Here is a 72,089-nt window from a genome sequence, read left to right on the forward strand (position 1 = left end):
AACAAAGTCTTTGACCAATAAATCAATATCACACTCTTGAGATATGCCCTTTCCATATTAACATTTTCTTTTTCAATTATTAATAATGATATATAATTATTAAACAAAAATTTGGAGTTAAGATTGTTCGAAGTTGGTATTCTTTCATTCCATAATGGATTTCATCAAGCCTTTAAATAGGATCCATCATAACACATAACATGGACAAATAACATGGGTTGTCAAAACCCGGAGGCCAAAAACCACCAACGGTAAATTATTAATTAATTATTTATTTGATTGATTCAAAATGTATTATGTTTATATTACAAAATCTCTTTGTATTATGTTGGAGAGTGCCTCTCAGTGCAAGCAACCTAGATCCATCTTATCTTCGGATATACCAAGTGTTGAAAGGGATCAAATCTCTTGAGATACAAACCACCTTTAGAGTGAAAAGAGATTTGATCCTTCTCGATACTTGGAATATCCAGAGTTAAGATGGATTTAGGCTGGTTTAATTTCCTCCTTTAAATAATTTATATATTCCACATGAACACCATGGGTCAATACCATGGGTTCTCATAAACCTGGAGCTCAAAAACCACTAGTAACTTGACCAAGTCAAGTTTATCTCAACTACCCAACAAAATTAATAAATAATAATAATAATGATGTAGATTTTATTATTATTATTATTTTGTGAGTCAAAATTTTTCTATTAGTTCTTCAAATTTTTACAATAGGTAAACATAAAATCTTCTACTCTCCCGACCTCACTCTAACCAAATTAGTTGGCTAGGAGAGCAATATTAAAACTAAGAAAAAACTACCAAGCTTTACAAAGTAACAAAAAACAGAAAGACCATAAGGCCCATAATGCATAGCGAATGAGGAGACAACCAACAACCATTAAGGAACATGAGGGGAATATAATGCATGACTTGCATCCCTATGAACATGAAATTCTAGGTGGGTTAGGCGCCCCTCCATTTGATCTTGGCGGTCCTTGGTGCGCATTTGAATCCTTCTCATATATGACAAGTGGTCAAGGATGTCCCATTGATTCTATTGCAAGTCATTCATGAATGCAATAACTTCATTTTTGTCATCATGTAGTTGTTGCCTCATATCCTCCAACATTTCCATGATGTTTTGCATTTGAAGGCCCAAAGACTCCATGGATGGTGGTTGGTCAACCAATCCAGGAGAAGGGACCCAATCGTGAGCCAATTCCTCATCAAAATCTATCCCCACACCCCATTGTCACTCACCTGACCACCACGACCCCCCAACTGGTTGTGAGGCCCCAACCCACTACGAGCTCAACCCCACTGCCTAATCATATCTACAGGTGCGACAAACATAAATAGAAACCAACTATGACACCACTCCAAAAACCCCTTGACCATGACACCTAGTTAGAGTATCAACAATCTAACCCTTATGAGCTCCCAAGTCACATAAACAGACAACTAGCTTGACCGCCACCCTCTTGGGGCTACGTTTCCACAAATAGACAGAGAAGGCCTCCTTTCACCACTATAGCGCACCAATTGCGAAACCCCCACTTCCCAACACCTAGGGTATGGAAACCAATACTTCATTGCACTAGTTTTAACCCAATATGTAACGCCCCACCAATGGGGTGATAAAAAAAGACTCGCGCAACCCACTCCCAAAATTGGAGTGAAGACATAATGCTTAAAAGCAAAGACCCATAAGAAAGGACTTACTTGAACCCCACCAAGAATGCTAGAATTTGTTTGTCTACAAATACTCACGAACCTAACCAGTAAGAAGCTATCACCTGCCAATGCGAACCAGAAGCAATACAAACAAGAACAAATGTTTTCCCCGTGATCCCAAATTAAGCAGTTATGCTTACCAATAATACCCTTCTTTAATCATCATTGACCATTTGCAATGACATAGACCGTATTTATAAGACGATTGAGCATGAACTGGTTGGTGACCTGTGCATACTCTATGTTGTCTTCGCCACCCACACAATCGACCATACATTGAGACCACAAATAATGTAGCCAAACTACCACCCAACATTTATACGAAATTTTTCCCTTCTCGAGACTTTTATGCCTCCAATGCTAGTTGTCACAGCTGCTCGCTTTACATCTGCCTCTTGTCATGAGAAAGGGTCCCATCCGTGTCGGACCGGACACTTTAAACCATGATCCTCCGTGTCCCATAGAGGTGTAAATTTTATTATTATTATTATCGCTGTTTTAGTTTGAAGTTATTTTTATTATAAAATACTTTTTTTATCGAGTCAAAATGTTTATAGGACATTACATTACAACATCTCTACTATACTAGGCTAGAGAGCGCCTCTCTGTAACTCAAGATCTACCAAGCATAGAGAGGGATCACATGTCCTAAGATACAAATCTCTTTTAGAGTGAAAAGTAATTTGATGCCTCTAGGTGCTTGGTAAATTCAGAGTTCAGATGGATCTAGGTTGATTTAATTCCCCCCTTTAAATAGGCTATATTCCACATGAATACCATGGGTCAATACCATGCGTTCTCATAAACCTGGAGCTCAAAAACCACCAATAACTTGACCAAGTCAACTTTACCTTAACTACTAAACAAAAATTAATAAAAATCATAATAATAATAACGTAGAATTTTTATTTTTATTGTTTGAAGTTATTTTTATTTTATTTTGACCGAATCAAATGTTTACGTAACTTTACATTACAATATCCCTACCATACTTGCTAGAAAACACAAATATATTTATTTTTAATATAATTATAATTAATTATATATACATATAATTTTTTTACAAACTCTTCCATTTCCTTTTAAAGAAAGAGGAAATTGAATTCACTTTACTAACTAAACAAGAGGAAACTATGACGAAAGATAAGATTGACTTTGTTTTGTTTTTTTTTCAAGATATCATATTGCTTCTTTGCTATTTATATTGAATACAAAAACACATACTGGTCCAATTATACACCATTTAGAATACAATTTATTTGTATCTGTCCAAAAACATATGACGACACTTACATAAATAATCACCAATACAATCTCTCATGACTTGAAGTACACACTTAACATTGAGTAAGTACCCCCAAAAAAAAAAAAAAAAACTTCAATCTGCATAACTGACTACTTTGCTTTGTTAACATAAAAAAATACATATTAAACATAATTTTATAATTTATTTGATCTAAATGATGTATCCACTTTAAAGCAATTATAAGTTCAATATCCACGTTGAGTAGTTATCAATGTTCCATCTCTCAACACAGCTAACGTAAACTCCTCTCTAGATTGTCATCATCTTAGACGAATAAGTCCATCTTTGATTTGGTTCATGTCTTTTGGTTTGGCAGTTAGTGTTTGTCTTTTGGTTTTAGATATCACTGTCTACTTCTTAGCGTATTACTTGTCGTTAGATTGTAAACTCTGTTATGTAAATATTTATGGATATTTTGCATGGTTGGAAATCCACTTCTTCAAGTTTTATCTTTGCTATTATAGAGACCACCCACTAAGTTTACTCTTGTAATGTACCAATATTAAGAGTTGAGAGGTTGCTCTTTTGTACTTTCTTATGGAAGTTATGAATATTTTTATCTTTGCTATTATAGGGACCACCCATTAAGTTTACTCTTGTAGTGTACCAATCTTAACACTTGGTTGCTCTTTTGTATTTTCTTGTAGAAGTTATGAATCATTTTACAAGGGTAATACTAAAGATATGCCGAAGTAATTTTTTTTTAGATATTAATAAAAATTAGTGGTCAAACATTACAAAATTTTTTTATAAGTTCAGAGAAATTTGTTATAATTTATTTGATCTAAGCAGTTATAAGTCAAGGGAAATTTGTACAAGTTATCGAAAGGGGAGATAACTTTACCATGTGAGCATAAGGAAATAAAGCATAATTTTATGATTGATTTTATTTAGAGGATTCATGAACTTTTAAATAATTATAAATTTAGAATAAGAAAATAATCCCATTAAATATAATTTTATGACTTTATCAACTTTTAAATAATGATAAATTTAGAATAATTTATAATTAAATAATTATAACCTTAGAATAGTTTATAATTAATTAATTATAAATTTAGAAAGATTGACTTTGTTTTTCTTAATTAAAAAGAATTATAAAATTAGAATAATTAATATAAATTCTAAATTTATAAAGAAAGTTTGACTTTGTTTTTTTAAATTAAAAATAAGGGGAAAAATAAAAAGTTTAATATTTATAAAATTTAAAAATAAACCAACATTATTAATTTTTAATAAAATAATATTAAAATAGCATTTTAATAAAATAAGGTTAAAATTATAATAATTATTTAAATTTCAACATATTATTATTATTATTTTTTAATATTTTAATAAAATATTATTGAATTATAATGATTATTTAATTTTTCACCATTCTCTTTATTCAAGTAATCTAAATTTTTAGTCTGCAAGCAACTAACAGATTTATAGTCTTATTTTTAGGATATTAATTTGTTATTTTTTATTATGATAATAAGTTGGAGTTTTATAATGGAAATTGGTATCAAAATGGTTCATTGTTATCAGAAATAAATAAATATAATTAAAATTTATAATGATAGTTTAACTAATGCCGTAAAACTGCTTCTGCTTGGCTAAGAGCTCGTCTTCCTCGGACGTAAGGAAACAGGTTAATGGCCCAAGACCCAGAGGCATCTGGCAGGAGTGAGAGCCTGCTCCCGATTACGGACCACCAGCAAGGTTATGCCAGGTGACGTGGTTTTCCTATTTAACAGTGATGAGTCAAACCCAGCATTCGCGGATAACAGCCAGAGATGGCTGTCCTCACTGTTGGTTTGACACCTGAGTTGATAGGTTTTACCACCTTCGGAAAAAAAAAAAAAAAAAAAAATTATTTATTTATTATAAATATATATCAAAATATTTTATATTTATACATTTTTTATTATTAAAAATATATATTTCTGCAACTCATCTTTAAAATGGAAAGATTTATATTCTTTTAGTATCACATATTAATGAGAAAATAAAAATAAAATACAATCTTATCCAAAAAATATATATATTAAATTTTTTTTTCTATAAATACTAAAATAAATTATATATTTAATATTATGATAATATAGAATATATAATAAAATAATTTTTTAAATATTTTATTATTTTCACATTATGATAATATAAAATGTATAATAAAATAATTTTTTAATATTTTATTCATGTGTACTCATGTAGTTTATGTAGCTGTGATAATATTAAACTTAAAGTAAAACTATTACAATTTTATCATCTAAACACAGGTGAACATAAAATATGTCTATTAATAAGTTAATTTTTTCATTACCGTTAAATATATTTACACAATATTTTTTTTAATAATTTATAATTATTAAAAATATTTATACAATATTTTTTAAAATAATTTAAATATATTTTTAAATTGCATAAAGAAAATTAATATTATAATTTCTTCTAAAACATTTAATTTATTAAAACGAAATAATCTAAATTTATAACTATAACCATTTTTAATTAAAATAATCTAAATTTATCCCTACCACGATTTTTAATTAAATATTAAATAAAATTGAAAAATATAATTAAAAAAATACATAAAACTTTTAAACTAATAAAACTGTATTTTAAAATCGGAAAAACTATTACTTTAAATATATTTAAGATGTATAATCTATATACAAAAAAGTATGCCCTTAATACCGTATATACGACCTGAAACATATACGATGAAGAGGGTCTCCGGAAAACTCGCACCCATACAAATATCGCAGAAGCAAAAACAGCACCAGAAAACATTGAAGGGCTAAATAAGAAGTCGCTCACAACTACCGATATTTAAAGGCTCTAGGATCGAATCCCTTCATTTACAAATATACATATTGTCATGGTTGAACCCGAATTTATACAGAATATAGCTTCCCGGGGCTTGTTCCTGGCTCAGAAGTTGATGGAGACATCTTCCTCTTCATTTGGCAGTTTCAGCAGCATGAACCGGAAGAACAATGTGACCGGAACCACGGTGGTGATCACAGCCATAGCTGGCTTGGCAGTGGCGGCTGCGATCGGCGGAGCTCTGGTTTACTCCAGGAGGTAAATGAGAAAGAAACCCTCGGACGATGATGATTGTCAATTCTCAAAATTATATTGCGGGATCACAGGTTTTAAATGTTGAGGTAAAAAACAAAAATAGATTCCATGATTTTAGTTAACGAATTCACTGCGTCTTGTAAATTTAAACCAGATCTTCAACAATTCCCTCGTAAGTCCCTCCCTATTTGGTTTTGTTCGAAAAATTTGGACTGGAATATGGCTGACGATGAAATCTATTTGATTAGATTAACTAATGCCGAGAACTTAATTTGTCTGGTTATAACTGTACATGATTATGCAGTGGAGAATTGGATATTAAAGCGGAGACTGCGGTTTTATTTTCTCTTTTCGATCCCTCTAAAGGTTCATCTTCAGGAGTGGGAAAACTCCATTTGCATTAAATAAATGATGACATAAATCTATATGCTTTTGTTCCTCCGTTTGCCATTGCCAATACTAGGTCCAGAATTAGGAAATTTTTATTGCTGAGCCTATGATCAAATCTCTGAGGAAATTCTGAAGAACAAATATATGAGAAACGAGATAGTGAAAGCACGACATCATTGATCAAGTCTCTGATTATTTTCTGATTAAAGTCTGCTTAAATCTGTTTTTTGAGTTTGATTCTAAGAGAGATTTTATAGACCAGGTAGGTCTCAAAGGGCATTAAAGGCAAACACATACATATACATATTTACTTACACCGGTGTTCGATTAGATCTCATAATCATAGACTATAGTATGTCAGGTTGATCAATTTTTTGCAAACTATGAAGGTGATTTCCACCAATTATTTTGCAGGTTGCTGGTGTTAACACAGACTGCTGTGTTAAGTGTTAAGGTAGATTTTAGTGTGTGTAAGGTTGATCTTAGTTCAGCACCAAAAGGCCGCTTTAAACCCATGTCCTCACCTGTGGATAAACTTGGCTAGAATATACTAGACATTATTTTTGTTTCAAGCAATCTCCTTAAAGTGGATCGTCAGTTACATTGCACAAAAGTAATTTTAGTAGTACTGAAGTCTGAAACTGTTATTTGAATAAAACTTAGCACACTCACAGATGTAATCTGAGGGTGCAAATTTTTACCAAGATAATTTCAGTAGTTTTCTTAAAATAGATCACGAGCTACTTAAAAATTGCTTGGAAGTCAGGTCAACAATCTCCCTGAAGTAGATATGAACTGCTTCAAGATTGCTCAAAATTTAGTTCAGATTAGTTGAATTTGTTTTTTGACTAAGGCTCGATAGCTTTGCACTGACGTTTCAACTTCTTCGAGAGTGTTAGTCTCCTGTAATGTTTGTCCCAGATATGGGTATCCATGTTTATTTGTGATTCTCCTCTATTCCTTTATTGTATACGTATAGTTATTGATATTAGTGAATTATTCTATGTTGGCCATATTATAACAATCATTAATTATTATTAACCATTATTTAATAGATTCTTTCCAAATAATGTCTCGCAGAAAACCCTTTGAGTACCTACTACCTATGATCCACAGATGGTAAATGGGAAAAAATGTTGGTGCCTAAGTTCCCAGCACATAACCCCAAGGGAATCAAGAAAATTGAGTCCGTGACCTCTCCAACTTGGGGAAGAGATCTCACGTCTGGCTTATCACTGCTTGAGCTAATCCATGGAACAAAATCTGAAGGACTTCATGGGGTTGGGCTTTGATGTCAAGTCACAAGATTGTTTAATATCATCTCTTTGGGTGCAGCCGCACATTCAACCACTACCTTGAGTTAGATTCAATAATAATTATTAGTAATAAGTTTATTTCTAAATTTTTGTTCTTTTTTCCCAAGGAAAACCTCTTGGGGAAACCCAAGGGATGCTTCCCCTTGTTCGTGGATGGCATCCCTAGTAAACCCATCGGCAAAGACTCTAGTGTGCTTCATCCATTGAGATTCGAACAAGGCATTTGCTTGCATGGAACTAGTTGAATGCCCAGACAACTGATTAAGCTAACTCCTTCGGATAATTGTTTGTGTTAATTATAAGCAAAATACATAACAATATCTTGTCCCATCTTTAAAAGGTTTTGAGCTAAAAACCTAGGTAGAATAAGTTATTGTTGTAAGAATTGTTTATTTCCCCAAGCAACTTCTTCAGTTGGCAAATCTTTCATTTGTAAGGTATTCCTTAATATTCGTCGATCTGAAATTCCTAATGCATGAATCTATGATACTTTGAGGTTCTACTCAAGCTTGTCCCTCTTCATTGATCTCTGGAAGTTGGTTTGAGTGGGAATACATTTTTCCTATTACTTTGGGGAAACATGATAGATGAAAAATATGATGAATTAAGAGTTACTTGGCAAGTCCATTTCATAAGCTACTTCTGATCTTTGAAGTATTTTCTTACATTTCATAAAATCTTGGCGTTATTTAATCTAGTTTTAAGAGATATCGTTGTAATCTTAAGTGTATCCAATCCCCTTGTTTCAGTTCATGTCTAATTTTCCTTTTATTGGTTTGTTGTTTCATTCTATCTGGGCTGCATGCAATTTCTTCTAGGTATTTAAGAGATTTTTGGGGATTTATTTGTATTGTGTTCTTCGAATTCTGAAATTTAAGTTTTCCATTCTACTATTTTACCAGGGGCAATCATTTTTACCATTGTCCTTGTTTATTTGTAATATACTATTGGAAATATCCTTTTAACATATGCTGACTACTTCTGTTTGACCATCTGTTTGTGGGTGATATGATGGCTAGTTTTGCTGCCATTTTCTCATGGAGTTCCTTTAAGAAATTACTAGTGAAATTGGGATTTCAAATTTTATGCATGTGTCCACGATTTGACTAAATCCAGTTTCTTTAGTTAATACATCATCAGCACCCAAAATGACATCCCTCTTGATATTGGGGGATTTGTGATAAATATTTCTTCCCATCTTTACTTTGGGATTGGTAAAGGTTGTAAAAGAGATCTTGGAAAAAGTCATTGATAGACTAAGTTAATTATTGGATTAGTCATGCTGATGGGAAGTCACCCAAAAAATTGTTGAAGTATGTATGCATAGATTTGGTCGCTGCATTAGAGGTGCAAAATAATGCAAAATCATCAATGCAGTATGCACACCGCAGTGGACAACTTCAGTGTGAATTAGAGAGGCATATTGGTGTTGTGTCATAGACATGTTGCTATTTCTAGTTGCGCATTTCTAGCTGTATGACCCAGTCGTGCAATCTGAATGTGCTAGTTCTTCGCTTTACTATTTTGGCATGCTAATTCTTGTCACAAGCACTCGAGCACAAAACATTGTGAGTGCACTGACGTGGATAGACATTGGGCAACCCAAGGTTTTCATGCACAAAGCCCAATGATGACAACATATCAGCTTCCCTGCGTTTCTTTTTCTTCCCAACTTTTATACACCTGTTATTTAGGATATGCATAGACGAAAAATGGTATTGATTTATATTCCCTAGTAGATAGTTTATACACTACCCTAAGATGTAAAGGGGTTGGTTGTTTTGTTTTGTGGCGAGTGGATGAATTGATAGTTATTTGTTGTAAAGCTTCATATTGGTCATACCTCACTTTACTGATAGTAGTTGAGTTTGCTGCCCAATTCTTTTCATGCTAGTGTATGTTTGCTCTATGAATTCATTTCTCTCTAAGTTTGCTTCATAATTCATCTTGTCTCAAATTACTAAGGACTATGTATTACTATCAAGTTGAGCTCATCACAATTGTTGTTGTGGCTATGCTAATTCCACCTATGCATTCCCATTTAGACCAAATTGGTATTAGAGCATCACTACGCACATAATTATTGGAGTCTATACACAGTTTATGCTAAATACTCATTCTCAGGAGGAAAAAACAATAGAGAATGCTTATGTTTGTGGCATGTAAGTGTCGAGGCTATCTATGGAGTGTTGAGAAACTAATGTGCTTATGTTTTAGGGTTGATTCCTCTTTCATGATAATTACTTGTGAGAGTTTGTTGGCATTTTCATTTAATTTATATTCTTCTTCATCAAGCAATTATCAAAATACATGAAACATGAAGATCACAGAAAGACAAAAGAACACAAAGATGTGTTAGTTTTGTAGCATCAGATGTGTTCTAGCCTTGAAATTTTGTGGAGAGGCCAGAATACATGAGATCTCCAAAACCCATAAATCGTTGCTGGAAATTCGCTTAGAAATGACTTAATTAGATTATTAACCAGTTTTTAAATATTTCCTAAGTCTAAACTTAGGAAATATGGTTAATTAATCAGTTTTAATTAAGTCAAGGCGTGAAACATCTAGAAAATCACATGGATCAATCCAGAGCTGATCCTAGCCATTAAGTTTTAATCTTGGCCGCTGGTGCTTCAACAAAGGATTATAAGAGGAGGTCGATGTGTTGATGGAGAATACACTTGTGAGGTTTGATTTCTGAGTGGATCGATTTGCAGAGTAGCAGCGGTGAGTTGTCGGAGAGAGAGCTAGAGATCGAAGCAATGTGAGGGTCGAGTTATCCCAATAGAGGCAACAATAAGAGGGTCGAGTTATCCCAAAGAGGTAGCAGAAGGGCTCACGCTGCGGTTTGGACGACCACTTTATTGAAGGCAACTCATGCCAGATATTGCCTGTAGGAGAAGGGAAATTCTCTTCAGTATTTTGCCCAGATTTTCTTGCTGTAGATTGTCAGTTTCAGGCATCCAGATTGTACTCAGATTTTTCAGTGCTGCATAATATTAAAACCCTCATCTGATGCACTGGTTTTCCCAAGTTGTGCTTTTCCGGGGACTTTTGTCCAAAAATAATTGTGTTATTTTTTATGTGTGTGTGTGTGCTAGCATTTCTTCGAGCATTTTATTCATCCACAGTTTTATTTGTGTAGATTGTAGTGAGATTTATTTAGTATTTGCCGTAGCAAACTACAAATACATTGTTAAATAAAATTAGCAATTAGGAGAATAATTTCCAGTTGTTGCAATAGGATTCTAGTTTGGAATTTTCACATGGTATCAGAGTGCAATTGATCAGCCGGAGAGCTCAGAGGTGAAAAGAAGGAATTTTGCTGCTCAGTGTGGGTAGCAGGCCAAAATTCCCTGGGGTAGCGCAGTGTTTTTTGCCAGAAGGCCGAGTTCTTGAGGAAGTCTGATTTTTGTGAGGGGCAGAAAAATTCGATCCTTCCAGATCAAGTGATTCCAGAGGTAGAGGGAGCAACTCAGTCATTTTGTTGGGCATATCTCTAGTTGGACGCAAAGGGTTTTGCAGCAGTTCGCTAGAGTAGAACCAGCGTCAGGTGGAAGAGAGAAGAAGCACACGAAGCAGAGGGAAATTTTCTCTTAGGGGATCTCGAGTTTTAGATATCTAATTTTTCCAGTTGCAGATTGGCATAGTTGTGAGAAGATCTTCTCACTCGAGAAGGGAGCGCGGTAGCAGATTGAGCAGTCGAGTAGCGGAAAGAGGGAAGCAGTCGAGCAACAGAAAGAGGGAGATTTTCGGATTTATTTTCTCCAGTTTTAAGTCTCACAGATTTTGCAACTTTGCAGGGATGATCGTACGAGATTGCTCGAGGAGGTCACACAAGTTAGCCAAAATGCAGATGGGCAGCAAATCGACTTCCAGTTGCCGGACGAAGTGCGAGTTGTCTAGTGCGAGTTGCAAAGAAAAGAAGAGTCCTAGTCAGTGACTAAGCTCAAAAGGAGATAATGGGGTACCAGGTCCAGGTGGAGGAGGAGTATGAGACTCTAGTGTGCCAAATGGGTAGGATGATAGGATACTTGACGAGTCCACCTCTTGGATCAATACCTTGCTACAGGGGGCCCATAGTATTTAGTAGTAGGATGGGTCAGTGACAGTTGATGCAGTCAGATGCTAGAGTGACAGTTGTAAACTAGTAGCAGTCAGATATTGAGGAGCGCAGTGCAGTGTTGACAACAAACCAGGTGGCTTAGTGCAGAGTTGGCAACAACGCAGATTCTTTAGTGATAGTGCAGATGCTGACAACAGCCAGAGACTTAGGTGACAAATGCATTATATTGATCACAATTGATTCGGTATTTTGGGTGCTTTTCACTTGTAGATGTTGCAGTTGCAGCAACAACATATGAGAGGGAGTTGCGGTGCAGATGCAGTGTTGGCAGGAGTACAACAGGGTCAGCAGCAGCACAAATGCAACGTATATCAAAGTTGCGTAGTCGTTGGTGGGCAGTATGGCCAGACATCAGCAACGTGACAGGACTGCTGCTACAAGGTGTGAGGTAGCACTAGAACACATTCCTCGCTAAGAGGGAGTGTTCGTTTTTGTAGCATCAGATGTGTTCTAGCCTTGAAATTTTGTGGAGAGGCTAGAATACATGAGATCTCCAAAACCCAGAAATCGTTTCTATAAATTCCGCCTAGAAATGACTTAATTAGATTATTAACCATTTTTAAATATTTCCTAAGTCTAAACTTAGTGAATATGGTTAAATAATCAGTATTAATTAAGTCAAGGCGTGAAACATCTAAAAACTCACACGGATCGATCCAGAGATGATCCTAGTCATTGACTAAGTTTTAATCTTGGTCGTTTGTGCTCCAACAAAGGATCATAATAGGAGGTCGATGTGGTGATGGAGAATACACTTGTGAGGTTAGATATATGAGCAGATCGATTTCTTGAGTAGCATCAGTCAGTGGCCAGAGAGAGAGCTAGAGATCGAAGTAGTGTGAGAGGGGCAGAGATAGTGAGCCCGGAGGAAAGATTTCCAGGTCCAGAGAGGCAGAGTTATCCTAGAGCGGCAATGCAGAGGCTCTACGCAGTAGCTTCAGCAAAGGCAGATTGATTTGTTGGTGAGAAAAATCGTTCTTAGTTCCAGAGGTTGGGCAAAGGTTCCAGAAGGCTGGAGAGACAATTTCCTCAGCAGTTGGAGGCATAACGACTTCATCAGAGGCAGTTTCAAGCCACATGTGTAGGAGACAACACAGAGGCAATGCAGAAGGGCCCACACTGGGGTTTGGACGACCAGTTTGCTGAAGGCAAGTCATGCCAGAGATTGCCTGTGAGAGAAGAGAAATTCCCTTCAGTGTTTTGCCCACATTTTCTTGCTGTGGATTGCCAGTTTCAGGCATCCAGATTGTACTCAGATTTTTCGCTGCTGCATAATATTAAAACCCTCATTTGCTGCATCAGTTTTCCCAAGTTGGGTTTTTCCAAGGAATTTTGTCCAGAAATAATTGTGTTATTTTTTATGTGTGTGTGCTAGCATTTCTTCCAACATTTTATTCTTCTGCAGTTTTATTTGTGTAGATTGCAGTGAGATTTATTCAGTATTTGTTTTAGCAAATTGCAAATAAAATTAAAAATTAGGAGAATAATTTCCAATTACTGCAATAGGATTCCAGTTTGGAATTTTCACAAGATGTAACCTCTCCAAGCCAGGGCCAAAACCCCACAAGTGGGAAAACCCAGAAAAATTCCTCTTATTATAGGGCCAGATCAAAGTGAGAAATCCAAGACCCAAGAATCCAACCTCTAAGAAGCCAAGTGAAGCCCTCCAAATTCTGTATCATCATAGTAGAACCCAACAATTTTAGTCACAGGAAATAACACCAATCTCAACCATAGTAACTCGCATCAATATCAGCTCTTATGCCACGAATGACTTGCTTTTATTTCAGATTATCTACAAAGAACTCACATAGACCTTCTGTCATAGAAAATTTGCATATATTTTAGATCTTCTACCATAGAAAGCTCACACATATATATAGCCCAGAAAACTCACACTTCTTTTCAGATATATAGCCTTAGGAATTCACAAGTAACCACAAGAGTATAGTTTCAGAACCTCACATATCACTACCTTAGAACTCATCACATAAAAAACACTGAATTGCTTGCCATTTGATGGAGGATGTGTTCCAATATATAGTTGTGCTCATATGCGAAAAGGCACATCTTTTGAGTGAGTCGACTTGTCATCCAAGAGGGCTGACTTGGCTTCTTGAGGTGAATTGACCCAAATTACATTTTGGAAAAATTCTTTTTCCTTTTTTTACAGAAGTCCAAATAGGACTTTGACTCTCTGACTCAATAAATCCTAGAAGCATGAAGAACATGCTTAACTAATAATAAAAATTTCTTTTTCTTCTTTTTGTTTTTTACATACTGTACATAATGATACAAGTACAATGATAATTATGAAGATTGAACCTAGTTACACTTTTCAACATGGAGAAGAGTCGCAAGTTAGGGTCTATAGTGGAAGGACATGACTTGCTTGTTCTTGCAGAAACCCATGAATATGATGGCTGTAGGATCTCAAATTTGTCCTGTTACAAGAAGTGTTTTAGTGTGGAACCAAGCATCAAGGAAATAATCACACCCTCAATCATTGCATTTTGGTGAGGAAGTTCAACACTTAGCACTGTTACATATGGTTGGAACTGAAGAATGGCAGTGACATATCTTCATGGTACCTTGCTATTTTGTTCCTCAAAAGTTGGATCTCTACAAGCAAGAAGAATGAGTAGTGAGGAACATACTAGTACCTTTTGGAAAACATAGGAACTTAAAAGTAGAGGGGACATCCTATGAGTAACGGATTTCAACGTTTGAATAGGAAATTTGCAGCCAGCACACTATGTAGAGAATGAACAACCCCCTATGGTTAACAAAAGATGATGAAAAATGGAAAATTGTTAAATTTTAGGTATGTTCTATGCTTAGAGCAATTTATTTCAATTTTCACAGTTAGCTCAATATCTTTTCCAGAATAGCAATCACATCAGCATTAAAGTAAACATCAAATAGAACATAAACATAAATCGCAAAAGAAAAGCCAAGACAAGAGGACACAAGATGTGGTGCTAGCCAGGGACAAACCCCAATGTGGGGAAACCCTTGATCAATTCTTCTTATATGTTCTTCAATAGTTCAATAGAGAGAGAGAGAGATAGTACGTTTACAACAGAATTCAACTCTTTGACTTATCTAGATAAGAGTATAGATTATCTCTAAGAAGATGATACATGATATCAGTTGAAGACATGCTGCTTCAACTAATTCTCCAAGTTGACTCCTTCACCTATTGTTGTGCTGCATTTCGTCATCATGCTGCACCTCACCGTGCTGCACCCATCATCACTATAATGCATCTCATCATGCTTCATTAATTATGACTGTACCCATCACTGTTCTGCATTATGTGCCATTGCTGCACCATGTTGTGATACTGACCTATGTGCTGGCTGCATCTTGCTTGCTTGTTGTCCCTAGCTTGCTTGTTGTATTTGCTGCTAAGTACCATACAACTGTCCTAATGTTAGTTAATTGTCCCTTGCGTGCTGCTCTCCTTCGGAGACAGATGCTCTGGTTGTTCCGGCAGTTCTCGGCAGTTCTAGCAGTTCCGGCTGTTCCCGGCCGTTCCGGCAATTCCGGATGTTCCCGACAGTTTCGGCTTTTCCCAGCAGTTCTGGCTATTCTCAACAGTACCGGCGGTTTCGGCAATTTCGGCTATTCCCAGCAGTTAGGGAAATTCCCGACAGTTCCGGCAGTTCCAGCTATTCCCGGCAATTCCGGCTATTCCCGCTATTCTTGGTAGTTCCGGTAGTTTCGGCTTTTCTCGGCAGTTCCGGCAGTTTCGACTTTTCTCGGCAGTTCCAGCTTTTCCTTGCAGTTCCGGCTATTCCCAACATTTTTGGCTGTTCCTAGCAGTTCCGGCTTTTCCTGGCAGTTCCGGCAATTCCGGCTATTCTTGACAATTCCCAACAGTTCCGACTGTTCCAGCTTTTGCCCTCTAGATTAGGGCAGCGTTATCCCTTAGGATCTCTCCTCCTACTAAAACCCAAAGACAAGTAGAGAGGAAGAGATCCCAAGTGTGTTGAAATGACTTGAAGGCCACCTCTATTTATACTAAAACGTTGAGCACAAGTGGGGTTTATTTGGTTGTTGGCCGATCTTGACGAATTGTCCCATAACACAAATAAATTCATATCTCCATGAATACTTTTCAGAATCGGATGATCTTTAGATCAATCCTACACCTCTCGATGAGAGGGATCCAAGAAAAATATCAGCTTCCATTACTAAGATGACCCACATGGAGTTTGGCCCTAGTTGCTAATTTTAACACTTCCTCTCAACTAGGGAGAACTCCATTTGCTGATCCATATGTCCAACTGTACTATCTCTACCATCAGTGCCCTGCACTGCTCTGCTCTGCTCTTCTCTGCTGAACCATGAAGAAAAAGAATTGATCGAGAATGTCTCATACCATTCTCTACTGACCCGAAGTTAGTTTCATCTGAAGAGTGTGTCACATCACTCTTATTGGCCCGAAGTCAGTTTTATTGATCCCAGATAAATATTACAAGAGAGTTTCTCAAACCACTCATACTAATCCCAGATCAATGGAGGTCATCCTAGCATAGGGAGTACGGTAGATACATCGATGCGTCCATCGATAGTACTACTATGGTCCCTAACTCCATTTCCCTTCTCATTGATTAGATGAGAGGTACTTCCCATGAGTCCCAGACTGCATGGGTAGGATGCCTCAACAGGAGAACTAATCATCCTGTCCATAGGAGAACGAATCATCCTGCCCCAAAGTCGCCATGGGAGAACTAATCATCCCGACCCACAGGAGAACTAATCATTTGTTTCACAGTTGCCACGGGAGAACTAATCATCCCGGCCCATAGGAGAACTAATCATCTTGTTTCACAGTTGCCACGGGAGAACTAATCATCCCAGCCCACAGGAGAACTAATCATCCTGTTCCAAAGTTGCCACGGGATAACTAATCATCCTGTTCCACAGTTGCCATGGGAGAACTAATCATCCCCGCCCATAGGAGAACTAATCATCCTGTTTCACAATTGCCATGGGGAGAACTAATCATCTCGGTCCTCAGGAGAACTAATCATCCTGTTCCACAGTCGCCACGGGGTATCACAGGGGAAGGTTGAACCTATCATTCTGTACATAGTGCACCACCAGGGGAGGGTGAGTCGACCTGTGGTCGTATGTTGCTCCAGTAAGTACCCCAAGCCCCCCAGAGCTCCCAGAGCTCAATGCATGCAAAATGCAGGACCCTTATAAGAAGGTCTCTCAACGACTCCAAGTCATTCGGGAAAGTCACAGATTTGACCTTTCCCCGGGGCTTTGACAAAATGTCTGCGACCTGTACATCAGTCTCAATGCGATGGAGCCTCCTCGCTCATCGACTTACCATATCCCAGATAAGGTAGTATCTGATGTCTATCTGCGGGAGCAATAATCGAATACCGGATTCCTCAATAATCGAATCCCCCCTTTGGTTGTCACAGTGGTATTCATCATGTGTACAAACCAGTGTTTTACAAAACGGACTCGGATTCGGACTCGGCCGAGGATCGACTCGGACTCGGACTCGGAAACGGCAATGACTCGGCCGGCTCGATTTCAATGACTCGGTCGTTGTAAAAAATACATTAAATATTTATTTTTTTTATAAAAAAACATAATTTTAAAGATTTTCATTCAAGTTTTCAAACACACAACATTATAATATACATGGAAGACAACATATGATCAAAGTAGGCTCATGAACCAATCCATTATATCAAAATGGCTCATGTACCCAATGGAGAGAAGCAATATTATTAGATTTGAAAAATATATTGCCTTTATATTTGGAAATGTGGTCGAGAGCCATGGCCTATCCAAAATCTTCTTGCCCGTGTTTTCCTTTTTTCTTCAACCATTGGATATGGAGATTCAACTGATTATGAGGGGAAGTGCATTTACGCAATCTATATTAGGACGAGCAACATATGGAAAGCAAGAGTGGACTCCAACATCAGTCTTGCTCTGGTGGATCCGATCAGGGTAGAGGTGTTTATTGACAATTTGGAGGTGTGGGTGGGCCTCAATGTTCCAGTATGATGGTGCAGTAAAAGAAGATGGGAGCAGAGCCATTGTGTGGTATAATACTAGATTTCAACAACGCTGATGCTGCAGACTACCAATATCATCATTACAGGGAGGATATCTAGGATTTTGAGCACAAAGACGTAAAAATAATGATGAAAGCCAAGATAAAAGTAAACTCTCACACCATTTAGCACAAAGACAAAAAACAATGATGACAACACGAGCTTGTTCCCTTTCTCGTGCTTGATCAGGTTGAGGTTCATTAGTCAAATGGATACCACCAAGGGACAAGATTGACTCAACTACCAATGCAGGATGTACCTCAACATCCTTGTGGAAACTTGATAGATATCCAATGCAGGATGTACTTCAACATCTGCAACAGGCCGCAACTCTACTCTCTCTTTGACAGTGTCAAGCTGCCACAAACACAAACTGACTGCAACGACCAAAAACATATCTCATATGAAACGGCCGTTTTTTGACCTGACCCGGCCGGGTTGACCGGGTCAGCTATGACCCGGCCGAGTCATTGGCTGACTCGGCCGAGTCATAGCTGACTCGGCCAGCCGAGCCGGGTCAAAGGCCGGGTCAGAATTTTTTTTAATGAAACGGAACGAAACGGCCGTTTCCGTTTCGGTACGGCCGTTTCGTAAAACACTGGTACAAACAACGCACTTAAGAGCTTCTGCAACCATGCAGCTTCACACGAGATCATACTCGTAGCTATGTATTCGGTCTCAGCGGTGCTTATAGCAACCGACTTCTGCTAACTGCTCATCCATGATATCGAAGCAGAATCCAAAGAGAACCAGCACTGAGAAGTGCTCTAGTGATCCTCCACACTGCCTGCCCAGTCAGCATTCGAATAATCATGCAGTTTCATATTTTCGGTAGTGTATCTCAATCCATGAGAGATTGTGCCTCGAAGATATCTCAGAAGATTCTTGGCACCAATCCAGTGACGCTCAACCAAATATGAGCTCACAATGCTAACTACAAAACATATATCCGGATGGAAGTTCACCAAGAATATCAACGCGAATGAGTTTATGAAACTCAGAGGCATTTCCCAAATCTGGTCTGACATCACTACCATATAACTTCTGAAAGTTAAGATCCTCGAGGTAGTCACAGGCTTGTAGTTTATCATTCCACATCTGGAATCCAACTCCTCTTACTTCTGCAAATGAGAGGGTCTGCACCTGTTAGAAATAGGTTGTTCTCATAAGGTGCTGGTATGAGAGATCTATCAGCCACAACCTTCAAACAATGGTTTGGATTGGCTTCACTCTTAGTGAATCTCAGCTTCATCTGATAGCTATCAATCCTCTCATACTACGCTCGGGGAGTTTTGCTTCAAGCCATAAAGGGCTTTCTTCCACCTGCATATGTGAGATTCCTGATCATCAATCTCAAACCCCTCGGGTTGTTCCAAACCTGTGGACCTGGTACATGAGGGGAATGGTCCCCTTGTAAGATTTTCCTTTGGTACATCTCAGACATGTACTTTCATGCTCTTTTTGAATTCAGGCATCCCTGTCACCATCTGACTCACAGACCTCTATGTGTCAATGGACATGGTCCCCAGTAGACATCCTGCAACTTGATACAACCCTGAACTCAAAAACATCTTTGAAAATTCTATTTTCAAACACGTACCTTTCCATCGATGAGTGCCACCCTATAACCTTTGACTTCCATTGCTGAAATGGACACCAGGTTCTTCTTGTGATCAGGTATATAAAAGAGATTCTATAAATGAATTGAGCTACCCTCATTCAATTGAGGGGTAACATTCCCTACACCCTTTCCGGGATAGGTGGCATCAACTCCAAGTATAATCCCACAATTGTTTCCATCTCTACCAAATTAGAGAGTGCACCCTTCTATCCAATGAAGTGCCTTGAAGCACTACAATCAATAAACCAGATTCCCAAAGAATCTGAAGGAGAGGGCTAATACAAGATAACGCTTCTTTATATAAACATAAACAACATTTGATTCTTCATTCCTGGGGTTCCTTGCTTTTTTTGAAGAGTCGGCCATTTCCTTGATGACTTGCATTACTTGTCATTCCTTTGATCATTGAAGATGTCCTTGGAATGATTGTTATCTTCATCAAGAGATGTGTCTCTGCCATTTGGACACTCCTTCGCATAATGGTCGAACTTATTGCAACCAAGGCATTTGTCTTTCCTTCCACCCTTAGATCTGGACTTCCCAATGAAGTGATATTTAGGTAGGCCATCAAAAATTTCTGCTGCGCTATTCTGATAATATTCTTTGCTTCAACTTCACCCTCGGTGAATTTGACGAGGGATGAGGAATCCATTGATCCTTTTGTCCTTTCCCCACTGTCTTCGGTGATTGCTCTTTCACTCTTGCTTGGGCATTGTCTTCATCTCAGCTTCGTTACCATGTTAAATTTTAGGTATGTTTTATGCTTAGAGCAATTTATTTCAATTTTCACAGTTAGCTCAATATCTTTTCCAGATTAGCAATCACATCAGCATTAAAGTAAATAGCAGATAGAAAATAGACATAAATCGCAGAAGACAAGCAAAGACAAGAGGACACAAGATGTGGCGCTAGCCAGGGACAAACCCCAATGTGGGGAAACCCTTGATCAATTCTTTTTATATGTTCTTCAATAGTTCATCAGAGAGAGAGAGAGTAGTATGTTTACAACAAAATTCAACTCTTTGACTTATCTAGATAAGAGCATAGATCATCTCTAAGAAGATGATACATGATATTAGTTGAAGACATGCTGCTTCAACTGATTCTCCAAGGTGACTCCTTCACCTATAGTTGTGCTGCATTTCATCATCATGCTGCACCCATCATCACTACGCTGCATCTCATCATGCTTCATTAATCATGACTGTACCCATCACTGTTTTGCATTATGTGCCATTGTTGCACCATGTTGCGATACTAACCTATGTGCTGGCTGCATCTTGCTTGCTTGTTGTATTTGCTGCTAAGTATCATACAACTGTCTTAATGTTAATTAGTTGTCCCTTGCATGCTGCACTCCTTTGGAGACAGATGCTCTGGCTGTTCTGGCAGTTCCTGGCAGTTCGGAATGTTCCTGGCTGTTCCGGCAATTCCGGATGTTCCCGGCAGTTCCAACAATTCACGATGTTCCGGCTTTTCCCGGCAGTTCCGGCTATTCCTGACAGTTCCAGCAATTCCGACTATTCCTGAGAATTCCAGTAGTTCCGGCAGTTCCAGCAATTCCGGCTATTCTCGACAGCTCTGGCAGTTCTGACTATTCCCGGCAGTGCCGACTATTCCCGACAGTTTCGACAATCAAGAAGGATGCATATACTTAGCTAAGACATGCCTTCTATATGCTAATCATACGCTGCCCTAAGCCGCAGGAAGGAGGCCTAGAAGAGGCCCTAATCTCATGCCTGAAGAAGCCTTAATTCACTGTTACAAATACAACTAACATTGCAAAGGAAGCCTAGCAGCAACAATGTTAATTACAACTGTTCTATATGTTGGGGGCAACTGTCTTTATATTAGAAGTCTGAGGGTATTGCTGCCATTTAGGAACTTGGCAGCTAGCTACTTTGCTAGGATGCAAGCCATAGCAAGCAGCTAAGGCTGTTCCATGACAGTAGTGCAGTATTGCAGTATGCAACATATAGGTGACAACATGATGGATGCAGCATGGTGCAGCACAGTGATGATGGGTGCAACATGGTGCAACACAGTGATGATGGATGCAGCATGGTGCAACACAATGATGATGGGTGCAACATGGTACAACACAATGATGATGGATGCAGCATGGTGCAGCATGGTGCAGCATGGTGCAACACAGTGATGATGGATGCAGCATGGTGCAACACAGTGATGATGGATGCAACATGGTGCAACACAATGATGATGGACATGGTATGATGGGTGCAACACAGTGTTAAGTACAACATGGTGATGGAATCACCTGAGTTCAGATCTGCTATCTCATGTGTCATCTTCTTAGAGAGGATTCCTGCTCTTATTTTTTCAAGTCAAAATGTTGACTTCTGATGTATACGTACTATCTCTCTCTCTCTCTCTTTGCTGAACTATTGAGGAACATAAGAAGAATTGATCTAGGGTTTCCCCACATTGGGGTTTGTCCCTAGCTGGCGCCACATCTCGTGTCCTCTTGTCTTGGCTTGTTTTCTGCGATTTATGTTTATGTTCTATTTGCATTTTACTATCATGCTAAATGTGATTGCTAATTTGGAATTGATATTGAGCTAATATGGAAAATTGAATTAAATTTGCTCTCAGCATAGAACATACCTAAAATTAACAGGTATGGACCTTTACGACTCTCTTCTCTCCTTTGAATGGCACCCTGCACTGGAAAACATTATGGTTGTGCTTATGGCAATGTCTACATTTAAATGGTATTCCTTCGTAGTCTAGAGTTTGCATGTGCGATACCATCTTATGTATAATCTACGTTTCACTCTATTTCACTCCATAATCCTCCACGAATGTCCATAAGAACTAAAACCCTTGCTACTGTTAATTCTTTAGTTTCAAAGAAGGATGTATCGACGTTAAGTAGCTTACCCAAATTGGAGAAAATTGTAGAGAGAGCGCCTCGTGTCCAAAATTTCATGGGGAGCTCAGGCATGTGAATCCAGATGGGTATTTTATCCATCCTATCCTTGTTGGGGTCGAAAAGTGGATTTCAATGCTTGAGGAGAAGGGGTGTTGAATGAATGTGCTAATTTTTTTGAAGTCCCCAGGAGGCCTCCTCCTTGTGTGGGAAGATCAATGTAAACCACCCTTTGACTAGAGAATGAAGATAATCCCGGTGGAGAGGCCGAGGATTAAGGCGGATTGAGGTGGGCTCCCCATGAGATTGATCCTCTTCTTCCATGCTCTATAGTTGGAGGCTCCTTCTAGCTTGTTTTTTTGACTTCATTGAGGTTGCCATAGACTTTGTAATGCTTTCCTTATTAGATAATAGGTCTTCCCCTTCTTATATGATCCTTCTTTTTGACCCTTTCAATAGATCTTCAAGTTGCCTTTTTCTTTCCTCCACCTTAGCTTTGAAACCATTTTAGAAAACCAAAACGATAGAAAGATTTTCTTAAGTTGACAATTACTTGTGATATTCTTGAATTCTTATTAACTTTATTTATGTTCTTCTTGTATCTTCTTTTCATCAAGCAATCATCAAAATAAAACATGAAGATCAAGGACACCAAACGTAGGCACTCAGCGATGACTAAAACCCTTATGAGGGGGAAATCCTAGTCAAACTCTTCCCCTAGTAGATTCAAATCAGGATGAGACAAGCCAAGACCCTTTAGACCTAGACAAAGACTTCCAATCACCAAGTTAGCCCTTCCTTCAAGTAGATGATCTCAGCCAAAGTGTCAACTTCCTCAAATGTAGCTTCAATCCAGAATTTCGACCCCCAACTTCAGAATTTCGGCCCCCAGCTTTAGAATTTCAGACTTGTAATTAATTCAGTCCAAAAACCCGTAAAATTCACACGTGTGAGAGAGATGCCCAAAAACTTAGATTTTCCTTCTTTCTTGTATTAGGTCTCCTCCTGCACTTCGCTCTCTTTTTCGTCCTCTTTGTCTTTGTAGATTGAACTTGTGTGAGTGTGTTTTCAAGTGATTCGAGCTGCCTCTATTTATATTGCTTCCATAGGGTCGAATTGCCTCCAGTAGGGTTGACTTCTCCAAGACAGGGCCGACTTAGTGAGGAGGGACAAAATGATTATTTTGACTAAAAAATAATTTTTTTCACATGATAAAAAAGCCCAAGAAGGGTTTAATAAATATGACAATGACTCTCTTGACACTTGACAAAACCTAGAAGCCTTCAATGGAGGCTATGCCCTAGAAAGAGCATGAAACCTATGCTTCAAAAATATTTTTCTTTTATAATTTTTTTTTTCTTTTGACAAATATAATTATGAAGACAGACACTAGTTACATTCTTCAACAGGTGTTACCTACTGGTGGTGTGTAACATCTGGCTCCAATTGGGACATGAGCTCTCAGTAGAGTGCACAAACATACTCGAACAGAGAGGTCATGATAACACCAACAATCTCTTGGGACCGTAGACCTGTTACTTGCGCATTCAAAGGCAAAGCGCATGGGGCAACATGTTTCTATGGTGTCTTTTGATCGCCCATGCTTTTCTTAGTCCTAAAAATCAATAGGAAATAATTTCTAAATGCAATTAATCTAAATGCATTCTACTCTAGCATGATAACATAATATGATGTTAGTTCTAATGCAAAAATTAATATGCAATGCATCCTACTCTAATATGCATATTACATCACACAAGTACTAAGTGTAATCATAGACCCAATGCAACCAACATATCATCCAGTCAATATGAAAACAATTGCCCTTATACTTACTCATGCAATAGATCCAAAGGCAAGGGCAGGAATGGCTATATGGAAGGTCACAAGGGCAGGAGGTGGGAAAATAAAATGACCACACATGGAGGATCATGGGTGAAGAGGGAATAAAGGGATGCAATCTACTCCATAGGATCCTCTCTTTCAACCAAAAGATAGAGATATCAACAATGAAGCTCATGAATCTTTGATGAATGGCAACCTCAGGCATATCATCTTCATCATGGTCCATACCATTTTGATGCAAGGGCATCTGTAATTCTCATTGACCGAGAGGTCAAAATCATTTACTAGAGGAGCTGGTTCCTCAATGAGTGGATTGTTAGGCTAGGATTTGTTTTAATCTGCCATGTAAATCTCAAAATTATCCAATTTGTTGTAGTTTAGTTTAATTTTCCCCAAATTAGTTCTCATATCTTATCTTTGAGAACAAGAACTGAATTGATGTAATATTCATGTATTTGATTAATGAAAAAATCAAGAAAGGAGGGAAGAAGAGAGCGAGTGTGTGTTAGAGTGCAAACTGTGCCTATGAGAGCTCTGTATTGTTCAAGCCTTTTGCAACTTTGTTTTTCTTTTACACAACCTGTAACCTGTGTTTTTACTTGATAAACCCGAGATCTTTAAACATTCAATATCAACGTCGGAGCATTGCAGGAGGGCGAAGAAGGGAGAGGAGTCACCGTACAGAGGTCACAGAGCCGAATAAAGAGGGCAGAGGGGCACGAAGAGTCGAGAGGAATCGAAGCAACAAGTCGAGATTAAGCCTGCAAAAGGCCAACACTTAGTTAATTTTAGATTTAAGGGAAGTCTGTCAATTGCCGGAGCTCGGGACCGTCTATCGACAGAATCCCGTAATAGAGTAGGCCCGAAATATCGGATCACGTAACTTCTTTTAATTGTGCATCGGGAAGTCTGTCAAGTGATGGATCACAGATGGTCAATAGATAGAGTCTCGTGACAAAAGTTTAATCCCGGAAACCCAAAATCCAGAAAGATGTTTAAATTAAGTGTTAGGGCCAGGGAACCAAAGACTGTCAAGTGACGGTAACGTAAAGTCTTTTTTTTTTTGTCTCCCAAATCTGTTAAGTGACAGATCTTGTGGGACTGCCAGGGAAGGATCGCATTTGGGAGATTTTTCCTTTGTTAAAGGCCATCCCAGAAGGTTGGAAGATTGGAATCCCGGAGGCGATTTTAATTGCATTTTCATTAAGTTTCGGGAACCCGGGGATGCGGGATTTGTAAGGAACAAAGACTCCACCATAGCTGTTTTTGTGTTGTTTCCTTTGTATATTTTTTTCGCTGTGTTATAGCCTCCCACTACATATTTTAACAGAGATTTTGATCCCGGGGGTTGAAGGAAGTGCTGATTTAAGGAACCAACTCCTAGAGGGGGCCGATTTAAGAAAATCTCAGGTAGATTTGCATCGGGTGGTATTAGAGCAGATCCTGCATTTGCTTTATGAACAAGAGCCATGTCGCCTACGGTTGAGATAGGCGTTGGACGAGGTGCAAGAGGACGAGGACAAAGACCAGTTGCTAACAAAGGTACTGTGAGCGATGGAGTGATTGGAGGAAAGAATGGCAACAATGGAGACTGGTCGACAGAGTGAACCAAAAGATGGAGATGAGAGTGTCGAAGAGGAAGAAACCACAAAGGAAGAAGTAGAAAACCAACAAAGGCTAAGGTTCTGAAGGCAGTGTTGGGTTTTGTGATGAAACCAAAATCAGATCTATCTTCCTACACAGGTAGTATGAATCCAGAGGAGCTGATTGACTAGATTATAGAGATGGACAAATTTTTTGAATATGAGGAAGCGGAGGAGGAAAGAAAGGTGAAGTATGCAGTGACAAAACTGAAAGGACATGCAGCTCTTTGGTGGGATGGAGTGCAAACAAAAAGGAGAAGGAAGAATGAAAAAAAGATCAAGAATTGGGACAAGATGGTAGCAAAGCTGAGAGGGAAGTTCTTGCCAAAGGGCTATATGCTAACCTTGTTTAGAAGTATGCAAAATATTAAACAAAGAGCCATGACAGTTAGGGAATACCCAGAAGAGTTCTACAAAGTGAACATTAGAGCTCAATATGTGGAAGATTCTGCAGAGAAGATTGCAAGGTACATCAATGGGCTCAAATTAGACAGTCTAGATGAAATAAGTGTACTGTCACCTACAATAGTGGAGGAGACCTACCAATTGGCCTTGAAAGCAGAGGAGAAGCTTGCAAGGAAACAAACAGGTAGAGAAAAAGGTGTTGCTAGAAGTAGAGGGCAACAACAAAGTAGAGGAAGATCTATTGCACCAAAAGATGGGGCTAGTAGCTCTAGTCCACAACGACAACAAGAGAGAGAGTCTAGAGGTCGAAGATCCTTTTGCAAAGGACGAGGAAGAGGAAGGAGAGAGCTCCGTTGCTACAGGTATGGCAAGTTTGGACATATGGCGTATGATTGTCCAAAGAATAGAGAACCAGGCCAAAGGAATGTTGTTGTAGCTCTAGTAGAAGAGGTGGAGACAGAGGTGCAGGATGCAGAAAACGTGCCAGAGACATGAGAAGCCTTAATCATGAAGGTGTTGCTCAAACAAGAGAAGGAAGTTGTTGAGCCAGTCTAGAGGAGAGCCTTGTTCAGGATTGCTTGCAAGATCCAAGGTAAGTGCTGCAAAGTTGTGATTGATAGTGGTAGTACAAACAACCTAGTGTCCACAGAGGTTGTAGAGAAGTTGAAATTGAAGAAGCAAAAGCACCCAACACCCTACAAGGTGTCTTGGTTGCAAAAGGGACATCAAATTTTGGTTAATGAATAGTGTGAGGTTGAGCTACAAATTGGTAGCTACAGAGACAAGATTTTATGTGATGTGATGCCCATGGATGTGTGTCACATTTTGCTTGGGAGACTGTGGCAGTTTGATAGAAGCGTGGTGCATGATGGCAAGAGGAACACTTATAAGTTCCAAAAGGATGGCATCAACCATACTTTGTTGCCATTGCAGGAAGAAGGGACTTTTGGAAATAAGTGATTCAAAGGCATTGTTGATAAGTGGCAAGGAGTTTTTGCAGTAGTTGGTACCAAAAGAGGTAAATTTTGCTATTGTTTGCAAGCCTAGAGTAGTTCCTACTTCTATTACTATTTTTGACTTGCCCATAGAGATTCAGAAGATGTTGGAAGAATACCATGACATTCTTGTGGATGATTTGCTAAGTGAACAACCACTAGTGTGAAGTATCAGTCATCACATTGACTTGATACTGGGAGCTAGTTTGCCAAATAAGGCTACCTATCGCATGACACCCAGAGAAAATGAGGAGATTAAAAAGCAGGTGCAAGAGCTATTGGATAAGGGACTAATTATGGAGAGTCTTGGTCCATGTGCAGTACCTACGGTGCTGACCCCTAAAAAAGGATGGTGGATGGCGTATGTGCACAGATTCCAGAGCCTTGAATAAGATTACCATCAAGTATCGTTTTCCCTGCCACATATTGATGATTTGTTGGACTGTTTGAGTGGTGCATGTTGGTTTTCCAAAATTGATTTAAAGAGTGGATACCATCAGATAAGAATTCAAGAGGGAGATGAGTGGAAGACTGCATTCAAGACTAATGAAGGTTTGTATGAGTGGATGGTCATGCCATTTGGTTTATCCAATGCACCCAGTACATTCATGAGGTTGATGAATGAAGTACTGAAGGAGTTTATTTTGATGTTTGTGATTGTTTAACTAGATGACATTCTAGTGTACGGTCAGTCTAAGGAGGAGCATTTGAGACATTTGAGGTATGTCTTGGAAAGGTTGCAACAAGAAAAGTTGCTTGTGAATTTGAAGAAATGTTCCTTTTTGAAGTCAGAGTTGGTGTATCTAGGATTTGTGATTTCTAGAGAAGGATTGAAAATGGATCAATGTAAGGGGAAAGATATTCTTGAATGGCCCTCTCCTAAAAGTGTTTTTGAAGTTAGGAGTTTTCATGGTTTGGCGAGTTTTTACATGAAGTTTATTAGGAATTTCAACAAGATGAGGGCACCAATTGTAGAGACAGTGAAAAAGAAACAACAACCATTTAGGGGGACTGATAAAGCTAAAAAAGGGTTCCAAATGCTGAAGATGAAGATTACAGAGCAACCAGTGCTTGCTCTCCCAGATTTTAGTAAGCCTTTCCAAGTGAAGACTGATGCCAACAATGATGCAATTGGAGTAGTGCTTAGCTAGGAGGACAAACCCATTGCCTATTTCAATGAAAAGTTGAATGAGGCTAGGAAAAAATACACAACCTATGATAAAGAGTTTTATGTAGTGGTTCAAGCTCTTAAGAAATGGAGGCATTATTTATTGTCTAGAGAATTTATTTTATGTACTTATAACCATGCTCTTCAGTATATAATGCAGTAGCCAAAATTGAACCAAAAACATATTAAATGGGTTGAGTATTTGCAGAGTTTTACATTTGTTTTAAAGAAAATCAATGGTCAATCTAACAAAATTGCAGATGCTTTGAGCAGAAGACAACTTTTGTTGCAGGAAAGCCAAATCCAAGTGCTGGGATTTGAATTCATAAAGGAATTGTATGAAAATGATGCAAATTTCAAAGAGGCCTATGAAGTTTGTAAGAGTCTAGCTTCATGAGATAGGAGTCTATGGCTTGATTATATACTTCAAGATGGACTTCTCTTCAAAAACAACTAGCTGTGCATTCCGAGCTGTTCCATGAGGGAGAACCCAATCAAGGAGAAACACAATGGAGGCCTTGAAGAACATTTTGGGCAAGACAAGACTTATGACTTGTTGAGGAGACATTATTATTGGCCAAAGCTGAGATCTGATGTGTAGAAACTTTGTGAAAAAGTGCAGAACCTATCAGTATGCCAAGGGAAGAAGCCAAAACATTGGATTGTATACCCCATTACGAATTCCAGAGAGACATTAGGATTTAGTAAGTATGGATTTTGTTTTGGGATTGCCTAAAACACAAAAAAGTAATGTTTCTATCTTTGTGGTGGTAGATAGATTTTAAAAAATGGCTCATTTTATTGCTTGTGCTAAAACTATTGATGCTAGCCATATTGCTAATTTGTTATTTGAAGTAGTAAGATTGCATGGAATTCACAAGAGCATTATTTCATACAGGGATACTAAATTCTTGGGACATTTCTAGAGGACACTATGGAAGAAATTTGGCACAAAATTACAATTTAGCTCAGCATATCACCCACAGATTGATGGTAAAACTGAAGTAGTAAACAAAAGCTTAGGAATATGGGACCAGATTCTAAAGACTAACACAGGCTGAATATGCTTACAACGACACTCCTAACAGAAGCACTGGACAAAGCCCTTTCCAGATTGTGTATGGAATGAACTCGAAAGGAGTACATGAACTTAGAAATTTGGGAAGATCAAAATAGAGTAGTGCAACAACAGAGGATTTTGCTACAACAATACAAGAGATTCATGACCAAGTCAAACAAAAATTGTATGAAAACAGTCTGAAATATAAAAGTAGAGCAAACCTTAGTAGGAGGGAACATGATTTTGAGGTTGGAGATTTGGTACTTGCACATTTGAGGAAAGAGAATTCCCCAAGGGGGAGTACAACAAATTAAAATTTAAAAAGATAGGACCCTGCTAAATTTTGAAGGATTTTTCTGTTAATGCCTATGATCTTGAACTTCCACCTAGAGTTGGAATTTTGCCCATTTTTAATGTAGCAGACCTGTACAAGTAACCTTAGACAGAACAACTAGCCAGTGTCAGAAACAACTGCCAGCTCCATGGGAAAAAAAATGTCAATAGCTGAACCTTTACAACCAGAGAAGATTTTGGACAAAAGATTGATCAAGAAGACCAGGGACAAAGAGTACTCTGAGTACTTAGTTAAACGGAAGAACCTACTAGTGTGAGATGCAACTTGGATGACTGCCACACTCATACAGAAAAGTGGCAAATCAATTGAAGACCTCATGGATAGGAGCCCGTGAAATCTTTGTTCCTTGGGAGTATGATGCAGGGGCATTTGTAATTCTCATTGACTGAGAGGTCAAAATCATTTACTAGAGGAGTTGGTTCCTTAATGAGTGGATTGTTAGACTAGGATTTGTTTTAATTTGTCATGTAATTCTCTAAATTAGACAATTTGTTGTAGTGGTTGTAGTTTAGTTTAATTTTCTCCAAATTAGTCCTCAGATCCTATCTTCGAGGATTGGAACCAAATTGATGTAATATTCATATATTTGATTAATGCGAAAATCAAGAAAGGAGGGAAGAGGAGAGCAAGTGTGTGTTAGAGTGAAAATTGTGCCTACGAGAGCTCTGTATTGTGCAAACCTTCTGCAACTTTGTTTTTTTTACACAACTTGTAACCTGTGTTTTTAATTGATAAACCTGAAATCTTTAAACATTCAATATCAACGTCGGAGCGATGCAGGAGGGTGAAGAAGGGAGAGGAGTCACCATATAGAGGTCACAGAGCTGAATAAAGAGGGCAGAGGGGCACGAAGAGTCGAGAGGAATCGAAGCAACAAGTCGGGATTAAGCCTGCAAAAGGCCAACACTTAGTCAATTTTAGCTTAAGGGAAGTCGATCAATTGTCAGAGCCCGGGACTGTCTATCGACGAAATTCCATAACAAAGTTTTAGCTTGGAAGGCCCGGAATCCCAGATCGTGTAACTTCTTTTAATTGTGCACTGGGAAGTCTGTCAAGTGATGGACCAGGGATGGTCAATAAACGGAGTCGCATGACAAAAGTTTAATCCCGGAAACCCGGAATCTCGAAAGATATTTAAATTAAGCGCCAAGGCCAGGGGACTAGAGACCATCAAATGACGGTGATGAAAAGTCTTTTCCTTTTTCGTCCCTTGGATCTGTTAAGTGACACACCTTGTGGGACTGCAGGGGAAGGATTGCGTTTGGGAGATTTTTCCTTTGTTAAAGGTCATCTCGGAAGGCGGAAAGATCAGAATCCTGGAGGGGATTTTAATCGAATTTTCATTAAGTTTCGGGAACCTGGGGACGTGGGATTTGTACAAAACAGAGAGACCATCAAAGTTCTTTTTACGTTATTTCCTTTGTAAATTTTTTCATTTGTGTTAAAGCTTCCCACTGCGTATTTTGACAGGGATTTTGATCCCGGGGGTTGAAGGAAGCGCCGATTTAAGGAACGAACTCCTAGGGGGGCTGATTTAAGCAAATCTCGAGTAGATTTGCATCACATTTATATTGGGCCTTTGTGGCCACCACAAGGTCATGACCGGAAGGAAAGGGAGATTGATGACATGGAGAGACATCCACAAGGTCATGACTGGAAGGAAAGGGAGATTGATGACATGGAGAGACACAACAAGCATGTTTCCCATGATGATCACAGTTAAGAGAGAGAGAGGATTCCTCATTATCAATGATAGTGTAAGAAGGGTTGAGGAAAGGGTCCACATGAGATTCAATTACATTCCCAGGATCGTGAGGAAAAACAAGGGTCCTATTGATATCATCATCATCGATGTCATAGATAGGGTCCTTGTCAAAACGATGCCCATGAACTTCTTATTTTCCCTCTTCAATATGTAAATAATCATTGATATCAAAGCTCAAAGGGGGAGCGGGATCATTTTTCCCAAGACCATCATGATGTTCAATGAAGGCTTTCTTTTGAATATCTAATGGTTGGCATGCCTGAAAGTGTTTGAGAAAGCCATCAAAGAATGCTTCAATAGATGAGAGACTCTTATGTTTGCAACTATGTAACCATGAATTATGACCATAGAGGAATCTCATAAATAGCATCATGAGGATATCGTGTTGAACCAATTCAACTTTTGAGGCGTATGTGGCAAATCTTGCCACATGATTGACTGCAGATAGTGGATCACCATCAAACTTGGGTACCCCACGTATGATAGTCCAAGTGAGATGGTTAGGGTGCCTAGGAATGCAAATGATGTCCAAGGCAAGGAAATCATCAAAGAAAGACATCCTATTAAGTTAGGCATATCAATCATGTTGGAGTCGCCAGGGTGAATTCAAAGGTGCTTAAAGAGATGCTTGCTTCACCTTACAAGCATTGACTTTGGAGTTCAATGAAGAACTAGGGCTTCGTTATTCCAATTTAGTCGCTAAAATGATGTGTCAATAATGTCGTAAGGGAACAAGACACATCTCGTGTCCCCAACAACGACGCCAAAAATGTTGTTGCACAAACTAGCAGGCCTAGTTAATAAGCTAAAGCTAGAGGGCACAACAACAATTTGGCACAAAGGCCCACTGTCACCATAGCCTATGTCCCCTTCTCTTCTTGGACTTTCACCGATATGAGGAGTCCTAGTATGGAGGAAATCACTTACGCTGATAGGATCAATGATGATATTTTAAATGATTTCCAAGGCCCATTCAAGGAGAGGCTCAATTAATGCTTCAAAATGCTTTGCAAGAAGCTGAAAGGCTCTCCAAGAAAGACCTATGAAGGATGACTGGACCTCGAGCTCGAGAATGTTCGATAATGATGAGTGCCTAAGACCAAGACTTCCAGTATTCCTCACTTGTGATTAATATGTCTGTACTAGGGTTCAAAGTGAGGCAAGGATGGCTCATTCAATTTGAAGATTCAATCAAAGAGTGAGTTTTGGGAGAAACTAGTATAACATTCCATGAAAAACTCCTTGATAGAAATACAATTAGAGACCCAGGGTTGAGAGATACACCGAGGTAAAGGATCTTCCAATGGTCAACTATAGTTAAGAGAAAATGTTTAGAATGATGAACTACAAAGTGCAAACCTTTAAGAAATTCTCAAGTCAAAAGTAGCTTCAAGGGTTCCCACTATGTGTGATAGCTAGGGCATCAATTTATTTGAAATTCCATCGTTGGAATTCATTCAAAACTGGAGGATGCCTAGAGGAGACACAAATGATGAAATTTGTCTAGACGAAATCCTAAAATTCCTCCTCTCTAAAATTTCAAACCAAGCCCTAGAGAATCTCCTTATCCTTAGAGGGATGAAGAAAAGAGGAAGAAAAGAGGTGAAAGAATGATATTTTGTTGAGTTAATGTGATTACCAAGGATCTAGGACTAACACTTGGCTATTAGGAAAATTAGAGTCAAAATGATCTCGATTTAGGAAACTTTGCTCTTCAAGGAGGCCTAAAGGAGCAACTTCACTAACTATGGATGCAACTACATGAGAAATTTAGACTTTTATACTTCAATGACAAAGGTTATGGAGTTTCAAGGATGAAAATGCACATTATCCTCTAGGAACATTCATTCATTCTTTGTCCAATGAGTAACACATGCAAAAATTTCCAATAGTTTCAATGATTCCACTAATTTGCATTAATTAGGGCACATTATTTCACCATAAGAAAATAATTCCCTGCATTAGACACTTATTAAAATAGAAATATAGCATTATACTGCACTTACAAGACAAAGAAGAGTATATCCATCCACAATCTTGCCAAAGAGAAGCTCCTATAGAGAGCAAAAACTCTCCACACATCAAAATGCATTTAATCATCCAAATCATTCCATAAATTTTAGGTTCGAATTCTTTAGAGAGAGATATCCCAAATCCAAGTGATGATGTTTTACAAATGAGGCCTCACTTGTATTTATATGAGCCTCTAACAATTCAAATTGGTCAAATTAGCCTAATGAGCCCCTGGAATGACTCTAATGTGCAAAATAATAAATCTATTGGTGACAAGCCCACCAAATAACTCCAAAGACAAATGATAAGCCTCTCAAGAGGCTCGAAATGATAGAACAATAGTGCAAATGGGCCGTTGGAAAGCCTAGATAAGTCCTCCATGTGCCAAATCAAAGAGGAGGGCTCTCATGAAGATGACCAAGGGGTTGGCCCCTTGGTTTCCAAGCAAAACATTTGTGGTGCTCCCAAGTGGCTGTGGGGGCACAATGAATGGTCTCATGGGTCTCCAACTGGATCAATATGTCAATACTCCATCCATAAGGGCTAGAATGATGATACAAGCCCTCCCATGTCTCCCTAGGTGAGACAAAACCCCATCTGGGCCCTGGATCATATGCCAAGTGTCTGGTGCAAGTATGTAGCTGGTTGGGCAATGTGGTCCAAGTGCATCATCATCTCTGCATGAGTGGGGCACGAACAAGCTAAATGTGGTGCTGAAGGATCCCATGGTGTGGCAATCAATGCTCTGTTGTGGAGGAGGCCCATGGCTCTCAACGCTCACCCTACAAGTGCCATCATGACCCTCTGGAGGGTTTGGATCTTGTATAGGGAGGCCAAACACAAGGCGAAAACCCACTTGCAATCCTGTCTAAGATCCAATGCGTCTCCTCACCTTCCAGTATAACAATTCATTAGTGCAGTTGAGTAAATTAGCTTACAAATCAGGGAATCAAGTGGACACTTCATAGTGACATGCCCTTCCATAATGGGCTTTAGAATGTACAAGTGTCCCCAGGCTCAATAGGGTGGTTAGTAAAGGATCCTATTAGGTGGTTTTAGCCTCTAAGGGAGTGACAAGTCCATTGTACACCCATCAAATGGCAGGTGTCATTTGAAATAATGGTTGAATGGAGTGGAGTAGTAGGGGAAGACCCTAAGCCACATGCCATGGTACAAGGGTAGCTATAATGAGGGAAACCCACATATGGGTGTATAGATGTTGGAGGGAGCAATCGTGGTAGATAAGTTACCCCGCCCTTTGTTTTTCCACCCTTCTTCATATGCCTTTTGCCTTTTATTGATTTTTCTTTTTATCATTGCTCAGGGCTCCAGGGAATGAGAACATGATGTGAATGATATAGCAGTGAACACCCCCTTAAGTTTGGGTAGTTCATCGCCCACCAAGGTTTAGGGAAATCATGGGTTCATTGAGACCTCAATCTCCTTTTTCTATTTCTCCCACCCGTCACCCCCTTTGCATCACTTTTTCTGTAACCTGCTCCTCCCTAAACAGGATATTCTGAGATGAGGATCTTACTTGATCCCAAGTAGCATAATTGAAACACTCCAAAGAATTGGTTGTAGCAGCACGATAGGTAGGAAAATGGGCAATTATTCTTTAAGTCAGACCACATTATCACATCACATATCCACTCGATTCACAGATTGGTCTTCAATATGTATCCTATCAACTACAAGATGAACTTGGTAGCCCACACATTCTCTAAACTTTATGCTACCCTTCACCTGATGCTTTTAGGAGAGTTGGAGAGGAGGCAACTTAGAGCCAAAGGACAAGTTGGATTTCAACATAAGAACCAGACCATTGACCACATCCTTACACTTCAAGCTTGTTGCCCCAAAACCTAGTAGGCCTTGTGAGATACTTCACAAGACAAGAGCTAGACCCTAATGCAACAATGAGGTGGATTGCCACTGTCACCTCAGCAAACTGCCCCCTACTCTTTAGTTGAATTTCACCACGTTGGAGGCTTTGTAGTTTTTCACCTAAGGGATATTCTAAGTCAATTGGCTCAAGGTGATATGTGTGAGAGGCTAAGTAATGTACTTCTTAGATGGACAAGGGCACAAATTCTCTAAGTGCGGGAACAACATACCGCAAACAAAGCCTCTAAAAAAATGCTTGATACCTAGGGTTTCAAGGTATAGTTCAACAATGGAATATCTAGGCATGCAAACATGAAGAAAAGGTTTGCTAATGACAAAAACAACTAGAGATGGCAAACCTTCAAGATAAGCCCTAAGTTTAAGCCTTAAATAAGACTAAGGTTTTTTAGGGCACAAATTGCCTAGGTGGATGACGTCAGCCCTAATAGGGAAAATTACACCATGAGAACGTTAAATGTTAAGATTTCAGCAATCAGAGATTCAACGTTAAAATTTTTAACACATGAAAGCAAAGCATGCTTGTGATTTTTTATTACAGTTTGTTAGACAAATTGTTTTGGGAAAGGAGGTGCAAAGTACAACAAATGAGGATTCTCTAGTCGAGTATGGTGCAAGAAATGGGGAATCTAGGATGCTGATCAAGCTCTCTGTGATCGATGATACATTTCCTGAAGGTGTGAGATGGTGATAATGCTTTCAAAAATTGGAGTTGTTTGACAAACATGCATGAGACCTTAGGTTGAGGTAGAGCATTTTGCTTGAAGAATTTGCTATTTTTAGTAAAGGTGATTGAATATGAGTGTCTTCAGGACCACTTATTGAAAATCATGGATACTAGAGGTCAACTGAAAGCCACTAATAGAAGAGTTGAAGAATAAGACATGCTATAAATTCTGTTAAAATGCCTACTTCCTTCATATGGAAATTTTGATTAGACCTTAAATATAACTTATGGAGATGTTGATCTAACATTTGAACAATTGAGTAATAAACTTTCACAGAAGGATAGGTGAAAGAAGCAGTTTGGGAGCAACGATGTGAATGGAGATTCAAAAGCAGCCTTAAATGCACAGTTCAAGGGGAAAAGTGAGCATGAATATGGCAGCAAGAGTGCTGATTCAGATACTCTAAAATTTAAGAAAGCTATGAAGTGTTTTAATGTGGTAGGCTACAACATAAACCCAAGTTTTGTAGGAAATGGTCATGGGACGAAAAACATAACCAAGGGTCTTCTTATGAAGATCAATTTAAGAATAATAAGCCATTGTAGCCAAATGTAAAGAGGAAGAAGAATTTACATATATGATAAAAGGCTTACTTAGAGACTTCATAATAAAGTGAGTAATCATGAGCTATTAAATTTAGCCATTAAATGATTACGTGTTTGGGAGTTATGTAACTTACTCATCTCTCGCCAACTATGTAATGAGATGTTGTATAACTCGATAGTCAAACAACAATATATTCTCTTATTCTTTTGTGGGCAAATCCAACAATATTATCTCACATGCTGTTCTATATTTGTTTCTTTCTGTTGAATATTATTTAGTGATATTTAACATATACTCCATGCTATCTTGTATTGTTTCTTTCTTATTAGCATCAATATTGATCATGTCATTACTATGTTCAGATATAGATGCGCTTGTAAGAGAAATGTAAGACATTTTGTAATATTGTTCTCTACTTATCTTTTGAGTCAGCGAGTTATTGTTTCTAATCTGCATAACATAATTCTATTTTAGGATATAGGTTTATATCCAGTTTTATAAAACTAGAATACTTTTATTTCTGCAGGCCTTTTATTTCATAAATGATATTACTAGAGGAGACTGAAATGTCTATGCCCCAGCGTAGCTTCAAAGCTGGCCATGCTATACCTCTAATCACACTTAACAGGTTGCCGCAACTCTGCATTCTAAAACCTTCGGTTTCTTGTGTCTGTTCCTGCTACTTATTTGAAATGCCTACCAAGACGCTCTAAAGGTCTTAAAATAAGATGTTTCTTTTGACAGAAACATAGCTGATCATGAAGGTGTCAGTCATTGCATGGAAATTTGTACCTTGAAGATTTTATGCATGCTTTTCACAAATGATTGCACAGCATACTAATACAGTATATGGTTGTAGAGGTCATTTCAGGTCTCCATGGGCTTGGAGAAGGAAGCGTCGTCCTCTTTCACCGCAGCAATGGTCACGTGCATTTTCACCTGATGGGCGGCTTGTTGATGGTGGACTAAAGGTCTTGAAAATAGTTCGCAGTGGGGTAAGTAATCCATGCATCTGATCTTGTGAAGAAAGGTGGCAGGATGCAGTTATAAAACGATGCATGTTTAGTACCAACATTCAGGTTCTGAGTTAGAGATGACTTAATTTGAATTTATTTTTGTTGGGGGTCATGCTTGTGGATTTAAATGTACTTGATCAAAGTGTTTCTGATCTGCATCTAAAACCAACACAATGCCAAGTTTGGGCAAGGCAAGGTGATGAAAAACAATTCGTACACATAATTAACAGTTTGAAATAAAATTGCTATAGAAATTAATGGGAAAACACAATTTTCAGGAAACATGTAATATATCTATTGTTCCCTTTTTATAAACAACGACCAATAGGCAAGTGACAAGTCAAATATATAATGATACGGAAGTTTGCCCTGGTATTTATCATTTTCCTGTTAGAAAGGACCCTGTTTTTTAACCAATGTTTCAAACATTGGCATTGGGATAATATCGGCAAGGGTCTGCAAAACCAAAAAGATGTAAAAATCCAAAAATATCGCTAAATACCGGCAAACATCGGCAAAATTAAGATACCACCAAAATATCGGTAAAAATTGGCAAACATAGGCTAGGCCAAATGATAAAATTGGGATGTTTGCAACACTATTTTTAACTTGTGGATTCAGCTGTAAAGTCTTATTTTATACCAAGAAATACATCCATTTATTCATCCAAGTCTATAATACTGCTGAAACCACATCCGATCTTTGGGAAGTAGGTAGAATCTGGGAATTCAAATATTTCTAGAATGTCACATCTCATGACATGGTTTCTGAATAACAGTAGGCTTTAGTTTCTAATTGGGGCCATGTTAAATCTAAAATCATGGAGGCATTGCTTACACTTACGGTCATATTTAAATTAAAATCTATAATAGAACTGGTCCTTGGTGCAAAATCTTTAAGACGAGTAAAGGCAAGTTGAAGAAAAGGAGGTCTTCTACATAGGTGTACTGATGATCTGAAAGAAAGAAGAACCAGATATGCTAAATGGGCTGAGAACATAGAATTCAAGAAACAAAGAATTTTCATGTTTGTTCCATTCATAGAGAACTATTTAGTGATAGACAAGTTATGCATAAAACTCAGATTAAAGATTTCTCAACTAGTCAGCACTTATTTCAAAGTAGAAAAAGAAATGAGGAAAGAACCTGCCTTTGGCCCATGTTCATTCAGACCATATTTTGATACACCTGGAAGGTCAGAATCTAATCATCCAAGTCTGTCATATTGTTGTAATAACTGTACAAATTTGGTGACTAGGCAAAACCATGCAAGCCAAAAGACTACCATAATATAACTTTTCCCATCTGCAGGGATTTTTAGGGGCTAATATTCGCAGGTGGGCTAATTTTCCATGTTTGTTCCAAAAGGATTCGCCAATTTCCATTTTTTCTAAAAATAATTTGCCCAAATTTTATAGTATAAAATTGGTTTACCTTGAAAATCGCCAAAATTTTATATAGACTAATATAAAGTAATTAAAAATCTAAATATTTAAAAAAAACATTAGACGTTTTACAATTTGCATATTAGGGACTAATATTATTTGCCAAAGTTTCTAAACTTTAAAATAAACTTCCATCGTTAAATTTTCTCTGGGGCCCCATCTAGGGATTGGTATATCAATATGAATGGCAGAACAGGCCTAACATTGGCGCATTTTTAGACCTAAAATTTTAAGATTACTATGCTTATAGTGCTTTGATAACTCTATGATAGACACTGTATGTTCTATGCTAGAGCAATTTATTTCAATTTTCACAGTTAGCTCAATATCTTTTCCAGGTTAGCAATCACATTAACATTAAAGTAAACTGCAGATAAAACATAAATATAAATCGCAAAAGACAAGAGGACACAGGATGTGGCGCTAGCTAGGGACAAATCCCAATGTGGGGAAACCCTTGATCAATTCTTCTTATATGTTCTTCAATATAGAGAGATTTTTCGGCGAAAATCACAAGGAATACCATTTGTCGACGCGTTTCGAACCAACCAGTGTGGTTCATCGTCAGGACAAGTTGAAGAAACAGATCCAGCTTAGCATAATAAATAGAGCGAGCAGAGACTCCAACGGCTAGTTTGACCAACTGCTAATATTGACTAATGGACCGGGAATTCTCAAAAAATAATTTAAATTAGTGGTAATTTAAATTATTTTTTGAGAATTCGCGGTCCATTAGTCAATATTAGCGGTTGGTCAAACTAGCCGTTGGAGTCTCTGCTCGCTCTATTTAACATGCTAAACTGGCTCTGTTTCTTCAACTTGTCCTGACGATGAACCACACTGGTTGGTTCGAAACGTGTCGACAAATGGTATTCCTTGTGATTTTTGCCGAAAAATCTCTCTAAATTGATATGGATCACAGAAGCCTGAACTCTATTATGTTCTTCAATAGTTCAGCAGAGAGAGAGAGAGAGAGAGAGATAGTACATTTACAATAGAAGTCAACATTTTGACTTATCTAGATAAGAGCATATATCATCTCTAAGAAGATGATACATGAGATCAGTTGAAGACATGCTGCTTCAACTGATTTTCCAAGGTGACTCTTTCACCTATCGTTGTTCTGCACCTCGTCATTATGTTGCACCTCACTGTGCTGCACCATGCGCACCCATCATCACTATGCTGCATCTCATCATGCTTCACCAATCATGACTTTAGCCATCACTGTACTGCATCATGTGCCATTGCTGTGCCATGTTGCCATGCTATCCTATGTGCCTGCAGCACTATGCTTGCCATGCTGTCCCATTGTGCTTGCTGTTGCTACGCCTTACATGCTTGCTGTCCCAATGTGCATGCTTGCTGTACCTTGCATGCTTGTTGTCCCAATGTGCATGCTTGCTGTACCTTGCATGCTTGCTGTCCCAATGTGCATGCTTGTTGTCCCAATGTGTATGCTTGTTTTACCTTGCATGCTTGCTGTCCCATTGTGCATGCTTGCTGACCTTGCATGCTTGCTGTCCCAATGTGCATGCCTGCTGTACCTTGCATGCTTGCTGTCCCAATGTGCATGCTTCTTGTCCCAATGTGTATGTTTGCTGTACCTTGCATGCTTGCTGACCTTGCATGGTTGCTGTCCCAATGTGCATGCCTGCTGTACCTTGCATGCTTGTTGTCCCAATGTGCATGCTTGCTGTACCTTGCATGCTTGTTGGGGCATCAATAACAGTCCTACCAGCCCTCACACATCAGCGGCAACCTCTGTCCCAAAGCTATGATCACCCTTCTCCAGCATTCCTAAACCACAGGTTGGCTTGTTATACCCCAGTAGTCACAACTAGCCCTTACGCCCTCCACCAAATTGACCCAAAAACAAGCTACTGCTCCAGCAATTAACTTGGCCTCCATTGAGCCTCGCTCTCTTGCTGCGGTTAGGGCAATTTCAGACCTTTCATTCTTCCATAGACTGCATTAAGGTTCTAGGGCATCCATGTAGGGTAGAGACCCTCTTCTATGTTGCGTTTACATTGATGCCCTTCTTGACTGCGTATACCTTTTCATAGGTTATGTTAGGGCTTCTCCATAGGGCAACGTTAGGGCTTCTCCATAGCAGCGTTGAACCCTACCCTTGCTGCAATATAAGAGCCTCCCTTTTGGGCAGCGAAGATTCTTCTCCATGAATGTATATGAGGGCAGCATATAGATCGCTTCGTCTAGGGCTAGGGAAAACCTCGTAGATCAGCGTTTTTTCTTACGGATTCTTCCTTCCATTAAAACCCAAATGAATGGAGAGGAAGAGATCACAAGAGAGTTGTGTGTGTGTCCAAATGACTTTCAAGGCACCTCTATTTATACTAAAATGTTGAGCACATGAGGGGTTTATTTGGTTGCTGGCCGACCTTGACAAATTGTCCCATAACACAAATAAATTCATATCTCCATGAATACTTATTGGAATTTGTAAAGTTTTGTAGATATTCTATGCTAAGAGCAATTTCACTTTTCTCACAGCAATCATACAAGTAGATAAGCAAAATGCAGATAGAACATATAAGCAGATCTTACAGAAGACAAATCAGAAACAAGAAAAATGTATGTGTTTGTTTCGGCGGTCAACAGGATGCTTCAACCAACAAAGTCTCCTTTGGTCAGCCAGCCCAGCATGTGTCACAACAACCCTCCAACCAGTAGATGAGTCAACCCAAGTCAGTTCTACAAAAGTCAACCCTGCCTGAAAAGTCAACGCAGGGGCAGCAACCTAAAAGTCAACGCAGCAGCAAAATGGTTAACCCTTTGACCTCGATTTTTGTGCCAGGTAGTATGGCCTTCAAAAATCGAACCTCCCACAAGTTTTCAGCTTGTTTGGACCAAGCGTTGACCAAAGTCAACGCTGGTCAAACTTCTGCGAAACCCTAGCAGCAGAAACCCTAGCAGAAAAATCCTCTTCGTCCTTCCCACGTGTGGCTGAAATTCGTCCTCCAGGTAGCTCGTACTTTTTAGGATGAGAGAGGAAGATGTGAGTTGTGTTGTGATCAAATTCTCTCCAACTTTTCCTGTATATATATATCCATCAATGAGGGTGTGTGACACATCTGTTGGGCATGTGAGCCTACATTACAAAACTGGCTGACCTTTGCACATATAATTTATTAAGAATAATAAATTCAAAATATAAGTTCTGCTCATCGGATTAAGACTATTTTTATATGGATTTTACACCTCTCAGAAAGAGGAATCCAACAAAAATATTAGCCTCTTAATCTGAGCATCAGAACATGGAGTTTGGACCTAGTTGTCCAAATTTAACACTCCCTCTCAACTAGGGAGAACTCCATCTATTAGTGCAATTAACATCGTGAGTCATCCCGCCGAAACTTGCTTTGCTGGCTTCTTTATTTCAGAACAGAAGTGGGTCAGTCACAAAGACATCATTCCCCGACTGACATAATCAGTCCAGAGGTCCCAGACCTCACAAATCTTGATCCCAGATCAAGTGGTTGGACCATGCCATCCTAGATAGAGAGTACGGCAATCTCTGATGCGTCCATCAGTCTTTGCTAATAGTCTCTAGCTTTTCCACACCTCATTGGCCAAATGAGAGGTACTTCCCATGAGCCCTGAACTCAATGGGTAGGATGCATACGGGGCACAGATTAAATGAGTGGCGAACCAGCTCAATAATCACAAGGGTGGGGCAGAAGCATTATGAGTGCTTATAGCTCCGAGAAGCTATCCCCAAAGCCCCCCAGAGCTCCCAGAGCTCATCGTCCAACAGGACCCACATCATAGGGTCTTTCCACGACACCAAGACTCTCACGGAAGGTTAGGAACTTGACCTTCCCCAGGGGCTTAGTGAGAATATCCGCGACCTGCTCATCAGTTCCTATATGATCGAGCCTTACGGCGCCTCGCTGTACCATATCCCGGATAAAGTGGTACCTGATATCAATATGCTTGGATCGGTCGTGGAACACAGGATTCTCAGTCATACGAATCCCACTCTGATTATCACAGAGTATTACAGTGGTATCTAGCACATGTTGGAACAGCTCACTAAAGAACTTCCTCAACCAAACTGCTTCACAACAGGCCATACTAGCAGCAATGTATTCGGCCTCCGCGGTGCTCAAAGCCACCGACTTCTGCTTCCTGCTCATCCATGAGATCGAAGCAGAACCAAGATTGAAACAGCATCCAGATGTGCTCTTACGATCCACCACACTGCCAGCCCAATCGGCATCAGTATATCCCCGGAGTATCACACTCCCGGCAGTGTATCTCAGCCCATGGTTTATCGTGCCCCGAAGATATCTCAAAAGATTCTTGGCACCAACCCAGTGAAAATGATGAGGCTCAACCATCTGTTGACTCAAAGTATTCACTGCAAAACATATGTCCGGACGGGTGTTCACTAAGAACATCAAAGCTCCTATGAGTTGACGATACTCAGTAGGATTGGCCAAGATAGGCCCTGCAGCGCTGCCACTCAACTTCTTAAAGTTGAGTTCCATTGGTGTCGACACGGACTTACAGTCCACCATCCCAAATCTTTCCAGAAGCTTCACAGTATACTTTCCTTGAGAAAGGAAAATCTCTCCAGGTCTCTGCCAGACCTCCAGGGCTAGGAAATAGTGCATCAGTCCTAGGTTTTTCATCTCGAACTCAGCAGCAAGCTCCCTCTTACATTGATGAATGAGAGGGTCATCACCTGTCAGGAAGAGGTCGTCCACATACAGCACTAGAATGAGAGGCTTTCCTTCCTCAACCTTAAAGTAAAGGTTTGGATCAGCATTGCTTCGAGTGAAGCCCAGCTTCATCAAGTAACTATCCATCCTCTCATACCAAGCTCTGGGTGCTTGCTTTAACCCATAGAGGGCTTTCTTCAACCTGCAGACATAAGTGTCTCGATCTTGAACTTCAAATCCCAGAGGTTGTTCTACATACACCTCTTCCTTTATTGCACCATGCAGAAAAGCGGTCTTGACATCCATCTGATGAAGACTCCATCCTTGCGTAGCAGCAAGGGCTATGATGGATCGGATGGTGGTATATCGAGCCATAGGTGCAAATATATCGTCATAGTCAATTCCTTCCTTTTGAGAGAAGCCACGGGCAACAAATCTTGCCTTAAACTTTTCAGCACTCCCATCAGATCCATGTTTAATCTTGTAGAGCCATTTAGCGGTGACAACAGATTTGTCCTTCGGTCTCGGGACCACATCCCAGACATCATTCTTCATAATAGCCTCATATTCTTCATGCATAGCATCCTTCCAGACTTGATGCTTGATGGCTTCTTCAAAAGATCCAGGTTCAGATTGTATAATAGTACTCATGGCAGCTAGATACCCTTGGTATCTACACGGCTTCTTGCTTTCTCGGAATGTTCCCCTTGGGGCAGCATGACCCTCAGCATCTTCGAGGGTGTCCCTGAGCCATGATGGCCTCTTTCCTAGAGAAGGGGAAGGATCAATAGGGTGCATTGGCCCTTCAACATCAGGCATAGTCTCATCCTGGGGTTCTTCCAGATTTCCAGGTCTTTCTTCATGGTTTTCTTCAGATCTAGGAAGATCTACTACTTTCTTCAGGGAAGCATCTTCGTCAAAAGTGACATCATGGCTTATCTCTACTTCCCTTTGACCAGGTACATAGACTCTATATGCCTTAGAAGTCTCACTGTAGCCCACAAACATTCCTTTCTTCCCAGTAGCATCTAGCTTACTTCTCTTTTATTTCGGCACATGAAAATAGACAGGACATCCAAAAATTCTAAAATGTGAGACATCAGGTTTCTTACCAGAGAAAAGCTCTTCGGGAGTTTTGGAGTCCAAAGCGGAATGAGGGCATCGGTTTTGAATGTACACAGCAGTATTTGCAGCTTCTCCCCACAGAAACTTTGGAAGACCCTGGTCACATAGCATGGCACGGGCAGCTTCCACAATAGTCCTATTCTTGCGTTCAGCAACACCATTCTGCTCAGGAGTATATGCAGTGGTAGTCTCCCTCTTAATGCCAGCTTCTCTGCAAAAGTCTTTGAACTCATTTGACTCATATTCAGTGCCATTGTCAGTCCTCAAAATCTTGATCTTCTTTCCGGTCATATTTTCCACCAAGGCTTTGAAGGTACGGAACCACATGAAAGCCTCATCCTTCTTCTTCAAGAAGTATATCCAGGTTTTGCGAGAGAAGTCATCAGTAAATGTCATATAGTAAGAACATCCCCCCAGGGATGTTACAGGCAACATACCGGAAAGATCAGAATGGACCAGTTGCAATATCTCAGATGTCTTTGTGACACTTGAGGGGAAAGGTCCCCTTCTATGTTTTCCTTCAGCACAGCCCTTACATACACCTTTATGATTATTTCCAAAATCAGGCATCCTTGTCACCACCTTCCTTGCTTCGGGAAGAGCCTTGTAATGAAGGTGTCCAAATCTTCGGTGCCATAGTTCGGTTTGACGGATAGTATCACAAGTCATAGCTCCCAACGGACTCCCTCCAACCTGGTAGAGTGTACCAACTCTAAAACCAATTGAGATAGCTTCCTTGAAGCTCTTCTTCCACATGAGTACCTTTCCATCAGAGAAAGTTACATTGAATCCTTTGTCTTCCATGGCAGATACAGACACAAGGTTCTTCTTCAATTTGGGTACATAGAGTACATCTTGTAGATGGAGGACTTGTCCTTGAGACAAGTGGAGGGTCACAGTCCCGGTCCCTTTCACAGGATAAGTGGTATTATCCCCAAGGACAATTTCTAGATTAGTATCCCTTTCAACCATGTCAGAAAGTGCTTCCTTGAATCCGGTGATGTGTCTTGAGGCACCACTATCGATTAGCCAGACATCCATAGTGTCGGGCGGAGATGCAGCTAAGAGAGCAGATATTAGAATATACTCATTTCTTTTATCAACAACATTAGACTCCTCATACCTGGTATTTCTGGTCCTTTTAGAAGGTGGATGGTTTCCTTCAAAGTGAGCCTTCCTCTTTCCTTTGGATTTGTCATTTCTTTGATTCCCATTCCTTCGGTTGTTGTTGTTGTCGTCACTATCGGGAGAATTCTTCTGGAAGGGGCATTCTCTAGCATAGTGTCCAGTCCTATGGCAGGTGAAACATTTACCCTTCTTCTTTTGAGTCTTAGTCCTTCCTTTGTCCTTGGAACCACCAGAGTTCTTCTTTCGGGAATGAGCAACATAGGCAGCATTTCTTTCATTATCAAATTCCTTCATCCTTGTTTCTTCTTGCATACATCTAGACAGAAGCTCATCAAAGTTAGGGGTGGTATTATTGTTGAGAATGGTAGTTGTGAATACTTGCCATTCATATGGAAGTCCTCCAAGTGCGGTGAGAACCATCTCACGATCAGCTATTGTCTCCCCAATAGCTAGCAGATTGTTCCTGGTTTCGGTCAACTTCATAAAGAAAGTTTGAATAGACTCGTCTCGGCCCTTCTTCATATTCTTCAACTTGTTCTTGAGGAATAGCACTTGGTTCACATTGTTTACTCGGAACATAAGTATCAGTTTGTCATACATCTCCTTGGATGTGCCTAGTTCAGATATGTAGGCAACCAGACTCTTATTTATGGATTCCCTGATCAGCAGTTTTGCTCTGATTTCTCCCTTCTTATACTTGTGTTTAACAGCAGCAGAGGCATTTGATGGAGGTTCTTGAATCTTCCCTGTCACATGATCTAGGAGATCATGATCTTCTAATTTGAGATCTAATAACATCTTCCAGGCATGGAAGTCATCACTTCCAGTCAGCTTGTCATTCTCCCTGAATTCAAGCTTAGAGGAATCCATTTCCTTCGATGATGATTGCTATAGATAGAGTTTGTCTTCACCTCAGCTCTGATACCATGTAAAGTTTTGTAGATATTCTATGCTAAGAGCAATTTCACTTTTCTCACAGCAATCATACAAGTAGATAAGCAAAATGCAGATAGAACATATAAGCAGATCTTACAGAAGACAAATCAGAAACAAGAAAAATGTATGTGTTTGTTTCGGCGGTCAACAGGATGCTTCAACCAGCAAAGTCTCCTTTGGTCAGCCAGCCCAGCATGTGTCACAACAACCCTCCAACCAGTAGATGAGTCAACCCAAGTCAGTTCTACAAAAGTCAACGCTGTCCTGAAAAGTCAACGCAGGGGCAGCAAGCTAAAAGTCAACGCAGCAGCAAAACGGTTAACCCTTTGACCTCGATTTTTGTGCCAGGTAGTATGGCCTTCAAAAATCGAACCTCCCACAAGTTTTCAGCTTGTTTGGACCAAGCATTGACCAAAGTCAACGCTGGTCAAACTTCTGCGAAACCCTAGCAGCAGAAACCCTAGCAGAAAAATCCTCTTCGTCCTTCCCACGTGTGGCTGAAATTCGTCCTCCAGGTAGCTCGTACTTTTTAGGATGAGAGAGGAAGATGTGAGTTGTGTTGTGATCAAATTCTCTCCAACTTTTCCTGTATATATATATCCATCAATGAGGGTGTGTGATACATCTGTTGGGCATGTGAGCCTACATTACAAAACTGGCTGACCTTTGCACATATAATTTATTAAGAATAATAAATTCAAAATATAAGTTCTGCTCATCGGATTAAGACTATTTTTATATGGATTTTACACCTCTCAGAAAGAGGAATCCAACAAAAATATTAGCCTCTTAATCTGAGCATCAGAACATGGAGTTTGGACCTAGTTGTCCAAATTTAACATTGGATGATCTTTAGATCAATCCTACACCTCTCAATGAGAGGGATCCAAGAAAAATATCAGCTGCGATAAATAAGATGACCCACATGGAATTTGGCCCTAGTTGCTAATTTTAACACTCCCTCTCAACTAGGGAGAACTCCATCTGCTGATCCATCTGCCAGACTGTACTATCTCTGCCATCAGTGCCCTGCACTGCTCTGCTCTGCTGAACCATGAAGAAGAAGAATTGATCGAGAATGTCTCATACCATTCTCTACTGACCTGAAGTCAGTTTTATTGATCCCAGATCAATATCACAAGAGAGTGTCTCAAACCACTCATACTGATCCCAGATCAGTTACATTGATCCTAGATCAATGGAGGTCATCCTAGCATAGGGAGTACGGTAGATACAACGATACGTCCACCGATAGTACTACTATGGTCCCTAACCCCATTTCCCTACTCATTGATCAGATGAGAGGTACTTCCCATGAGTCCCAGACTGCATGGGTAGGATGCCTCGACAGGAGAACTAATCATCCTGTCCTATAGGAGAACTAATCATCTTGGCTCACAGGAGAACGAATCATCCTGGCTCACAGGAGAACGAATCATCTTGTCCCAAAGTCGCCTCAGGGTATCACAGGGAAGGCTGAGTTATTCACCCTGTACACATCGCACCATTAGGGGAGGGTGAGTCGCCCTATTGTCGTGTGTTGCTTCAGTAAGTACCCCAAGCCCCCTAGAGCTCCCAGAGCTTAATGCATGCAACATGCAAGACCCTTATACGAAGGTCTCTCAACGACTCCAAGTCGTTCGGGAAAGTCAAAGATTTGACCTTTCCTTGAGGCTTTGACAAAATGTCTGCGACTTATACATCAATCTCAATGCGATGGAGCCTCCTCGCTCATCGATTTACCATCTCCCAGATAAGGTAGTATTTGATGTCTATCTACTGGAGCAACCATCGAATACGAGATTCCTCAACAATCGAACTCCCCCAGTTGTCATAGAGAATCACAGTGGTATTCATCATGTGTACAAACAACTCACTGAAGAGCTTCCGTAACCAAGCAACTTCACACGAGATCATACTCGTAGCTATGTATTCAGTCTCGGCGGTGCTTATAGCAACCAACTTATGCTTCATGCTCATCCATGATATCGAAGCAGAATCCAAAGAGAACCAGCACTGAGAAGTGCTCTAGTGATCCTCCATACTGCTTGCCCAATCAACATTCGAATAATCATGCAGTTTCATATTTTTGGCAGTGTATCTCAATCCATGAGAGATTGTGCCCCGAGATATCTCAGAATATTCTTGGCACCAATCCAGTGAGACTCAACCAAATATGAGCTCACCATGCTAACTACAAAACATATATCCAGACGAAAGTTCACCAAGAACATCAATGCAAATGAGTTATGAATCCTAGAGGCATTTCCCAAATCTGGTTCGGCATTATCATCATATAGCTTCTAAAAGTTAAGATCCTCGAGGTAGTCACGGGCTTGCAGTTTACCATTCGACATCTGGAATCCAACTCCCTCTTACTTCTGGAAGTGAGAGGGTCTGCACCTATTAGAAATAGGTCATTCTTAGAAGGTGTTGGTATGAGAGGTCTATCATCCACAACCTTCAAACAATGGTTTGGATTGGCTTCACTCTTAGTGAATCTCAACTTCATCTGACAGCTATCAATCCTCTCATATCAAACCCGGGGTGATTTGCTTCAAGCCATAGAGGGCTTTCTTCCACCTGCACACATGAGATTCCCGATCATGAATCTCAAACCTCCTCGGGTTGTTCCAAACCTGTGGACCTGCTACATGAGGGGAATGGTCCCCTTGTGAGATTTTCCTTCGGTACATCTCAGACATGTACCTTCATGCTCCTTTTGAATTCAGGCATCCCTGTCATCATCTGACTCACAGACCTCTGGTGCTATGTGTCAACTGACATGGTCCCCAATGGACTTTCTGCAATTTGATACAAATTGCCAACCCTGAACCCATGAGTAAAAGCATCTTTGAAAATTCTATTTTCAAACACCTTTCCATCGATGAATGCCACCTTGAAACCTTTGACTTCCATTGCCGAAATGGACACCAAGTTCTTCTTGCGATCAGGTACATAAAAGGGATTCTATAAATGAATCGAGTTACCCTCATTCAATTGAGGAGTAACACCCTTTCCGGGATAGGTGGCATCGGCTCCAAGTATAATCCCACGAATGTTTGCATCTCTACCAAATTAGAGAGAGAGCACCCTTCTATCTGATGGAGTGCCTTGAAGCGCTACAATCACTAAGCCAGATTCCCAAAGATTCTGAAGGAGAGGGCCAATACAAGATAACACTTCTTTATCTTATTAGAAACAACATTTGATTCTTCATACCAAGGGTTCCTTGCTTTCTCTAAGGAGTCGGCCGTGTACTTGATGACCTGCAATACCTGTCATTCCTCTGATCATTGAAGATGTCCTTGGAATGATTGTTATCATCATCAAGTGATGTGTCCCTACTAGTCGGACACTCCTTCGCATAATGGCCAAACTTATTTCAACCAAGGAATCTGCGTTTCATTCCACCCTTAGATCCGGACTTCCCATAGAAGTGACCTTCAGGTAGACCATCAGAAACTTCCGTTGCGCCATTCTGATAATATTCTCTGCTTCGACTTCACCCTTGGTGAATTAGAAGAGGGATGAGGAATCCATTGATCCTTTTGTCCTTTCCCAACTGTATTTGGTGATTGCTCTTTCACTCTTGCTTGGGCTTTGTCTTCACCTCAACTCTGGTTCCATATTAACTTTAGGCATGTTCTATGCTAGAGCAATTTATTTCAATTTTCACAGTTAGCTCAATATCTTTTCCAAATTAGCAATCACATTAACGTTAAAGTAAACTGCAGATAGAACATAAATATAAATCGCAGAAGACAAGCCAAGACAAGAGGACACAGGATGTGGCGCTAGCTAGCGACAAACCCCAATGTGGGGAAACACTTGATCAATTCTTCTTATATGTTCTTCAATAGTTCAGCAGAGAGAGAAAGAGAGATAGTACATTTACAACAAAAGTCAACACTTTGACTTATCTAGATAAGAGCATAGATCATCTCTAAGAAGATGATACAGGAGATCAGTTGAAGACATGCTGCTTCAACTGATTCTCCAAGGTGACTCTTTCACCTATCGTTGTGCTGCACCTCGTCATCATGCCGCACCTCACTGTGCTGCACCATGCGCACCCATCATCACTATGCTGCATCTCATCATGCTTCACCAATCATGACTGTACCCATCACTGTACTGCATCATGTGCCATTTCTGCGACATGTTGCCATCTTGTCCTATGTGCTTGCAGCACTATGCTTGCCATGCTGTCCCATTGTGCTTGCTGCTGCTATACCTTGCATGCTTGCTGTCCCAATGTGCATGCTTGCTGTACCTTGCATGCTTGTTGTCCCAATGTGCATGCTCGCTGTACCTTGCATGCTTGCTGTCCCAATGTGCATGCTTGTTGTCCCAATGTGTATGCTTGTTGTACCTTGCATGCTTGCTGTCCCAATGTGCATACTTGCTGAGCTTGCATGCTCGCTGTACCTTGCATGCTTGCTGTCCCAATGTGCATGCCTGCAGTACTTGCATGCTTGCTGTCCCAATGTGCATGCTTGTTGTCCCAATGTGTATGTTTGTTGTACCTTGCATGCTTGCTGTCCCAATGTGCATGCTTGCTGACCGTGCAGGCTTGCTGTACCTTGCATGCTTGCTGTCCCAATGTGCATGCCTGCTGTACCTTGCATGCTTGCTGTCCCAATGTGCATGCTTGCTGTCCCATTGTGCACGCTTGCTGTACCTTGCATGCTTGCTGTCCCAATGTGTATGCTTGCTGTACCTTGCATGCTTGCTGTCCCAATGTGTATGGATGCTGTACCTTGCATGCTTGCTGTCCCAATGTGCATGCTTGCTGACCTTGCATGCTTGCTGTTGCTATCATGTTGCTGCACTTACATCAGATCACTGTTAGGGGATTCTCTGATCATTCTAACAACTGTTAGGACAGCCTTCACAATAAGGTCACGGACTGGTTGGGGCATCAATAAAAGTCCTACCAGCCTGCACACATCCGCGGCAACATCTGTCCCAAAGCTATGATCACCCTTCTCCAGCATCCCTAAACCACACGTTGGCTTGTTATACCCCAGCAGTCACAACTAGCCCTTACGCCCTCCACCAAAGTGACCCAAAAACAAGCTACTGCTCCAGCAATTAACTCGGCCTCCATTGAGGAACTCAGGCCTCCTCCACGCTGTCTTAGAGCCTCGCTCTCTTGCTGCGGTTAGGGCAATTTCAGACCTTTCATTCTTCCATAGACTGCGTTAAGGTTCTAGGGCATCCATGTAGGGTAGAGACCCTCTTCTAGGTTGCGTTTACATTGCTGCCCTTCTTGACTGCATATACCTCTTCATAGGTTATGTTAGGGCTTCTCCATAGGGCAGCGTTATGGCTTCTCCATAGCAGCGTTGAACCCTACCCTTGCTGCAATATAAGAGCCTTCCTTTTGGGCAGCAAAGATTCTTCTCCATGAATGTAGATGAGGGCAGCGTATAGATCTCTTCGTCTAGGGCTAGGGTAAACCTCGTAGATCAGCGTTTTCTCTTAGGGATTCTTCCTTCCATTAAAACCCAAACAAATGGAGAGGAAGAGATCACAAGAGAGTTGTGTGTGTGTCCAAATGACTTTCAAGGCACCTCTATTTATACTAAAACGTTGAGCACATGAGGGGTTTATTTGGTTGCTGGCCGACCTTGATGAATTGTCCCATAACACAAATAAATTCATATCTCCATGAATACTTATCAGAATCGGATGATCTTTAGATCAATCGTACACCTCTCGATGAGAGGGATCCGAGAAAAATATCAGCTGCCATAAATAAGATGACCCACATGGAGTTTGGCCCTAGTTGCCAATTTTAACATACTTAGTTGCAATCTAAACTTTAGAAGGTTCAGGCCCACTGCATATTCCAAAGACAATCCTCCTTTTTCTCTGAGTCTTTTAATTTGAATTAAAATATTTTTCTTGTTGCAGTACATCTATATCTGTTTTGTATGTACTATAGACTGATTTCGTTTCTCTTATCAAGGACTTAATTTCAGTTTATGTTCATGAATTATGAATGCCATTTTAGGGACCATTCTAAAGCATTCAATTTTAAGTTTATAATCCTATCTGAAATATTTATCTCTCTGGATGCATTAGCATACTTATATGTCATCTTCGGATGTATGGATTTAACCATATTTGTGCTGTGCTTTATCATTTTGGTCCTGCTCATTGTGATAGTAGATACTAGATACTGATAGGTGGACAATTCACATCTCTCTCAGCCATCAAGTCGTGTCCCTTAGTTTGTACATATATGCTATCATTTCGTGTAGAGGTTTAACTTGCTTAACTTTCAGTTCTAAATTGTAATTTGGTTGCATGCAAGGGTTTGTTCATGCTGCAAAGAACACAGAAATTGAACTGCATCCTTTGGAAGGGAAGTCAGGGGTTTGAAGCTGTCATGCAGTTGTAATATTGTCATTTTTTTACCTAAGTTATTTTCCATATATGGAATTCATAAATGTAGTAGTTTTCCTGATTCTCTATGGGGGAATGCTTCTTTCCTATCAAAATATTTTCAGAAATTATCAATTCCAGAGTCACGATCAGTGGCACATATCAAAAAAGATATTCCCCAACTTCAGATTATCTTCAATAGGAATCAACCCTCTATCATTTTACCCAAGGGTTTAGGTTCATCGGCTTCTGTTATCTAGCACAAAATGCTATACTATCTCCTTTGTCACATACAGATGAAGTGATTCCTTGTAAAGGGATTTCTTATTCCTTTCATTTGTCCACAAAATTGTTTTCATTCTCATTAATGTTGTCTTATTGGATTACTGGTGACAAGATTTAGCTTGATTTAGAAAAAGGCAAAAGAAAAGTTCCCTCAATGTTGACCATGAGGCTCCATAATCTGTTACTCTAAGGAAATCTGTTCAGATACCGTTCTTTATTGGATTACTGGTGACAAGATTTAGCTTGGTTTAGAAAAAGGCAAAAGAAAAGTTCCCTCAATGTTGACCATGAGGCTCCATAATCTGTTACTCTAAGGAAATCTGTTCAGATACCGTTCTTTGGATCGTTGTAAAGATAGCTAAGAGTGTCTATCATCATTTATAGAAACCCACATTCCTGTTGGTTGATGGTAACTTACTTTTGTATTGCCTAAGCAGAGTCAGCATCCTAGTTTATCTGATGGGTTGACTCCAGATTGGAGCTTCTTTTGTGCATGATCACCCTCAGTGTGAATTTTCTCATAGAATGTTTGTTAGAAAGATCATAAGCTCAGTTGTCAACTATAAACATCATTGTGATGGCTCCAGCTTTAAGACAGACATGATAAGGTCACGACTCACCAACAATCTTTAGGGCAAAGGCCATACTACTTTTAAGACATTTACTCTTGGCAAATATTCCTTGAACTTCTTGTATAATTATCAAGTCTATCATTTGTCTTCATCGAATGCGTTTTATTTATTCCATCCTCTAGAGTTTGAACTTCTGATTGGTTTCCTTTGTCTTAGAATGGTTACACTTTGCTTTTTCTGTCGATGATCTCTTTCACATGGGCTTATAAAAACTGTTTTCTTACCTCTAATTGATCCGCTATTAAATTGTTCACCACTATCATGTATAGGCACCTGCATTGATGTCAACAGACACATGTTATTGATGTCATGATCTCCTGGTGTATTTTCAGTCCTCTGATCTTATTTAATTTTGTTTAATTACAGGGCATCGACTCAAGAATAAGAGCAGAAGTTTGGCCATTTCTTCTTGGAGTGTAAGCATTATCTCCTTACTGATCTCATTTGAATGTGCATGATCTGACAACAAATCTCTTTTAGATATTCATTATTGTAGTACAAGATTTGTGACTGAAATACAAGTGATAGCAATTTTTTTTCTTTATTTTTCCATGGCTATCTCTGTTCATGTGGATGTGTAGTTATCTTTATTTTTAAGTGTTACTGAATAAGAGGTGATTCCTCATGCGTATAACCATCTAAGAAATAATTAAGTATGTAGCTATTCACTGAATAATATTCGCAACTGTTGTGCTTCCTATTAAACTATATCAATGACATGACATGGAAGGTCCTAGAGAAATACAGAACATAAAGAACTATGTATTGCTAGAGCCAACATCGATGGCATAACACAAAATCTCCAGGAAAACTTATGCTCAGTGCTTTAGTATGTGCGTCATTCCATCCTTTTCAATTGTTCCAGGCTGATTTGGTGTCATTAAGATATAATGTTCTTGGTAGCGTTTGCTAGGTGATGACCATTATTGTACTAGTTTCACCAAACTTACAACTAAGAGTCTCTTTTAGCACCTTTTTGATAGTATATTGACTATAATAAATCTTACAGTAACTAGCGCAGCCATATAAATTAAATGGCTGTTAAACGCCGATAAGCATGATAACACTTATCTCATGAGACATCTCGCATTGCTCAGATTAAAATAAATCATAAATTTTAACTAAATTATAACTTTATTTTAAATTATTATTATTAATAATTATAACAATAATTAATCTATGAGTTAAACATATATACATTTAAAAAAGTATGTAACAATATTCTTAACCATAGAGGTTCACCACCACTTTACCATGGAATTTTTTAACCTGTAAATAGATCTTGTTACAATACCATGGGCCAATACCGTGGCTTGTCAATACCACATGCCCAATATGACGGGTGGTTATAAAACATTTTCTTTAATTAGTTAATTTGAAATAAATTAAATAAGAGAGCATAACTAACTTGGAAATAAATCTTAATCTTTGATCTGTGAATACTACTATGAATATTCAGGTGTATTCCATGGAGATTAAATCTCTTCCATCCACCTAATATTCGCTGATAATTAAATTAAAATTGTGGAAAGCCTGTTCTGAAATAGACACATTTGTTGACATAACCAGTGTATTAACAGAAAATATTCAACACTGAGGGTGTTGGAATTGTGGGAAGATATCAGAAAATGTACATATTGATGAAATAGGGCTTCAGTGATCCATATTGTCTATATTTGTGTCTGCTATTCTGATTGTACTTCAAGGTCTTTAGCTTTTGTATATTTTCTAAGTTGAAGTAATGCTTTGATACAGATATGACTTGATGAGTTCCAAAAGAGAAAGGGATCTTGAAAGAATTCGCATGAGGTATGCTAAAGAAATAGGATCTGAATCTTAGTCAGCAGGACATATGTGATAAGGCAAAGTTCATGGAAAAAATTTAAATTAAGAACGGTAAAATTAAGATGAATTTAAATTTGTTTTGTTGCAAAGGTTTAAGTTGAGACATTTCTTCTATTTATCTTTTCCTGAAATAGCATCAGGAATTTTATTCTTGGACTGTGTACAGTTTCGAGATTCAAACAACTTTTCGCTTTCTCAGGGAAAGCATTTTATTTTTGAAGATTTAATGGTTACATGTGTTGATTCAGAGCCGAGTATGAAAAGTTGAGACGACAGTGTGAGTTTCTGCAAAGTGAACAGGACAGTGATGAGACAAACGGCGAGGTAATTGATTGCAGTGTAGAAGAAAAGAGACTTGGATCTGAACAAGATAATGCAGTTGCTGCGTCTGCTGAAGACGTGGGAAAATCCAGCGGATCTGTTTTCATAGAATCAGAAAGCACAGATAAAAAGGGTTCTAAGCTCCTAGACCCTTTGTCTACTGGTAACAATTCGCAGAGAACAGATGAGGCATCTTCGGACTGTGAATCCATTATTGAAGATGATTCCGTGATGGTCAAGTATGACCTTAGTGATGAGGATAGCCACAGAGAAAATGAGGACCATTTGGATGGTGAATCCACGGATGAATATAATCTCATTCCAGTCAAGTCTTCTGTTAATGTTAATGATGGGCACACACAAGATGGAAAATCTTCAGACATTGAAGTAAAGTTTGACAGGATAAAGAGCCTGAAGGAAAGGGGTCCTAAGGCGTTGGAAGATTTCAGTACATGGCAGAGGATAATTCGTCTTGATGCAGTACGCATGAACGCAGAATGGATCCCATATTCTCCTTCCCAGGCAAATGTTTCAGAGGAAGAGGCATTGGTGTTAGGTTGTCATGTTGGATTAAAAAATGATGAGCACTTAGAACCATGCCGTAAGCATCATGCTGCAAGATTAGTTGCAATCCTCGAGACTTATGCTCTCTATGATTCTGAGATTGGATATTGCCAAGGAATGAGTGATCTTCTGTCCCCTTTTGTTGCATTGATGGATGATGACTATGAAGCATTTTGGTGCTTTGTCCACTTTATGCGCATTGCACGTGATAATTTCAGATTAGATGAATCAGGTATCCGCAGACAACTGGAGATTGTTGCCAAAATTATTAAAGCAAAGGATCCACAATTATATAAACATTTACAGAAACTCCAGGCTGAAGATTGCTTCTTTGTATATAGGATGGTGGTGGTGCTTTTTAGGAGAGAGCTCACGTTTGAGCAGACTCTCTGTCTGTGGGAGGTCATTTGGGCCAATCAAGCAGCTATTAGAGCAGGTATAGGGAAAGCAGCTTGGAAGAAGGGTAAGCAGAGGGCTCCTCCGACTAGTGATTTGTTATTGTATGCCATATCTGCATCTGTGTTGCAAAAAAGGAAGCTTATAATAGAGAAGTATACTGGCATGGATGACATTCTTAGAGAGTGCAACAACATGGCAGGTCATCTGGATGTTTGGAAACTTCTAGATGATGCTCATGACTTAGTGGCTGCCCTTCATAATAAAATATAATATAATGATTATCTTGGGTCAGATTGTACACTTTATGCCATTGTGGTGAGGAGTGGCTTATGTACCCTACTCTCAGTTGCTTCTTTTAAAAATATTGCTTTCTTTGGTTATAATTGGTCTTTTTCAATAGCCATTTGCTTGGACAGTCAAACCATTCCATGCCATTTTTACCGACAACATATAGTTGAAACTCAGTTTTTATGAAATATTTACTTCGTTTTGAAAGCTTTATTTTTGACAAACCTTGCTATAATTCAATGTGAAGTAGTAAAACATTTTAACAAGGCACTATGGTTCATGATGTTCCATATATTTTATGAGATTTAGGACTGTTTCCCACAGGCGTCTAAATTAAGCTAATAGTGAAGATAGTTCTGGATTGCATCTTGTCAAGCGTAATTCTGAATTATCTCGATTTAATTCTGCAGTTTTAAAATACCTTGGGCCTACTTTAAAAAATCCTAGTTTCATATAATCTGCCAGCCGCTTCATTTGTCATGTATCTAAAATGAAGTGTAAATCGGCCTTCAGCGTAGAGGGTGAATACTGAGGAATCTATTCTATTCTGTTAATTTCCATCTCGTAAAATTCGTAAATTATATTTTTCATGAAGTTGGTCCAAATAAATAATCAAAAGTTTCTGTAAAAAAGTTTCAAGCGTTTTTGACCTACGGCTGTAAGGCTCTTTTCCATTGGTGCTTTTAACATGATTAGTTAAGCAACTATCACTACAGGCTGAGTACAGACTTCAAAATTATGTCATTTTAGGTATTATTAAAGATTAGTTAAGCAACTATCACTACAGGATTTGAGTATAGAGTCTAGGCTTCAAAATTATGTCATTGTAGATATTATTTTTACTAGGGAAAATTTAGATTTAGGGAATTGCGTTTTTTTTTTTAAATGATTATTTAATGTAATATGAAGATGGAAATTCAAGCATCAAGCATTCTCTGGAAAAAAAATTCAAGCATCAAGCATGACAAAGAACAATTGATTTAGATAAAATAAGAAAAGATGAATAAGAAAATTTAGATGAGATAACTCAGTTTGGACAATCTCGGGTGTTGAGATGATCGCTCGAGAAGCGCAATTGACACGGTTTCTTAACTAAGTTGCATGAAAATGGATACAAATATGGATTTGTATCTGGATCAGGAACTTCACCAAATTTTTAAAAGTTTTAGATGTAATGGTTAGGACACATCCTATATAAAAATATATCAGAAGTACATATGCATGCGTATTTACATTAAAAAGATATGAAACAGCACTGTTTTCAAGATGTGACAGATAACAGTGTTAAAAATGTGGGAGGGGATATTTTATAGTTTTAAGTTGGGCTTTTGTGTTTTTTGGGGTCAGGTTTTTCCTTTTCATTGGTTATTTTATATATATTTTAAATTTTAGTTTATATACATTTTTAATGTGTGGGAGGGGATATTTTATATTGATATTTTGTGTTTTTGGGTCAGTTTTTTTTTCATTAGTTATTATATATATATTTAAATTTTATTTTATATACATTTTAAATTTTATTAAAAATACGTGGGAGGGATATTTTATAGTTTTCAGTTCGGCTTTTGTTTTTTTTGAGTTAGGTTTTTCTTTTTCATTGGTTATTATATATATATTTTAAATTTTATTTTATATATATTTTAAATTTTTTTATTATTATTTTTAAGATACTTTTTATATATTTTTATCTATACAAAAGATATTATATATTAGCAAGGAAAAAAAAATATATAATGCAATTTACATATTTTTTCTTAACTTTTTTTTTTATCACTTTTAATTATAAATTGTATTTTTAGTTGGATTTGTTTATTCAATATGGAAATCGTTGTTATCTTTATTTCCTTTGAAAATACGCCTTTTCACAAAATGACATGAGAAGATGGATCAACATTTAGGATCTATTTCAGAACTCTGCCCTGCAATGGATTTAGGTCAGGTCTAGATCTAATCTGGTTTTCCGTATAGCCTGGCTGTAGGACAACCTGATCTAGTACATAGGGTTTTAATGAGTCTAGAGCTAAAAGAGAAGAAAAAGCATTAAGAAATGTTCAATTTTTTATTATGTAGCTACTAAAATATCGTATGTTGGAATGTGAGTGGTTTAAATTCTCAATACATAAACTTTGGAAATAAGATGGGTTATCCAAGCATGGAATCACTTTTCTAGTGGTGTTTAATGTCACTTATTAGAGGATAATGTAGACAGACTAGTCAATAAGTCGAGGTCTGAAGCCTCTTTTCACTTGGATTATTATACCTTTGCCTTGAGAGGATCCTTTCACTTGGGATATTATGTTGTTGCTTTAAGAGGCATGTTATCCATGTCTTAGAATCTACTCATGATTAATTATAAAAGTGCAACGTTGAATGAGAATGGGCATTGTTGGAAGTGCATTTAGAAGCATACACCAAGGAACTGCATTGCAAAGAATGGATTCCTTAGCATCGAAACTAGGTTTGAAGGGTAACTATTTTGCAGAGGGCACACAAGACTTGCACCCAACTTTAAATTCATGTTGCATAGGTGAAGTGGATGCGACATGAATGGCACTTTTATGGGAAACCTTTTTCACTTTGACAATCTCACAAGTGAGCCAAAAGACTTGTGGGATAAGCACTTAGCTCTCTATGCTCCTCTGGTGCAACTGAATTTAATGGCCTTTTAGAGCATTATCGTCAAAATCTCATGGGATAATAACTTCTTTTAGAGTGTGTTGTGCATGGGGTGTTTTAACTTTACATTACTAAGGACATATCTTGGTGAGTTTTAACTCTTTTAAAGAAAGGATTTTGGCAAGGGTCAAATATACTTGGTCCAATTTAACACACACACAATATATTTGAGAAGGTTTACTTGCCGTTTGGTCTCACAGATGTGCTTAAAACATATTGTCCACACAAGTTTTCATGCTAAGAAGTATCAGATCACATTTTAGAGCTTTTATAGCATATACAAGGAGGTAAATGGTTAGGAGAAAAGAGTGAGGTTAACTCACAATCTTGTAAAAATTGTGGGATTAGGTGAAACAAGTGGTGGACTATCCCTACTTCTTACAAAAAATGGAGGCTAATCACTTATTATATTGGAGGACAAAATCCCAAGGTACTTTCAACAAATTTGATAATTTGGAAATATAGATGATAAATCTAAATCAACTATGTAAAGAATGGAGCATGGTAAAAAGTAACTATAAAACACACTAAACTAATTTCTTTCAAAATAGGTTTATGATTAAAATAAGAGAAGTCAATGCTACATCTCCCTTACCAAGAGCAAAACCTATGATTTCTTGAAGGTTTAATGATATAGGAAGAAAGGACTTACTATGAGCCACTTTGAAGGGCTATATATAGTTGTAGGATGCAGGAAAAAATAATCTAGAACTATATTGTAAATTTTTTTCGCTGTCTTTATTACGTAAACAATAACATTTGAATAGATGGAATGGATGAATATTTTGATATGTCTTATATAAAGTATTCCCCCCATTAATACCGATTCAATTTAATTATTGGTAAACTAGTTTCTTCAATGATGGAATTGCTTAAGAAGGCCTAACATGTAGGAGACCTAGTGGCGAGGGCTTAGGCGCTCCAAATTGTGGGGTAACCTGTGTTAGAAACTTAGAAAGGCGGAAGTATTTTCTTATTCTTGATAATTACTTGTGATGTTTCTTATTATTACAATTCTTTATATCTTATTTCTTTTAGTTCATCAAGCAATTACCAAAGAAACAACACATAAAACAATAGACACAAGATGTAGGCACAATGCTAGGGAAAAACCCCCCTCGAGGGGAAAACCCAGTTAAGAAATTCTTCCTTTCAATAGTATTCTTTGAGACTCTTCACCCTAGGCCAAGACTAGACTTTCTCTCTACACCAAGTCAACCTTCTAGAATTTCGACCCCTTTCTAGCAACTTCGATTAGGCAGTAGCTTTTGGCAATAGTGCAACTTGGAAGACTTCGTTCTCCCAATCTAGGACACAAAACAGAGAGAGAGGCACCAAAATTTTAATTTTTTTCTTTCTCCTTAGAATTCCCCTAACTCGCACTTCCTTCGACTTCCACAAACTCGCACTTCCTTCAACTTCCCAACAACAGACTTCACACTTTTCCCAGTTACAAGAGATATCAAACTTCTTGTGAGAGAGTGTGTTCCAAATGAATTCGATATGCTTGTACTTATAGGCTCCATGTGAGGTTGATTTAGTCTCCTTAGGCCAACTTGATCTTCTTCTAAGCCGACTTGGGGTGGAGGATACATAAATCATATTTGATTCAATACTAAATCTTTTTACACAATTCAAAAGCCCAAGAAAGGTCTCTTTAAAAGTACAATGACTCTATTGACTCAAAATATACTCTGGAAGTCCTCAATGGGGACTTTGATCTAAAACATGGTGACTCAAGCATGAAACCCATGCTTTAATAAGTCACAATAATAATAATAAAAATTCTTTTCTTTATTCTTTTGACAAGTACATTACATGATGACTCAAACATATTAAACGAAGACCGAACCTAGTTACATTTTCCAACACTCCCTCTTAACTAGGGAGGTAGTCATAATGTACAAATACAATAGAAGATCTCAAACTATATGAACCATGAAGAACTTTAGGCACCACAATGCCGTGTACTAGATTTCCGACTTGGGCAATCTATCCATTAGTCTCTCAACAATTTAGGCACCACAATGCCATAGACTAGATTCTTGACTAGGGCAATCTATCTGGGTGGGACTAAGATGGACTTAAGCTTTCAACCCCTCTAAGTACCATCAGGCCTACTCGCTAGCAATCAACCCAAAAATCCAAGGGCGTGTTAGAGCTTAGTGACCAACGCCACCTTTCCAACTTTGGGACCTGGACATCGACACAAGGTGTCGACCAGATGTCCTCCCAGGCAATGCTTCACTCACAAAGCCTTAACACCCCTTGATCCAATAGATCAAGGACCAAAAATCTCTCCCGATCAAACTGATCGGTAACCAACATGCTATAAAAAACCTCTGAGAGATTTACTTGTACAAACACAACCCCAATCAATAATATACTTTCATATGTACATAATCAAATACAAACCTCTGGGGTCGTTCTAGATGTTGCTTCTCAACTAAGTAGGACTATCAACCGAACCTTCGACAGAAGATTCCTCAATCATATACTTTCCTTTCCTACTTCTCATGCAACAACATATCCTCCGAAATTCATTAATCAAAACCAAGCTATGCCCTCCCTCTCAACTAGGAAGCATCTCTTCAACCAAACTCCCTCTTAATCATAGGGAGTTCTCTTCTCTTCAAGCTTCCTCAGGGAGATCAACTTCTTCTTTTCATCATCGGGGAATATTTCATCGCTTCCAACCATTTCATTAGAGATATCACTATCCTCATCATGCTTATTACATCAACGAGCATCTTCACTATATTGAAGATTGTGTACTTGCACAACTTAGATAGCAAGTACAACCAAAACTATAGAAGCATGAAATTAGCCATATCAAAATCACAAAAGAATTTCAACTTTATATATTAGATACTCAAACTTTTAAACAAGAGACATACTCTTCAACATCTTGCTAGGGACTTTGTCATAAACCCTAGACTACTTCATAACAACTTTCATTCCATCTAGGGTTTCAATGTTTCTCCCAAAGGTATGACATACCTTACTTCAACATATAGAAAACCCTAGAAACTATTTAAACAAATATAGATCTACAAAGCATCTAACAACTTTTCAAAATTCGCTAGGGTTTCATACAAATCCTAGATTTCATAAAAAAGAGTCAGTCAAACCCAATCACAGTTTAGTCATTAACATGACCAACTTCCACTAGAGTTAGTTTCAAACCCTAGATTTCCGATCAACCATCAATCCCAACCAAAAGTTGGATTTCAACAATCTTACACAAATCTCAAATTATCATATTGTCATCATACATCAGAGATTTTTACTTCTACTAAGGTTCAACTCCAAAACCCTAGAATTCCATTTTCACAATCTCAACAATAAATAGATCTCAGATTGTTATATCACACATAATAGAAAATTTAACTATCACTAGGGTTTAGTTACAAAACCCTAGATTTCCAAATATCATCATCCTAGAATCTCAGACAAGGACTTCCATTAAATCCTAAAACTTATGACCATTAATAATCAGGTCAACACACATATCTAGGAATTCATAATCATTCATAAGCATATCATATGTCCGACAACATTAATACATCTGACCTAGACCAAGCTAGTGTTTCGACCAAAAGGACATATCTATATATACCTAGGGTTTCATCATCATGCAAAGGCATTTCATATCATGTGTTAGTCAAACCCAACTTCACAAAAATCAAAAGAAGTTAGATATATAACAAACTTGATTAGACTAGGGTTTGATTACACACACATACCAAAGAGATAATTTCTAAGACATTATAAGGGTCTTGCTTACACATTCCACCAAACCCTAATGAATTAGAGTTTCAATATATAGCAAACCCAAAAATTAGTAAAATTTCAAAGGTTCAGGATTTTAGACCTTATCATTCAACCCTAAGTTAGGTTTTATTGATCATATCAAGATCCCAAGCATGACATCATCAATAAAAAATTTCACAATATCCCTAAGCAGTTTTAGAGTTTCAGACATTCACATTATCATACCCTTCGGTTAGGGTTTTCTAGAACCTGTCTAGGGTTCTACAAAATCAGTGAAGAATATGAATGGGGTGGGTATATTTATCAAGAGATGAATCGCCCAAAACAAGAATCATTATGATTCAATATAACTAGACACAACGATGTTAGTAATAGATTGCCGAATGAATAAACAAAATAAATCAATGTTTAAAGCTTACCTTTGTTCTTTGACAAACCTTGCCTTGAGAGGTCCTCTTTCATACTTCTTGAGAATATAGAAGATGTCTTCCTAATCAAGACAATAAAGGGAGAATGATGATTAGTATTTCATATAATAAAAGAACTAAATGAGTTCATGAAACCAACAACTGAAAGGAGATGAGATACTTATATTTTGGGATTTGTTGGGGGCTCCCTCCAAAACTTGAGGGACACCTACAAACTTATAAAAACAATAAAAATGCCTTTTCCAAAATACGTTAAAAACCTATAAATTCCAAAACATCAAAATATAAAATAACATATCTAAGTCTACAAGCAAAGGACTTAGTAGTGTAAGTCCCTAATGTCAGAGTCTTCGGGCTTGGCTTTCTTTGGGTCTCCTTCTTCAGCAATGTTGACATAATATCTATCTCTCTTCTTATTCTTGGGATTGTCGGGACATTCACTCTTGTAGTGACCCTTCTTGTGGCATTGATAGCATTCTACCTTGGACATCTCAACTTTATTCCTTGGTCCTTTTGATTTCCTTCCTTTGTGTTGAGCAATGTAGGCATTTCACACTCCTTCAGGATTGGCTAATGAGATCCTCAATTCTTCCTGACTGTAGGCAATCCATAGTTCTTCAAAAGTGGGAGCTTCCTTCCAACTATTTAGACCTGTAGCAAATGCACCCTAGGAGGATGGAATACCTAATGGGGCAATGATCACGAGTTCTTTATCTGGAACAATTTCATCAATGGCCAAAAGATCATCCCTAATTCTTGCTATCTTCACAAAGAAGGATGCCACTGTGTCTTCTTGAGTCATCTTTGTGGTCCTTAGCTCATTCTTCAAACTTTCTACTTGACCAATGTTCTTAATAGTAAATAACTTTGACAAGGCTTCATACATTTCTTGAGCATGATCGATGTTAGCTATGAATGGGACAAGGTTGTCCTTTATTCCGTCTACCATCAGAGTCATGGCCACTAATTCTAGTTCCCTGAATTTCATTTTGTCATCGTCACTAGAATCCTCTATAGGCTTCTTTACTTTTCCTTTGACCAAGTCTAATACCTCGTTCTTTTCAAGGATGAGGTCAATCCTTGTCTTCCAGGACCTGTAGTTAGAAGCCCCTTCAAGTTTGTTCTTTCCCTTGATTGTGCTAGACATCTTCCTTGAATATAGTAGACTCCTTCCCCGAGATAATCCTTTTGAATGGTTCCTTGATCAAGTGTTTGAGACTGCCTTTTTCTTCCTTCTTCACCAAAGCTCTGATACCATGTTAGAAAATCAGAAAGGCATAAATATTTCCTTATTATTGATAATTACTTGTGATGTTTTTTATTATTACGATTCTTTATATCTTCTTTATTTTAGTTCATTAAGCAATTACCAAAGCAATAACACATAAAACAATAGACACCAGATGTAGGCGCAATGCTAGGGAAAAACACCCCTTGAGGGGAAAACCCAGTCAAGAAATTCTTCCTTTCAATAGTATTCTCTGAGACTCTTCACCCTAGACCAAGACCAGACCTTCCCTCCACACCAAGTCAACCTTCCATAATTTCGATCCCTTTCTAGCAACTCAGTAGCTTTCGGCAACAATGAAACTTGGAAGACTTCGATCTCCCAATCTAGGACATGAAAGAGAGAGAGAGAGGCACCAAAATTTTGATTTTTTTCTTTCTCCTTAGACTTCCCCAAACTCACACTTCCTTCGGCTTCCCGGCAACATACTTCATAGTTTTCCCAGCTACAAGAGATATTGAACTTCTTGTGAGAGAGTGTGTCCCAAATTAATTCGATGTGCTTGTATTTATAGGCTCTATGTGAGGTCGAATTAGTCTCCTTAGGCCGACTTGATCTTCTTCTAATCCAGCTTGGTGTGGAGGATACATAAATCATATTTGACTCAATACTAAACCTTTTTACATAATTAGAAAGCCCAAGAAGGGCCTCTTTAAAAGTACAATGACTCTATTGACTCAGAATAAATCCTAGAAGTCCTCAATGTGGACTTTGACCTAAAATATGGTGACCCAAGCATGAAACCCATGCTTTAATCAGTCACAATAATAATATTTTTTTTCTTTATTCTTTTGACAAGTACATTACATGATGACTCAAGTATATTAAATGAGGACCGAACCTTGTTACATTTTCCAACAACTTGGAGGTTGGAGACACTAAGTTGGCGCTAACCATTATGAAAGGAGTAAATTAACCTTGGGAGGTTTTGTATTACTATATGAGAGAATAATTTTAGATCAATATTTCAGTAAGATCCTAACAGTAAACTTTATCCATACAATCCTTGAATGCCTCATCTTCAACACTATGGGAAGTTTGTTTAATGTTGTTTTCCTCAAAGTTGTATCCAAATTATTCAGGGTAAAAATGTATAATTTTGGAATTTGGGAAGCTAAATTGAGAGGTCAGGACTGAGGATGAGACTCAGGGATTGTGAAATGTACAGTTCCAGGAGGTAGTGATGAAGGTCCAGTCACTATGATTGCGCAATGCACAATGGTCGAGGGATTGGAAGACAAAACTACGCAGTTGAGGGAGATTGTGACACAATGAGGAAGGCTTGCTCACTGTGATTGCACAATGCACATTTCAGGGAAAAATAAGTCAAGTGATTGCATAGTTGCGTAGGTCATGGAGGAAGTGATGCTTGATTGTTGAATAAAACTGCATAGTGCATAATGGAAGACTAACTAGGAGAAAGATTGTGCAATTTTCAGGGATAGGAGGCATAGACTTAGCACTGTGACTATGCAATGCGTAGTCCTTGGAGGCAGTGACTACACAATTCACCATTAAAGGAGGAAAGGGTGGATTTCTGTGACTTAATACTAAGCAATGCACAATTCCAGGAGGGAGAAAAGTTGACAGGTTGCATAGATAATGAAAGCTCAGAAAAATGACTAAGTGTGGGACCAACAAGATAAGAGAGAACAAAACATGCAAACAAGTCCCGAAACAATGATCTCACACTAAATAACATGAACACAAGCTAAGGGAATGCTCACTACCCAAAATCAACATGCATACCTTGAAGCGATATTTATTTCTAAGTGCGACAATTGAAACGTATCTTTGCGACACTTAGAATACAAGTTACGAAACATATGTCGACTTCAACTAGAAAGTGCGCTAGGCTGTGGGAGAGTGTCTAGTGCATATCCTTATGATATATATGATTAGTTAATGCAAAAAAGTGTGCTAGAGTTTCCTCTAGTGGTGCGCTAAGATGCAACACATCTAAGAGTGAAACAATCAAAAGTGACACTTGCGACAGTAAGAAAAAAGCGAAAATGACACTTGCAAAGGCTCGAAAAAATGAAAGCGACACATGCTAGAGCGAAGAAAAAGAAAAAACAACACTTGTTAAAATGAAAGCAAGAAAAAAGACAATCGCAAAAGTGAAAGCAACACTTGTGAAAGAAAAGGCACGCAAAAACAACAAATCGGGAAACTCACTGTAATGATAACACAATTGCAACTAAGAGTGAGTGAATGACTGAGTCACGAGATTCAGTGCTCACTTTCAACTAAGATTGCACACTTTATGTCAACAAGAATTACACAGTCACTGCCTTTATGAACTACGAAGTCATTGTTAGCAAGGGTTACCCAGTGACTATCATCAAGAGTTGTGCAGTTACTGTCACTGGGTAATGTGCAGTTACTGTCATTGGGCACTATGTAATCGTTGTATCTAAGGACCTCATAGACACTACTTCTAGAGACTGCATAGGCACTACTCTCAAGGATTGCACAATGCCTATCTTCAAGGGTAAACATTGACTACTGAGCTTGCCAGAAAAGGTGTGCTTGAGAATGCATCAAAAGGCTAAGCATGTGTAAGCAAGTGGCTTCAACACTTAGATTCTCAAAACAAGACTTGATCACTAAGAAAAACATCAACTGACCATGAAGCGACAATGGACAACTTGAGGTGACAGATCATAAGATCATAAGTAGGCTCCAAAATTAAAGTGTAAACAAAATTTTGGAGGGTGTTTGTCGCAACGACAACATAAGGTTAAGGGATTTGAAAACAAATTGGAATTACCTTGACTGCATTCCTTTGACTTGGAATGGGACTTATACAACCCTTGATTTTATAATCAAGACAAGGATAGGAATTCCTTCGCTTAAGCCTCTTGCAACCTCGAATGTGAAATGTTGCAGTGACTTGATATTTAGCCAAATGAAAGCCTATTATCACCATAAATTCAACAAGATATTTCTTATGGTAACCATAACCACACCTTATCTTTAATTGTTGGTGGTATGTAATATTACTTCATTAAAATGGATTACATGATTTGGGTTTTCAATAAGAACTTGAAATAGGGATGAAAAATATGAGATAATAACTCACATACTTAGTCCTTGCACGCCTTGGTATTAAAAGGATGATAATCAAATTCTATCTCACATGCATTAGAGGCAAGGGACATTGTGAGCAAAGGTGGTGACATATATGTACTAGAATATTCTAGTCAAACACCATTATCTAGGCACACCAATATTTTGCATTGTCGTCTAGAAGGAAAAGAGCCAAGGGAAGGGAAATATGAAAATGTAAATAGGGAAATCAAGAAGGAAAACAACCTAAAAAATTATATTCTTCTTCTATGAATCATGATGGTGGAAACTCTCAAGGAGGTTGAAAGTTTGCAAAAAGAACACATAATAAGAAAGGATTCAACCAAATCCTTCACATGATAGAACCCTTCGAGGACTTTCATGGAAACCTATACCAATTTGATTGATAGGTTTTATAAATACCTGGATTTCATCTCACTTCTAGAGAGACATTCATTGCGAGTGAGTGAGCATCCACAAACATCTTGCTGCCAATGCATTCAGAAAAGAAATATATTTTCTCTACTCCAAACCCCCAACGGTTTCCATAATAAATGATATTATATTGTAAATAAGATGGAGCTCAAATCTATGTAAGGATTTTATCCCTACATTGTTATTCATGGTTGAATTGATAGGGAAACCCTTTTAATCCTAGTTGAACTTCTTGTAGGAGGAGGAAGTGACGGTACAAGAAAGTATATGTGAGGTTTCCATCATCCCTCTCTTTTCTTTTGTTTCTAAAATCCGATTCCAAAAATATGTCAATATAAGAGTTTTTCTTATACATGTAGGGGACAAATGGGAGAATTGATAGTGGTGACTTGGTTCATGTACTAATCCTGTTTCCTTGATAAAGATCACAATCAAAGCAAGGTCAATATTAGGAAGACTTGAGTTACATTTTTGTGCTTTTACATGTTAAAATTCAAACTATGGTATTCAAATTTTTTACTAGGAAAAAATTAACTATAAATTTAGGTAGCTTAAAACCAAAAGCTTTTATGAAAACAACAAAGTTGAACTGCATTAGTCTACAAACACATATGTAGGAATTTACAGGGTAAGTTCCTCAGAAAGAACACCAAAAGGACACCGCTCACAACCAGATCTCAAATCAATACACCAGTATTTTTGACGTGGTTAAAACCCTCAGAGTGCAAGGAGGGAAACAGTCCACGGCCTGTCCCAACGTGGGTACTACAGGCAATTTATTAATCAAAGAATGAAAATTTACATAAGCTTCTCTCATGCACGGATTACCCGAACAATGACCCTCCATGCGCTTTAAATAAAACTCATGGACCAATCGGGTGTCAAGCCACGGATCAAGTGTCGGTAATACCGAGGTGAGAGTGAACCGTCGGATTGTAAGTTACAAAATGTACAACGGTAAAGAAAGACACTTTACCTAACTCTATACTAGACCAAGTTGAACTTAACTATATCCTATGTGTCGGAATATCCTAACATCCCCCCTTAAGAACAACTTGGGATAGGATTGAAGGATTTACAAATATGACACAATAGGAGAAGGAAGGAGGCACTAGAGCCTATCCCCCCTTAGTGACAACTTCCTGAACTCCAAGCATATATCGAAGTTTAGTGAACTTCGCCTCTGTGAGAGCCTTTGTGAAGATGTCTGCAACCTGATCATCTGTTGGACAATATTGCACTTCAAGAACATGGTCATGAATGAGCTTTCTGATGAAGTGCATGTGTAGTTCAATGTGTTTGCTGCGCTGATGCTGGACTGGATCTTTGCATAGCTGAATGGCACTTTGATTATCACACCAAAGTGTGGTTGGATGCTGCTGCTCAAAGCCAAACTCTGATAGGATCTGACGAAGCCACAAGGCTTCCTTACTAGCTTCCGCGGCACCACGATACTCTGCTTCTGCTGACGAAAGAGAAATGGCAGCCTGTTTCTTACAAGCCCATGTAATAGGTCCTGAACCAAGAGTGAAGACATAACCGGCAGTAGACTTCCGATCACAACCGCTCACAACCAGATCTCAAATCAATACACCAGTATTTTTGACGTGATTAAAACCCTCAGAGTGCAAGGAGGGAAACAGTCCACGGCCTGTCCCAACGTGGGTACTACAGGCAATTTATTAATCAAAGAATGAAAATTTACATAAGCTTCTCTCATGCATGGATTACCCGAACAATGACCCTCCATGCGCTTTAAATAGAACTAATGGACCAATCGGGTGTCAAGCCACGGATCAAGTGTCGGTAATACCGAGGTGAGAGTGAACCGTCGGATCACTACATATCGTGACCGTCGGATTGTAAGTTACAAAATGTACAACGGTAAAGAAAGACACTTTACCTAACTCTATACCTAACTCTATACTAGACCAAGTTGAACTTAACTATATCCTATGTGTCGGAATATCCTAACAACATATTGTTGGAAACGATGAACAACATAAACATTCAAAATTGCTAAAAGTACCCAATCATGTAGATATACCATATGCCCTAATTTTCCCTTATCTCATCAGTTTTTGTTCCCTGAAAAGTGAAAATCAAAGTTTATATGTGCTGGAAAATAAATATATACTAAACATAATAAAATATTCTTAAAACCAATCATGGAAACCTACACCCCTTGTGGAATTTTTTTGGTTGACCCTCCTCAGAAATCCCTTGCTTTTGCATATGCGAATCTATGCACAACAATATTTGTTCACATAAAAAACATTTTTTAAAAATAAGCATCAAATATAAGGTAAAATTTAAAACACATGAACAAAGTAAAATCAAATGTACCATCTCCTTAGGCCTTTGTTTCCATCATCTCATCATTT

At 38.7% G+C, this 72,089-nt stretch overlaps 1 protein-coding gene across 7 annotated transcripts; it reads left to right on the forward strand.

Moving 5' to 3' along the window:
• Positions 1-5,770: 5,770 nt before the first annotated feature.
• On the forward strand, positions 5,771-58,127 carry LOC149213651 (rab GTPase-activating protein 22-like). 7 transcript variants are annotated; one of them, XM_089392082.1, is made up of 6 exons: positions 5,971-6,105; positions 37,492-37,593; positions 37,825-37,960; positions 54,982-55,031; positions 56,371-56,424; positions 56,709-58,127. In XM_089392082.1, exons 2-6 carry the CDS (start codon positions 37,508-37,510, stop codon positions 58,012-58,014), a joined length of 1,632 nt encoding a protein of 543 aa, XP_089248208.1. In that variant the 5' UTR covers positions 5,971-6,105; positions 37,492-37,507; the 3' UTR covers positions 58,015-58,127. The 7 variants fall into 7 exon arrangements, with proteins under 7 accessions (XP_089248206.1, XP_089248207.1, XP_089248208.1 ...); XM_089392083.1 differs by having other exon boundaries at positions 37,837-37,960; XM_089392084.1 differs by lacking the exon at positions 5,971-6,105 and adding an exon at positions 6,171-6,188 and having other exon boundaries at positions 37,837-37,960.
• The last annotated feature ends 13,962 nt before the right edge of the window (positions 58,128-72,089 follow it).

The sequence above is a fragment of the Pinus tabuliformis genome, chromosome 1_1 (genome assembly GCF_031772625.1).
Source record: "Pinus tabuliformis cultivar Carrire ecotype Pingquan chromosome 1_1, CPIR1, whole genome shotgun sequence".
NCBI classification, from domain to species: domain Eukaryota; kingdom Viridiplantae; phylum Streptophyta; class Pinopsida; order Pinales; family Pinaceae; genus Pinus; species Pinus tabuliformis.

What these genes read in the sequence shown, in the direction of transcription:
- LOC149213651 (XM_089392080.1), top strand. Translation starts at nt 5,900, where the DNA reads ATGGTTGAACCCGAATTTATACAGAATATAGCTTCCCGGGGCTTGTTC. An exon ending in TGAAAATAGTTCGCAGTGGG is followed by an intron (nt 37,961 to 54,981) that starts GTAAGTAATCCA and finishes GTTTAATTACAG; the next exon opens with GGCATCGACTCAAGAATAAG. An exon ending in TGGCCATTTCTTCTTGGAGT is followed by an intron (nt 55,032 to 56,370) that starts GTAAGCATTATC and finishes GCTTTGATACAG; the next exon opens with ATATGACTTGATGAGTTCCA.